Here is a 72,089-nt window from a genome sequence, read left to right as displayed (position 1 = left end):
GTGAGGCTCCATGAGAGCTCACTGTCAAGCTATTGACATTAAAGAAGCGCTTGTTGGGAGGCAACCCAATGTTTATCTAATTCTTATTTTTATTGTTTTTCATGTTTTCTTAGGTTCATGATCATGTGGAGTCACAAAATAAATATAAAAATTGAAAACGGAATCAAAAACAGCAGAAGAAAAATCACACCCTGGAGGAGCATCTGTCTGGCGTTCAAACGCCAGAACAGAGCATAGTTCTGGTGCTGAACGCCCAGAATGGGAGCATCCTGGCGCTGAACGCCCAGAACAAGCATGGTTCTGGCGTTCAACGCCAGAAATGGCAGCAAAGGGGCGTTGAACGCCCAAAATGGGCACCAACCTGGCGCTGAACACCCAGAGTTGTGTGCAAGGGCATTTTACATGCCTAAATTGGTGCAGGGATGTAAATACCTTGACACCTCAGGATCTGTGGACCCCACAGGATCATCTCAGGATCAGTGGACCCCACAGGATCCCCACCTACCTCATCATCTCTCTTTCCATTCATGATCATCCCTTCTTTTTTTCCATTTACCACTCACATCCATACACCCACTACCTTCAAAAATTCAACATCTCTCTCCCACCCAATCCCACCCATATGGCCGAATACACACTCCCATCCATCTCCCCCATATCTTCTTCTTATTCTTCTATTCTTCCTTCTTTTGCTCGAGGGCGAGCAACATTCTAAGTTTGGTGTGGTAAAAGCATAGCTTTTTTGTTTTTTCCATAACCATTGATGGCACCTAAGGCCAGAGAAACCTCTAGAAAGAGGAAAGGGAAGACAAAAGCTTCCATCAAGGGTCTATAGCTCAGTGGTAGAACATTTGACTGCAAATCAAGAGATCCCTGAGATACCTCAAGGGAAACATTTTCTTCCACACAATTATTGGAAGCAACTAAGGGTGGAACATCAAGAGCACTCCATCATCCTTCATGAAATCAGAGAAGATCTAAAAGCACTGAAGGAGGAGCAACAAAGGCAAGGAAGAGACATAGAAGAGCTCAAGGACATCATTGATTCCTCAAGAAGGAAATGCCACCATCACTAAGGTGGATTCATTCCTTGTTCTTAATTCTTCTGCTTTTCGTTTTCCATGATATGTGCTTATCTATGTTTGTGTCTTCATTACATGATCATTAGTAGTTAGTAACTCTGTCTTAAAGTTATAAATGTCCTATGAATCCATCACCTCTCTTAAATAAAAAAAATGTTTTAATTCAAAAGAACAAGAAGTACATGAGTTTTGAATTTATCCTTGAACTTAGTTTAATTATATTGATGTGGTGATAATGCTTCTTGTTTTCTGAATGTATGCTTGAACAGTGCATATGTCTTTTGAAGTTGTTGTTTAAGAATGTTAAATATGTTGGCTCTTGAAAGAATGATGACTAGGAGACATGTTATTTGATAATCTGAAAAATCATAAAAATGATTCTTGAAGCAAGAAAAAGCAGCAAAGAGCAAAGCTTGCAGAAAAAAAAATATGGGTGAAAAAAAAAATAGAAAGAAAAAGCAAGCAGAAAAAGCCAAAAGCTCTTAAAACCAAGAGGCAAGAGCAAAAAGCCAATAACCCTTAAAACCAAAAGGCAAGGGCAAATAAAAAGGATCCCAAGGCTTTGAGCATCAGTGGATAGGAGGGCCTAAAGGAATAAAATCCTGGTCTAAGCGGCTAAACCAAGCTGTCCCTAACCATGTGCTTGTGGCGTGTAGGTGTCAAGTGAAAACTTGAGACTGAGCGGTTAAGGTCAAGGTCCAAAGCAAAAAAAAAAAAAAAGAGTGTGCTTAAGAACCCTGGACACCTCTAATTGGGGACTTTAGCAAAGCTGAGTCACAATCTGAAAAGGTTCACCCAATTATGTGTATGTGGCATTTATGTATCCGGTGGTAATACTGGAAAACAAAATGCTTAGGGCCACGGCCAAGACTCATAAAGAAGCTGTGTTCAAGAATCATCATGCTGAACTAAGAGAGTCAATAACACTATTCGAAATCTGAAGTTCCTATAGATGCCAATCATTCTGAACCTCAATGGATAAAGTGAGATGTCAAAACTATTCAAGAGGCAAAAAGCTATAAGTCCCGCTCATACGATTGAAGCTCTGTTTCATTGATAGTTTGGAATTTATAGTATATTCTATTCTTTTTATCCTATTTTGATTTTCAGTTGCTTGGGGACAAGCAACAATTTAAGTTTGGTGTTGTGATGAGCGGATAATTTATACGCTTTTTGACATTGTTTTTAGTATGTTTTTAGTAGGATCTAGTTACTTTTAGGGATGTTTTTAATAGATTTTGTGTTAAATTCACATTTCTGGACTTTACTATGAGTTTGTGTGTTTTTCTGTGATTTCAGGTATTTTCTGGCTGAAATTGAGGGACTTGAGCAGAAATCAGATTCAGAGGTTGAAAAAGGACTGCTGATGCTGTTGGATTCTGACCTCCCTGCACTCAAAGTGGATTTTCTGGAGCTACAAAACTCGAAATGGCGCGCTTCCAATTGCGTTGGAAAGTAGACATCCAGGGCTTTCCAGAAATATATAATAGTCCATACTTTGGCCAAGAATTGACGACGTAAACTGGCGTTCAACGCCAGCTTTCTACCCAAATCTGGCGTCCAGCGCCAGAAAAGGATCCAAAACCAGAGTTGAACGCCCAAACTGGCACAAAAACTGGCGTTCAACTCCACAAATGGCCTCTGCACGTGCTACACTTAAGCTCAGCCCAAACACACACCAAGTGGGCCCTGGAAGTGGATTTATGCATCAATTACTTACTCATGTAAACCCTAGTAGCTAGTTTATTATAAATAGGACCTATTACTATTGTATTAGGCATCTTTGGATTACCTTATGATCCTCTGATCACGTTTTAGGGGGCTAGCCATCTCGGCCATGCCTGGACCTTCACTTATGTATTTTTAACGGTAGAGTTTCTACACTCCATAGATTAAGGAGTGGAGCTCTGCTGTTCCTCAAAGATTAATGCAAAGTACTACTGTTTTCTATTCAATTCTTCTTATTTCGCTTCTAAGATATCCATTCGCACCCAAGAACGTGATGAAGGTGATGATTATGTGTGACGCTCATCATCCTTCCCCCTTATGAACGCGTGCCTGACAAACACTTCTGTTCTACATGAAATAAGCTAGAATGAGTATCTCTTAGATCTCCTAACCAGAATCTTCGTGGCGTAAGCTAGAATGATGGCGGCATTCAAGAGAATCCGGAAGGTCTAAACCTTGTCTGTGGTATTCTGAGTAGGATTCAATGATTGAATGACTGTGACGAGCTTCAAACTCGCGATTGTTGGGCGTTAGTGACAGACGCAAAAGGAGGGTGAATCCTATTCCAGCATGATCGAGAACCGACAGATGAATAGCCGTGCCGTGACAGGGTGCGTGAGCATATTATTCACTGAGAGGAGGGGATGTAGCCACTGACAACGGTGATGCCCTTGCATAAAGCCAGCCATGGAAAGGAGTAAGACTGATTGGATGAAGATAGCAGGAAAGCAGAGGTTCAGAGGAACGAAAGCATCTCCATTCGCTTATCTGAAATTCCTATCAATAAATTACATAAGTGTCTCTATCCCTATTTTATTATTTATAATTCGAAAACCACATAATTATTTTATATCCGCCTGACTGAGATTTACAAGGTGACCATAGCTTGCTTCATACCAACAATCTCCGTGGGATTCGACCCTTACTCACGTAAGGTATTACTTGGACGACCCAGTGCACTTGCTGGTTAGTTGTATCGAAGTTGTGACAGACTGTAAAACTAGATCAGAATATCTGGCCTAAGAAGCCATTACCAGAGATCACAATTTCGTGCACCAGTGGACGACGCGCACGCGTGGCACGAAAAACGCTGAGTGACGCAAACGCGTGGACGACGCGGTCGCGTGACGTGCGCGATCTGCAGAATTTACAGCAAATGCTGGCATGGATTCTGGGCTGCGTTTTAACCCAACTTTCGGCCAGAAACGCAGATTAGAGCCAGGGAACATGCATTGACAACAACAACTCTCATTCCACATAATTTTTAGTTTTTAGATTTGACTTTACTTCTCCTCTAGGTTTTCTCTCTACACATTCATAGTTCTTAGGATTTTGTTTTTATTGCTTTTTGGATTGGGATATTGAGAAGAGTTATTACCTCCACCTTGACTTCATCATTCTAGTTTGTTTTTCTTACTTGTCACTTACTCTTTCATATCCTTGATTTGTTCAGAATTACTATTGGGTTATTTTTAGAATTTATTAATACAAGAACTATTTTTATTTTTAATTGGTCTTTTTGATTATTATTTATCATGTCTTCCTTTACTTCCCTTTCTTATTTTGTGAAGTTTACATTCATAATGAGCGAGTAGTTCTCTAACTTGATTGGGAGTTGATTGAGAGGAGAACCTTGAGTTGGAATGCTCAAGAGTAAAATTGTAATTATGTTTATTGTTGGATGGCTCTTTAGTCACTGACACTAATCCTTCCCAAGGGAGAGGATTAGAACTTGTGAATAAAAGTAGACTTCCAACTTGCTTGACTTTCCTCTACCTAGTATAGGATAACTAAGCAGAACAACCTTCAATTATCAATTAATCCTGGGAGAACTCCACCAAGGATAGAACTTCTGATTAATCTAGTCCCGGTCAAGGTTTTTATTTAAATTACATAAATTCTCTGATTTAATTTCCTGTTTATCAAACTTAAAACCATTTTGGAAAACATCTGATTAATAAAATAGCATATCTTTCTGAAACTCGTTGGGAGACGACCTGGGATTCATACTCCCAGTATTTTAATTCTAATTTTGTGACAACCCTTCTAAATTGATAAGCGGATTTTTGTTGGTTAAGAACTGTACTTGCAACATATCTCTTACATCAATTTCTTAATCTGCCAATTTTTGCCACGTCAATTTTTGGCGCCGTTGCCGGGGAGTTGCAATAGAGTGCTAAGTTATTGATTGGAATTTATTTATTTGCATTTTATTTTATTTTGCTACTATGAGCTGCATGTTTCTTTCATTAAATGACGCGTTCACTTCCTGATCCAAGCTTGCCAGTATTTGATCCTGAGATTGAAAGAACTATTTCACGTATAAGGCAAGCTCGGCGTCGGTTAGTCCTTTCTGAGGGCGAACCTGAAACGTCACTTAAGAAAGAAACAAGCTCCCTTTCTACTGATTTGGTTGATTTACGTGCAGGTGACATGGCAACACCTAGGAGAGTTACTATCCAGGAAGCTGGAGCCCCTGATTTTACACTGCAATCGTATCAAGCGCATCACCCAGCGGTGGCTGTAGATTTTGAACTAAAGACTGCACTACTCAACTTGATGCCTAAGTTTCATGGCTTACCTGCTCAAGAGCCTATCAAGCACCTTAGGGATTTCCAGGCAGCTTGTTCTATTGTTAGGCGTGATGGTGCAGATGAAATTTCTATTTTGTTAAAAGCCTTCCCATTCTCTCTTGAGGAAAAGGAGAGAGAGTGGTACTACACTCAACCCGGAGCAACTGTTTCTAACTGGGATACGCTCAGAAGAGAATTTTTGAAAAAATTCTTTCCAGCTGAAGTTACTGATAAACTGAGGAAAGACATTTCCATGATTGTTCAGGACAAATCCGAGACTCTCTACGAATACTGGGAGCGCTTCAACAATCTTCTGGAAGCATGCCCCCATCATATGATTTACAAGATAGTGTTGCTCGGCTACGTCACACAGGGCATGAGGCCTCAAGATAAGACCACATTGGAAAGTGCTAGCAATGGGTCTATGAAAAAGTACAAGACCACTGATGAGGCATGGCAATTGATCAGCGACTTACCTGAATCTACTCGGAATCACAGGCAGAAAAAAGCCAGTCAAAAGCTGTTGTAGAGGTATCTTCTAGCAAAGAGACTACTGCTCTGACTCAAAGTATATGTGAAATGACCAACTTACTGAGGCAGATACAGTTGAGTCAACAACAAGCTCAGCAAGCTCAACCTTCTCCACCACAGCAAAGCCAACAGTTGGTTCCACAAAGAGTATGCGGGATCTGTGCTGATTATAGTCATTATACTGATGAATGTCCGCAGCTCCAGCAGGAAGACAACACTGTGGCAGCCACTCATAACTTCTATGACTGCCCCAATCAAGGATACAATCAAGGTGGCAGCTACAACCATGGATGGCAGGACAATTCCAACCAAGGTTGGAGAGATAATTCTAACCAGGGCTGGAGGGACAACAATAATAGAGGAGGCAGAGACAATCAAGGAAATCAGAGGTGGAATAATAACAACAACAGGCAGCAGAACCAGAACCAGCCTTACAGAGCACCTCACCTGAGGCAATCCCAAGGACCACAGCAAAACCAACAACAAGTTCCTCAGATCACTTATTCTAACTCCTCTCCGAATGACGAGATGGTTCAATCCCTTGCGCAAGGACAAAAGAACATGGAAAGTTCACTTAACGGTCTAACATCCGCTATACAAGCTCTCATCTCTCAGATGGGATCATCCAATACTTCAAACACTCAACATACAAGCTCCAGTGGAATTCCTTCTCAACCCTTACCCAATCCAAAGGGTGGCATCAATGCCATCACCCTAAGGTCCGGAACCACACTACAAGAGAGAAATCAGGAGGAGCCAAGTCCACCAGAACACGCCCTAGCTGAAGAGGTGGGGAGGTAGAAGATGCTGAAGAGGAAGAGGACGTACAAGACATGGTTGAAGAAGAAGAAGCTCAACCACAGAAAGAAGCACCAATGGTTGCAGACGCTGTAGAAAACTCCCTCCCTATCCCATTTCCACAAATTGCAAGGAAGCCCAGAAGGCAGATGGAACTTGATCCCAAAATGGTAGAAATATTCAAAAAGGTTGAGGTAACTGTTTCCCTTTTTGATATTATTCAGCAAGTACCTAAATACGCAAAGTTTTTAAAAGATTTATGTATACATAAAGACAAAATTAATGAATTAGAAACTATTCCTTTAGGTAGTTCTATATCTGCTTTAATGGGAGGTATACCTGAAAAGTGTAGTGATCCAGGTCCATGTATGGTTAACTGTACTATTGGAGGTGTGATATTTTCTGACTGCATGTGTGATTTAGGAGCATGTGTTAGTATATTGCCTTTGTCTATATATAATGCTTTAAGGCTCCCTCCCTTAAAAAGGTCAGCAACTCATTTTGTGTTAGCAGATAAAAGCATTATTACAGTAGTTGGAATTGCTGAAGATGTATTAGTGAGCATTAAGGGGCTCACATTTCCCATTGACTTCTATATCTTGGAAATGCCCCCTAATGACTCAGGAAGGCCATCATCAATCCTACTTGGAAGACCATTCCTGAAGACTTCAAAGTTCAAGCTGGACACATTTTCAGGAACTTATTCTTTTGAAATAGATGGCAGAATAGTGAAATTCAGTTTAAATGAAGCTATGAAGCACCCTCCGAAAGATCATTCTATCTTCCAGTGTAACATCATAGATGAAACCGTGGCTGAAGTTCACCAAGAGGAATTAGAAGAGAAGTACATAGGCCAAGGTCCAAGTGTGGGGACACTTTCTGAAGACAATGAGAGCACTTTGCCATTATCACCAGCCCCGGATGATCCAGAGCCTGGCCATGAGCAGAAATTAGAATTAAAATCCCTCCCTCCACACCTCAAGTATGCTTACCTTGAGGACAAGCAGAAGTTTCCAGTTATCATTGCAAGGGAGCTCACTTTCCAACAAGAAGAACAACTACTCGGTGTACTGAGAAAACACAAGAAAGCAATTGGATGGAGCCTAGCGGATATAGTAGGCATCAACCCTCAAGTTTGTGAGTACAGAATATTCCTAGAAGAGGGAGCAAAGCCTGTCCGTCAATCTCAGAGAAGATTGAATCCCACCATCTTAGAAGTTGTCAAGAAAGAAGTGACCAGGTTACTTGAGGTAGATATCATTTATCCCATCTTAGATAGCGAATGGGTCAGTCCAGTACAAGTGGTGCCCAAGAAGTCTGGAATCACAACAGTAAGAAATGAGCATGGAGAGCTTCTGACAACTAGAGTGCAGAATTCATGGAGAGTTTGCATTGACTATAGGCGTCTCAACCAAGCCACTCGCAAGGATCATTACCCCTTGCCATTCATTGATCAGATGCTTGATCGCCTGTCAGGTAAATCCCATTATTACTTTTTAGATGGTTATACAGGCTATTTTCAAATCCATATAGCTCCTGAAGATTAGGAAAAGACTACTTTTACATGTCCTTTTGGAACTTATGCTTATAAGAGAATGCCCTTTGGCTTATGCAATGCACCAGCTACTTTCTAAATGTGCATGATGAGTCTTTTCTTTGACCTTATTGAGAACTGTATGGAGGTTTTTATGGATGATTTTAGCGTTTATGGTGATTCATTTGGCCTTTGCTTAGATAGTTTATCTAGAGTATTAGATAGATGTATTAGTACGAACCTTGTATTGAATTTTGAAAAATGTCACTTTATGGTAAAACAAGGGATTGTACTAGGACATGTTGTGTCTAATACTGGCATTTCTGTAGATCCAGCAAAGGTGGATGTTATTTCTAGTTTACCTTACCCCTCCTATGTGAGGGAAGTCCGTTCGTTCCTTGGCCATGCAGGTTTTTACCGGAGATTCATTAAGGACTTCAGTAAGGTAGCACTACCCTTATCCAGACTACTGCAGAAAGATATTGAGTTCGAGTTCAGTGAGGGTTGCAAACAAGCATTTGATAAGCTGAAGACCGCCCTGACTCAAGCTCCAATTGTGAGAGGACCAGACTAGAGCCAGCCATTTGAAATCATGTGCGATGCTTCCAATCATGCAGTAGGAGCAGCGCTGGCTCAGCGCGAAGGTAAGGACCCTTTTGTCATTGCTTCTGCGTCTAAAACTTTAGACGCTGCACAATCTAATTACACTACTACTGAAAAAGAGCTCTTAGCTATTGTGTTCGCTCTGGATAAATTCCAAGCCTATTTACTTGGTGCTAAAGTAGTAGTGTACTCAGACCACGCAGCTCTAAAGTATTTATTAGCTAGAAAGGAATCTAAACCAAGGCTTATACGTTGGATACTGCTACTACAAGAATTTAATTTAGAAATTAAGGATAGGAGTGGTAACCAGAATCTAGTGGCAGACCACTTGAGTTGCCTTGAGCACATTAAAGATACCTCCACTCCTATAAATGATAATTTCCCATTCGACAACTTACAAGCAGTATCTGAAGTAGTTCCTTGGTATGCGCCTGTAGCTAATTATCTAGTCAGCCGCACTTTTCCTCCAAACTTTACTAAGCATCAAAGAGACGAGCTGAAAAGCGAGTCCAAATATTATATATGGGATGATCCATATTTATGGAGATGTGGCGCTGACCAGGTAATTAGACGGTGTGTGTCTCAATCAGAATTCTAGTCCATTTTAGAGGCCTGCCACTCATCTGAGAGTGGAGGACATTTTGGCCCTCAAAGAATAGCTAGAAAAATTTTAGACTGTGAATTCTGGTGGCCTACTCTTTTTAAAGATGCTGCTGAATTTTGTAAATCTTGTTTCCCATGCCAAAGGTTTGGTAATATATCCAAGAAGGATGAGATGCCTCAACAGATTATGCTTTTCTGTGAAATTTGTTATGTTTGGGGCATTGACTTCATAGGTCCATTTCTAAATTCTAATGGTTATTTTTATATATTGTTAGCTGTAGATTACGTTTCTAAATGGGTGGAAGCAATTCCTACCCGCACTGATGATGCAAACACTGTTATTTCCTTTGTTAGAAACCATATCATCTGTCGCTTTGGATCACCACGAGCAATCGTGAGCGATCAAGGCACCCATTTTTGTAACAGGAGACTAACAGGATTATTGAAGAAGCATGGGATAATTCATAAAGTGGAAATAGCCTACCATCCCCAGACTAATGGGCAAGCCGAGGTGTCTAATAGAGAAATAAAGCATATATTGCAGAAGATAGTCAAACCTCATAGAAGAGACTGGAGCACCAGGCTACAAGATGCACTCTGGGCATACAGAACAGCATACAAGACACCCATTGGGATGAGTCCCTTCTGCTTAGTTTATGAAAAAGCCTGTTACCTCCCAGTTGAGGTAGAGCACAAAGCCTTCTGGGCCGTGAAAGAATGCAACATGGGATTTGAGAAAGCTGGAGCTGAAAGGAAGTTGCAACTGCAAGAATTAGAAAGCCTTCACCTAGAAGCTTATGAGAACTCAAGGCTGTACAAGGAAAAGATGAAGGCCGTGCATGATAAGCACATCAAGAGGAGAGAGTTCCAACCTGGGGACTTAGTCCTCCTTTACAATTCTAGACTGAGGCTCATGCCAGACAAGTTGAGATCAAGATGGGAAGGTCCATATAGAGTAGAGAAGGCTGAGCCATACGGAGTTTTTCACCTAAGTCATCCTTCAAGCTCTGAATTCATCAAAGTTAATGGACATCGCTTAAAGCTATATCATGGTGAGAAGGTGACGAAAAATAAGGAGCTAGAGATCTTCCTCTTGGAGGATCCACCAACAGCAGAAGACTAAGCTAGTGGAGCGTCCAACTTAAGGACGTTAAAGCAAAGTGCTGGGTGGGAGACAACCCACCATGGTATGATTGTTCCTTTCTTTTTTCTTAGTTTTCTTTTTCAATACCTCTTCTCGTTATTAGCACATATAGTTTGCATCTTCATTCGCATAATTGCATAAAAAAAACCATGCGACGCGATAGCATCACCGATGCGCCCGTGTCACAGGTGCGTATGGAAGAGACAGAAGTCGAACAGAGAGTCACGCGAAAGCGTGGCTGGAGGCGTGCCTTTGGCACAAATTGACCCACACAACCGCGTTGCTAACGCGTCCGCGTCATGTGGGACAAATGCCTCCCACGCGTCCACGTCAAGCACGCGAACGCGTGCCCTGAAAATCGACGTAAGAAAGGGTGTATTGCAGAATGTTACACTGAACTGGGGCTGGAATGATCCTAGTCGCACAAACTCTACCACGCGAATGCGTGCCCCATGCGTCCGCGTCGTTTTCCTGTCTTGGCCATTCACGCGATCGCGTCCCCACGCGAACGCGTCACCTTGTAATTTGGCAACAATGAGTTTCGAACAGAGAGTTGTGCGGGCACGAGGCTGCCCTCGCGCCAGTGGCACAGAACGAGTCACGCGTCCGCGTCAATTCATATACGCGCTTTTCGTGCGAACGCGTACCCCACGCGTCCGCGTTGCTTGCGCCGCAAAACATATCCACATCTGCCAAAATATCTTATCTTTCTCTTCCCCAAATCCTATTTTTTTCTTTTCCCTTCTTATTTCTTTCTTCCCCTTTCTTCCTTCTTCCTCCTTTCTTACTTTCTTACTTTCTACTTTCTCTCTCTCTCTCTCTCTCTCTCACACCACCATTATCAAGGTTTTTCTTTTCTTCTTCCCTCCTTACTTTTCTATTCTTCTTCTTGTTTTTATGTTTTCTTCTTCTTTTCTTTTCTTCTTTTTATTTTCACTATCCATGTTTTCTTTTTCTTTCTTTCCTTTTAATTGGTGTTGAAAATTTATTTGGGTCATTGTTTCTTATGATATGCTTGTGGATTGTTAATGATTTGTTTGACAATTATGTATTACTTTTATAGGGTTGCTTGCATGTTTAATTTAATACTTTCAATAGCTTATTTACCATGCATGCTATGTGTTTGTGAAAATGCTCGTATGACATTATGCACTATTTTTAGATTTTTTTTAATCTACTACTCTAATTTCTTGTTTTTCACAAAATCTTTTTTATATTTTATTAATTAAATATAATTATTATTACAAACATGTTGTTAGTTTGAAAGACTTGGTAATCTAACTTGGACATTGAATGCTTGATCTATGCTACTCATGCCTTTGCCGGCATGCCAATAAACACCTTGCATTTAACTGTCATCCCATGCACTTGCTATATTTCCATTGATAAAAGTCACATGTAGTCATGACCATGTGTTAATGTCATTCTTCTTTGCTGTGCATTGATTACCACCTTTCCCGTCCTCTTCCTTGCCCTAACCCTTGACATTTTAACATACTTTCTCTTTTCTTTCTTTTAGGATGGCCACCAAGAAAGGCAAGGAGAAAGCTACTCCCAAATCAACAGCAAGGAGAGGAACAAAAAGAGCATTAGTGGAAGAGCCATCTTCAACTGCAGTTAAGCCCTCAACAAAAAGAATTAAGAGGATTATAAAGGTTGATGAAAAAGAGAAAACCTTCCCAGCAAAGGACACTGCGCGATATACCAACCGCTACTGTGAGCAGATGTTCCCCATCCTGGCAGAAAGGAGTTACAACAACGAATACCTTCTTATCCTCCCGACCCGTATTGCTGAATTTGTTGAGCCGCGAATTGAGCGATGACAATGGGGATTCCTACAGAGACAGCCATGGTAGGTTAATCTTTCCTGGGTAGTCGAGTTCTACTCTAATTTCCACCTGCCAACCCTGCAGTCTGTCTATGTCCGTCAGAAGCAAGTCTCCATTACAGAAGAGGCCATTCAACGAGCTCTAGATCTCCCCCCTACTCCAGAAGGACTAGACACATTTTAAGAAGTCGCACTCAAGCGCCAGACATACCAATTTGACTGGGACACTGTTCTCAGAGTTATCGCAGTACCTGGCAGCAGATTAATTTATGGATACCATCGTTCCCGACCTAAGGGAATCTCAGCTTCAGCATTACCCTGGAAGCTCGTGTATGGGCACAGATCATGTCCCATTATGTCTTTTCGAGTACCCACGAGTCCTCCTTCACTGCAAACATGGCTATTTTACTCTGGTGTATCCTTACAGACCAGCACCTAAACTTACCAAGACACATCCGGAATGCAATGGGACACGTACAAATTGCGGGCAACTTACCTTTTCCCGCCTTGGTCTCAGATCTTGTCTCAGCAGCCGGAGTCTCCTACAGAGATGGGGACACCAAAGCCACGCTTCCACGGGATGATCAATACGTCCCTAATGGGAAATATATCAGAACTCCAGCAGCCACTACAAGCCAACCTATTGAACCGGCTGAAGACATTCCTCCTTCAACACCACAAGCACTTACAACAAACCAACTGCTCCATCAGATACTTGAAAGGTTGGATCGGCAGGAACACAAAGCAAAGCTAAGAGAGCGCCGTAACAAGCGTCGATTCACATACCTCAAGGAGCTACTTATGGGAAACTACAAAGACCCAGACACCCCGGACTCCACTTCATTTACCAGCACAGGGAGCCATGATGGTCCCGACTGTGGAGATACTGCTACCAGCCCCCCTCTATTCCTGACAGATGGCACCGAGGATGGTGCAAAGCCTTAAGTGTGGGGAGGTCGGTCAGTACCTGACTTCCGAAGGTAATTTCTCTTCCTTAACACCAATAAAATAGGATATTTAGTTAGTTTTCTTTTGTAGAATAGCATAAATTGCATAGTAATAGGTTAGTTGCATTGCATGCATGTTCTACTTGATTGAAAAGATAATAAGTTTCTTCTAAGACCCTATTTTTTTGAACAAAATTTCACTAATTTTAATAAAAACTTTTATGTTAAATTTGCTTGAAGTTATATTTGGAACATAGTTTAAAAAGCTAAGAACACACAATCTGTAAGATTTGAGCTTAGTTACATGGTTACATTATTTAACCATAAATATTTTATTCTTGTGTGTTTACTTCTCTATGATTGTAATATATATTTTGTTTCATCCTATATGTCCAATGTTTAATATATTTATATGCTTGCATATGATTGAGGCCATTATTTGTTTAGCTTACTTATCCCAATTAAGCCTACCCCTTAAGCTACCTTTGTTAGCCACTTTGAGCCTTTAAATCCCATTTGTTCTGTATTTTACCACATTACTAACCTTAAGCAGAAAAACAATTATATATCCCAATTGAATCTTTGGTTAGCTTGAGATAGAATTGTGTGTTAATTGAGTATGAGAAGATTGTGGGAACAAAAGATAATAAAGGAATGTGTCATGATAATATAATGGGAATTTGGGTACCTACTCATGTGAAACTATAAAAATTAAAAATCCATGTGCATTGATAATATATATATATATATATATATATATATATGTATGTATGTATATATATTAAATAAATAAATAAGGAGACAAAATTACCCCAAAGCTAAGTTAAAATTCAAAGATCAATGCATATATGATAAAATTAAAATAAAGGGTGATACATGAGTATGGAATGTGAAAGGAAAATTTTGGGTAGCTAGGTATGAAATTTAAGTTATATAGAATATATATATGTGTTAGGTGAAAGTTTAGGTTAATTAAAGATTCAATTTATAAGCTTACTTAGCCATATATGTACCCTTACCCTTACCTTGGCCCCATTACAACCTTGAAAAGATCTCATGATGTTTGCATTGGTACGTTAAATGTTGTTGATTGGTTAGGTGTAGAACAAATTTTAGAAAGCATGATTAGAGAGGAATAGAGTGATTACCCTATACACTTGAGAGACTAGAGTGTACATACATCATCAGTGAGGTTCAATGCTTAAATTCTATGTTCCCTGCTTTCATGAGATACCTTCTTGCATTTTTATCTGTTCTTACTGTATAAGAATTGAATTAGTGGAATTTGATTTGTGATTGTCTTGAAGAGCTTATTTACTTTTAACCAAGTGGACAAGAATCATATAGTTGCATTCATATGTATAGGTTGCATTACATTGCATGAGTTTTCCATGTTCCTACTCATTTATTTTATCTCCTTCGACTAAGCATGAGGACATGCTAATGTTTAAGTATGGGGAGGTAGATAAACCATTATTTTATGGTTTATATTGTGTTTAATTGTGTGGTTTTATCAAATCTTTACCCACTTATTCATATGATTAGCATGTATTTACAATTCCTTTCCAAAATTACTCCATGGTTGAAAACTTGCTTCCTAGAGGCTCTTAATTAGGTATTTTAATTCTCCTTTATTCCATTCGATGCCGTGATCCCTGTATTAAGTGTTTCAGGCTTTATAGGGCATGAATGACTTGGAAAATGGAGAGGAGGCTTGCAAAAATGGAAGGAACACAAGAAATTAAGGAGATGACCAGCGAGAAGCGACGCGGACGCATGGCTCACGCGATCGCGCGAAATGGAGAAATCGTAGTGACGCGCTCGCGTGCCTGACGCGAACGCGTGAATTGGAAGCTGCACGAGTGACGCGAATGCGTGGACGACGCACATGCGTGGCACGGAAAACGCTGAGTGACGCGAACGCGTGGACGACACAGTCGCGTGACGTGCGCGATCTGCAGAATTTACAGCAAACGCTGGCATGGATTCTGGGCTGCGTTTTAACCCAACTTTCAGCCAGAAACGCAGATTAGAGCCAGGGAACATGCAGAGACAACAACAACTCTCATTCCACATAATTTTTAGTTTTTAGATCCGACTTTACTTCTCCTCTAGGTTTTCTCTCTACACATTCATAGTTCTTAGGATTTTGTTTTTATTGCTTTTTGGATTGGGATATTGAGACGAGTTATTACCTCCACCAAGACTTCATCATTCTAGTTTGTTTTTTTTCTATTTGTCACTTACTCTGTCATATCCTTGATTTGTTCAGAATTACTATTGGATTATTTTTAGAATTTATTAATACAAGAACTATTTTTATTTTTAATTGGTCTTTTTGATTATTATTTATCATGTCTTCCTTTACTTCCCTTTCTTATTTTGTGAAGTTTACATTCATAATGAGCGAGTAGTTCTCTAACTTGATTGGGAGTTGATTGAGAGGAGAACCTTGAGTTGGAATGCTCAAGAGTAAAATTGTAATTAGGTTTATTGTTGGATGGCTCTCTAGTCACTGGCACTAATCCTTCCCAAGGGAGAGGATTAGAACTTGTGAATATAAGTAGACTTCCAACTTGCTTGACTTTCCTCTACCTAGTAAAGGATAACTAAGCAGCACAACCTTCAATTATCAATTAATCTTGGGAGAAATCCAACAAGGATAGAACTTCCGATTAATCTACTCCCGGTCATAGTTTTTATTTAAATTAAATAAATTCTTTGATTTAATTTCCTGTTTATCAAACTCAAAACCATTTTGGAAAACATTTGATTAATAAAATAGCACATCTTTCTGCAACTCGTTGGGAGACGACCTGGGATTCATACTCCCAGTATTTTAATTCTAATTTTGTAATAACCCTTCTAAATTGATAAGCGGATTTTTGTTGGTTAAGAACTGTACTGGCAACGTATGTCTTACATCAATTTCTTAATCCGCCAATTTCTGCCACGTCAATAAGGTAATACATAGTCTTAGCACTCTCTTATACCTTTTAGAAAAGTAAGAAATCTGGGCATACATATATAAATGTTCAAATACCAGAAAGCCATGAGGTTTAAATATAAGGGTAGGGTATAGTGTAAGGCAGAAGATATAAGAAGGCTCGATGCAAAAGGTTATATGGTTTCAAGACTTTACAAAAATTGAAAAAACACAATAGAGGACAAGTTTTACAAGATAGGTGTTCATAAAGTAAAGAGGTAGTTAAAGTAGCAAAAGGCTACAATGCAGGCTGGTATTAAAACAATAGATATAGCATTCGCTCACAGATATCGTACCCACTTCAGAATTTCAACTTCCCAACTCCATCAGACACTTTACAACCCCATAACCAGTCACAAGCCTAACACCTGCAAAGTCTTTCGCAAGGAACAAAACTCTCACAACTCCTCACAACATTACACACTTACCGATCCACCTTTTCACGTTCCCGAACAGCATTCTAAAGAGACTAACGTTTCGTTTGCTATGCCTAAAGGTCACACGTGACTCTAAAGCAATTTTCGAGTTTATTCAGAAGGATACAAGCCTAAAGAAAAGGACAAGTGATAGGGAGAACGTCTACAAGAGTCTGAGAGAATTGATAAGATTACAAGCAGATGAGGAGGTAAAAATATTGAAGGGTGCTGGAAAGAAAATCGATTGACAACTTTGATGGTTAAAAAAAACAATACAGCGGTTTAAAACGAATTCAAGCTGAGTCAAAGAGTATGAAGGGTATAGAAAAAGCAAATCCAAGGCCAAAGACAAAACTTGCAAAATCTTAGATTTTCATACCAAACTTTAAACGCGCATAAATTTTTTGTTTTAAATCGCTTTTTATCCGTTCTTTGAACGTCATAAACTTCACGGGACCCAATTTTTATTTAAGAAAAATTTTACAAAATTTGGAGGCCCGAAAGTCAAGCTATGGCTTATTAAATTTGGTTAAAAATTGAGTTTTCATTAAAATTCGCAAACCCTCTATCTTTCAAAACTCATGATGCCAAAGGTAATTTATCGAAATCCATATTGAAACAAAACAGCCAAAAAGTTGCAGCAAAAACAAAACTTTATTTAAAAAGAAAGGTTAAGATAAAATTTTCTTATGGGTCAATAAAGAAAATAAGTGATGTGTGACAAATAGACAAGTTTTTAGTTGAATATAGTTCTCAAGGTTTCATATAAAGGAGGACATGCTAAATTTTAAAACAACTTTATCAAAGCTTAAAGAATGACTATGAATGCAATCAAATAAGAGAAGAATTGATTTGAAATTTTCTTTAAGAGAGTTCAAAACTTCTTTCAAAAGGTTTGAAGCAAAACTCTTGGTGCATCATAAAAATAGAACCCTCATAAGGACATCCAGAATGTGCTAAAAAGGGAAAAATTAATTTGCCTTCAAGAAAGGAACTCAATTCGAAGGAAAACAAGCAGGATTCACAAGCATGAAATAATGAACAAGTTTTCAACTGATCCGATGAATTGTAAAACTTACAAAGAAGGAACAACTTATTTGATAATGAAATCTTTAAGATTTTCAAGGATCATTTTGATACATCAAACAATTTTCAAAGTTACATCAAAGAGTATAGGAGCCAAGGAGAAAAGTTTAGACAAGTAAAGGGAGATACTCCAAGGAATTGTAAACAGACATATGCAGTTTAGATCAGATGAGAATGCATACAAACGAAAGGACATGATTGAGAGATAATCAAATTACATTCCAAGGAAGAAATCGCAAACAAGAACCTCAAGACACATTAAGAAAGAACAAGTCACATAACATTCACAGAGTTTGAGACACCTAACCGAGTAACCTCGAGAATTAACTCCTAATGTTCCCAAAAACCGAGTAACCTCCATTAGTGCTTCCGTATACATAATTCACTAGTGTTAAGCCGGCCAAACTTAATACCAGGAATTATACAATGCAAGACTAGTGGCATTAATTAATATACCGTCATGTACATAAAGCTCTAATTTTCGTTATCCGAGCAAGGCTGACGAGAGGAAAATGCCGTTTAAGAATTTCTGAAAAGTATTTTCCAAAATGGCGTTGCAAGTATAGCCTTAACCGACGAAATTTCCACTATCAATTTAGAATGTGTCACAATTAATAATAAATAACCGAGAATAGTGATAAAGGAATTTATTGTTGATCTAGAATTTCACAAAAATAGAATCTCGTTGCAAGCATAGTCTAGACCAACAATTAACTCTCAATCAAAGTTTAAATCAAAGAATAAGTCACAATTCAAATCAAATAACCAAGAGTATTTAAACTCTCGGGTCGTTCTCCCTAGGAATTGCAATTAAGTGCTCAATTATTGGCTATGAGAGAATAGGGGTTGAGGTAGCAATTGGTAAGAAATTAAAGTGCAAGAAATTAAACAAGCATGCAAGGAATTAAGTAGGAGGCAATTAAAACAATGAAAATAGAAATTAAATGGCAAAAAGAACTCTTGGCATGGGTTGGGAATTAAGGATTCCTATCATAATCATAGACCACAAATATAATAATTGCTAAGAATTAATCCCAATTAGCCTATCCTAATATCGAGAATAAGTCAAAAGGGCATAATTAATCTCAATCCACAAGTCTTAATCAACTCACTAATTAACTTAGTGAAATACTAGCGTTAGTAGAAACCAAACTAAATAACAATCCTAATCACAATATCGAATGGACATCTATGACTCAAGGTCACCTAATTATCCAATTCTAAGCCAAGAGTATGAAAAACTATACAAAAATTATAAGAGACATTTTATCAAACACTTAGCATGCATAAAAGGGAAAAGCATATTAAATTGCAACAATAATAAAATCTATAACTACCAATTGCAATAAAATCATAATTACAACTCAAATAAGCATTAAAGAAACATAAAACATCAAAATTGCATTAAAAGAAATTGAAAGTGACAAGTGTGTTCAAAGAATTAAAGTGGCATGAAAGCAAAATTAACAAAGGAAATTAAGAGATTAAAGGTAATAAAACATGAAAATGTAAATAAAACTACAATAAAACAAGAATTAAAGAGAGAAATTAAAGAGAGAATAAAGCTAAAAACCCTAATTCTAGAGAGAAGGGGGAGCTTCTCTCTCTAGAAAACTAACTAAAACATGTAAAAACCTAAACCTAATTGCTCCCCCCTTCATCCTTCTTCACTTTGGATTGAAATAGCTTTAGAAATGAGTTGGACTGGATTTTTTCAAATCCTTCATTTCTTGAATTCTCCCATTTTGCATGCTTTCCTTCCACTTCTTCAATCCATACTTGCCTTGTAAGCCTAAAATTACTCAACAAACACATCAAGGCATCAAACAGAATTAAAGTGAATAAAATTTAGCAATTATAAAGCTTAAAAAGCATGTTTTTACTTTCAAGCACAATTTAGGGAGAAATTATGAAACTATGCTATTTCAATGGATAAATGTAAGAAAATTTGATGAAATCCATCCAAATAGAGCAAATAAATACCATAAAATGTGGATTCATCAAGTAGAATCCTGGGTTGTTTCCCTAAGAGTTGACACAAGATGCAAATTATTGGTTAGGATTTTTCTGAATAATTTTTGAAATTGAGAATGGAAAAATAAATAGCTAGGAATTAAAGCAATGAATAACTAACAAGAGGTAATAAGTATTCAAAATAAAAGGCCTTGGTTAGGAGAGAGAATTGGAGTTTCTATGCTTGTTATTTTTCCCAAGTATAATAGTAAGAGTTCATTGCTCCAACTTAGTTTTCCTCTAACAATTGAAGAAAAGTCAAGTGGGCGTCACTAACTCTAGCTCACAAGTCCTAGTCACTTCATGGGGAAGGACTAGAGTTGGTGAGAATTAAGCTAGCCAGCAATTTCCAATTACAAATTAATACTTGAGTATCCCAACTCAAGGGTTTCCAATTACTCAACCCCTAACCAAATTAGGAGCTTTACTCTATTAACATGAATGCCATTTTCATAAACACATAATAGCTATAAATAAAAGACATGATAATTATGAGAAATTAATTAAATCAAAATTGGCATTAACAATAATTAACAAGGATCAAATAAGCAATAAAAATAAACATATAAATAATTCAACGCATTAATAAAATTTAAGAGTGACGAGATCCAAACATGAATTCAATAATCAAATGGAAAAGAGTAAATAAGGGAATTAAAGAAGAAACTAGGAATAAGATGATGAAGGACGAAGGTAGCAACACTCTCTCAAGATCCAATTCAAAAGCAAAACTAAGAATGTCAAAAACCCTAGGAAAAGTAGTAGTTTCTCTCACTAGAATTCAAAACTAATAAAAAACTAAAGTAAAAGTGAAGTGTCCTCAGTCTCAGCTCCATCCCTGCTTCTAGTCTGTGTTTTCGGGCTTGAATCTGGGTCCAAATCAGCCCAGAAATTGCTCCCAGCGAGTTCTGTTAAGTGCAGCACGTGACGCTCTGTCATGCATACGCGTCACTGAAAGACGCTCCTAATCACGCACACGCATCAGCCATGCATGCGCGTCGCGCCTCGCTTCTTAAGTCTTCAATTTCTTGTGTTCCTTCCACTTTAACATGCTTTATCTTCATCCTTTAAGCCATTCATGTCCTGTAAACCTGAAAATACTTAACAAACACATCACGACATCGAATGTTAATAAAGAAGAATTAAAAATTAACAATTTTAAGGCCTAGGAAGCATGTTTTCAACCACAGCACAAAATTAGGAAGGAAACTTAAAAACATGCAATTTACATGAATAAGTGTGAGAATAGTTGACAAAACCCACTCAATGCAGTCCAAAATATATCATAAAATAGTGGTGTATCAAATCTCCCCACAATTAAACATTAGCATGTCCTCATGCTAAGCTCAATGAAAATAAAAGAGTGAAGGAAAAATGGTGAGACTTATGCAATGCAATATATCTATAAAAATACAACTACATGCTGAATGCTTTTACCTATTTGATTAAAAGTAAACAAATTCTCCAAGAACAAATATAAACTGGATTCCACTAATTCAAATCTCAAAATAAAGTATAAGTAGATTTGCAAGAAGAAAGCTCATGAAAGTTAGGAACTAAGAATTGAGCGTCGAACCCTCACTGGAAGTGTATACACTCTAGTCATTCTAGTATTTGAGGGTCGATTCTCTCAGTTCTCTACTAATCTTGCTTTCCAAGGCTTGCTCTTCTTCTACCAATCAACAAAAATTTAATGCATAAATACACATATCAAGAGGTCTTTTCAAGTGTTGTAATGGGGTTAGGGTCAAGGTAGGAATGTATTTGGTTAAGTGGACTAAAATCCGAATCCTTGATTAACCTAAACTTTCCACCTAACTTAAGACATTCCATGTTATCACAATGCAAAGCCTAGCCACCCATTAACTATTTTTCCACAAATCCATGCACCTTGATATCTTTTGAGTACAAATCATATGCATTAGTTCACTTATTAGCCTTGGGGCATTTTTTTTCCCTTTTTATTGCTTTCTCTTTTTCTTTTTTTTTCTTATTATTCATATTTTTTTCCATTTTTTTCTTTTTTTTCCTTTTTTTTAGTGATTTAATGCATGTGATTAATGTGCTGGATGTATGAACAAGTGCCCAATTGTTTTAACATTTTCATATAAGAATATAAAATACCCAATTCCCTAACCAAGTAATTCCCAAACCCAAATTTCTCATACTTAGTTCATATGTATTTTCACTAGTCTAAGCTAACCAAGGATTCAAATTAGGGACATTTATTATTTTTCACTTAGAGTTAATGATGTGCTAAAATAAAGAATAAATGAGGTAAGATAGGCTCAACATTAGGTTGCAAAGGGTAATGAAAGGGTAAGACCATATGGGTACATGAGCTATAGTGAAACAAGGCCTCAATCACGTAAGTGCATGCATACATCAAACAATGGAAATATAGAATCAAGCAAGACAAAGATCACAATTTTAGAGAGAACAACACACACCAAAATAAAACATTGGTTGATAAGATACAACCAATCAAATAGGTTCAAAATCTCACTGGATTTTGTGTTCGAGCTCTACAACCATGTTCCAAATATAAATTCCTTCAAGCAATGTTCAACAAAAAAGTTTTTCAAATTAGTGAAATGCTTTCAAGCAGTGCCTTGAAAAAGAATTTATCACTTCAACCAAGTAGTACCTAAATGCAAGCAACTAACAACTCATGCAAGTTATCCTATGTAACGCAAGAAAATTAAAGTGCTGGTGTTGAGAGAGAGTTGTTACCTTTGGGAGTCAGTTATCGACCTCCCTACACTTAATGCTTGGCACGGTCCTTCGTGCCATCAGTGATCCGCAAGGTGGGTCTGGAATCGCCACTTTCAATGGCTAAATGATGGGGGGACAGGGGCGCCTCCATGTCCATATTTTGATTGCTCGCCTCGCCATCAATGAAAGTAGAGTCCGAGGTGTCGGGTTCCTCCATAGGTGGGTTAGAACCCCCAAAGAGCTCCTTCAAGTAGTCATAGCGGTGCTTGTTGCGTCGCTTCATCTGCTCAATTTTTCGGCCTTGTCGGTCAACCTTCTGGATGAGCTCAAGTAACAACTGGTTGGTGGATAGTGGTGGTGCATGGGGTGGCGATGATGGTGGAGTAGAGGATGAAGGAGCGTCGAAGGACAGGTCTTCATTCCGACTCATAGGTGGCGCTGGAGGCCTGATATATTTCCCACTCGGGATAAATTTGTCATCCATAGGAATCACGGTCTTCACATCCCCATCTCGAGATGAAACTCTCACTGCCGATACCAAGTCCGTAACCAATGCGGGAAAAGGTAGGTTGCCCGCTATCTGCACTCGGCCCACAGCTTGTCGGATCAGTCGTGGCAAGTTGAGAGGTTTCTCTATGAGGATGCACCAGATAAGAATGGCCATGTCGGCAGTAAAAGTGGACTCATGAGTGCTTTGAAATATGTAGTGGAACATGATTTGTGCCCACACTCGAGCTTCCATAGTAAGGTCCTGGGCGGAGATGCTCTTGGGTCTAGTCCGGTATTGCCCATAGTTCTACTCGCTTCCGGGTTGGGTGATGACTCTATGCATGAGGTTCCAGTCAAACTGGAATGTCTGGCGCTCAAGCTGTGCCTCTTGATAGGCATCTATCCCATCCGGACTAGGTAAAAGATCAAGTACTCTCTGAATGGCACCTTCTGAGATAGGGACTTGCTTTTGGTGCACAAAGACTGACTGAAGGGTAGGCGAGTGATAGATGGCGTAGAATTCAACTAGCTTCTCGCGGCTGCCTCTTTAAGAATCCCCACTGTCTGCTTTCAATGCGGGACACCACAAATTTAATGAAGTGCTCTGGAAGAATGAGGATGTGCTCATTATGGTAGTTACTCTCTACTAAGATGTAGAATATTCGCTCACAATAGTGGTTCGTGAATCTTTTGAAGTCCCGTGCAGAAAATTCCTTCTCCACTTCATCAACTTGGATGGTCCTCTAAACCCGCTTAGTAGGTGGCTTGACCCTTGAGGATTGTTGCGCCTTAGCTGGTGCTCTTTTAGTTCCCTTCTATGTCGGTGTCTTGTTAGAAGCCTTCTCTTTTCCTCTCCTGATGGCCATCCTAAAAAAGGAAGAAAAAGAAGGAATATTAAACTTAGAAAAATAAACACCAGAAGTAAGAAAGTGCAAGTGATAATGAATGCCAGAAAGAAAGAAAGTGTCTTAAATACATGGTAGCTACAACATGCAAGTAAGACATCAATTGAAATCATGAAGGCATATCACTAACACTAGATGCAAGAGGGATAAAAGCATGCAAGTAACAAGCATGAGAAGAATAGCTCAAGCATCAATATTAAAAACAAGAAGTAAGGTAGTCAATCCAAGTGTATAGTAGACCCAAAATAGAATGTCAATTATCAAAGCACACCTCAGAACACGAACAAGCTAAGAAATATCAAAACAATCTACCAAATAAAATTCCAACACCAAAATAAAAATGCAAGAAGAGAAAAGAATTAAAAAGAAATTACAACTAACAAAATTAAGATGCAATTAAAAATAATTAAAATATTTGAATGTAAGAAACAAAAGAAAAATTAAAGAGCAGAAGAAAGTGAGAAAAGAAACCTTAAAAAGAAGATAAAAAGAAGGAGATAAATGGGAGAAAGAATGAGATAAGAGGGGTAGGAGGAGAAAAATAAAAGGAAAGGAAATTGTGGCTGCCAGAGGTGGTGGTCCGACGGTGGTAGGTGGAGGGGGGAAAGAAAGAAGGAAGAAGTAAAAAGAAAGAAAGAAGAGGATTGAAGACGAATTAGGATATGAAGGAGAGAAGAATTTGAAGTGCAGCTGGGCAGCGCGTTGAATTAAGTGATTCAGCGCTTGCGATGCATACGCGTGGGTAAGCAGAAAACTCAGTGATGCGTAAGCGTCGGTCACGCGTACGCATGACTACTCGTCGTGCCAAACGTACGATTCCAGCACAATACCGGCACAACTCTCAGGTTTTTGTACCAGAGTATGCCGAAATGACATACGGCGCGTGCGCGTCGCTCACGTACACGCGTGAGATGACGAATTTGCTGGTGACGCGTACGCGTGGGTCATTGATGGTGCTAAGAATGTACACCGGTTCGGAATTTCACAAAATATTTCCGTTGCTAGTATAGTCGAAACCGATAGTCAACTCTCAGATCAAATTTTAAGGAATCGGTTGTCACAAGTTCAATCCCAATAAAAGTAACCGAAGTATTTAAACCTCGGGTCGTCTCACAAGGAATGGGCAAACATGTGCTTCAACATTGGTTAGAATTTCGGGGTTTCAAGTCATGAGCAAAGATTTAAACTAAAGGACTCAAGCAAACAAGAAATCTTAAGATGCAAGAAACTAAGTCAAGTAGCTAAAGCAAGGTCTGAGCAATTCCAAACTAATAAGAGAACGAATGATATAATTCTACTCTAAAACTAACAAGTAACTATAACTAGAATTAAGCAATTGAAATTTTGGGTTTTCAAATATGAATAATAAAAGAAACTCTTGGCTAGGCATAGGAAATTGAGATCTCCATCCTTGTCTACATACCAAATATTGATAATTATGAGGTACCAACCCATTAAATCTACTTCCTAAAAGCCTTAAGTACGTAGTGTCTACTCCTAAGCTTGAAGTATGTCAAATAGGTTTGATCACATCAACCCATAAGTCCCAACCTATCTACTAATTAGATTAGTAGTGGGTTAGTGTTAATGGGTTATCAAGTTGATCACCAAGGGTTCTTAAATCACTAATTCAATGAGACCCAATGACTCAAGGTCACTCAATTCCCTTAGCCTAGGCCAAGAGTAAAGAAAACTACTCCATAATCAAAGGAAATATTTCATCAAACACATGGTAAGCATCACTAAAAGACATATTCAAAATGCAATTAAATTGAAATTAATAAGTACCCACTAACAATTATCAATGTAAAATCACTCAAGCAACATAATTAATCATGGAAATCATCAATGTAACATTAACAATTCAAGATCCATAAGATTCACAAAATGAGTAGAAAATGACAATTGACAAAAAAACATAAATCTAACACAAGATCTAAACAAAATTATACTAAGAAATTCAAATTAAGTAATCAAAACTAGAAATCAACAAGATCCAATTCAGAATTCAACAAGAGAAGATCAAATCAAACTAGATCTAGAGAGAAACAAGGGTTTTTCTCTCTAGAAGAACAAAAACAAAAAACTAGCTAAAATTGTGTCTAAGTATGAATGAATGGTCCCCCCTTTTTCCCCTAGCGTCCTTGGGTCTTTTCCATGCAGAACCAGCTTGAATTTGGGCCTCTTCAGCCTCAGAAATTGCCAAGCACGATTTTCTTTAATGAGATCACGTGCAGCTTGTCGCGTGTACGCGCCATGCACGCGTGCGCGCCAATTGATTTTTACGATCCACGCGTGCGCGCCATGTACGTGTCGCGTCGATGGGGGTTTTGCTAATCCACGCGGATGCGCCGATCTTCGCGCGCCATTTCCAGCTGTCCGCACCCACGCGTGCGCACGAGGTGCGCGTGCGCGCCCATGCTAAAATTGCCAAAATCCAAATCTTCATGTTCCTTCCACTTGTGCATGCTTTCTTTCTCTCTTCTAGGCCATTCTTGCCCTATAAATTCTGAAATCACTCAACAAACACGTCATGAAATCGAATGGTAATAAAAGAGGATCAAAATATGGCAATTCTAAGGCAAAAGAAGCATGTTTTCCATCATGAAGTAATATTAGGAGGAGAACACAAAACCATGCAATTCTTGTGAATAAGTGTGAAAAATATTGACAAAACCCCTCAAATTCTACACAATATAAACCACAAAATTGGGGTTCATCAAATGTCCCCACACTTAAACCAAGCATGTCCTCATGCTAAAAATAAAAAGACCAAAGACCATGGCAAGAAAGGGTTCATGAAGTGCAAATTACCTAAATGAATGCATGCAACTAATGTAAAAGCATCTACCTACTTGGTCAAAGGTAAATCTATCCTCCAAGAACACATATGAGCAAATGGGGTGAAAATAAAATGTATTTCATAAATCCTACCAATTTGAACATCAATATGAAGTGCATATAACTTGCTAGATGACTGCTTGTGAAAGCCGGGAACAAGGATTTGAGCATCGAACCCTCACCGGAAGTGTATCCGCTCTATTCGCTCAAGTGTATAAGGTTCGTCACTCAATCCTCTCCTAATCATGCTTTCCAAGATTTGTCTTTCATCTAACAATCAACAATTACTTAATGCATGTATACAAGTATCATGAGGTCTTATTCATGGGTTGTAATGGGGCTAGCGTAAAGGTAAGGATGTATATGGTCAAGTGAGCTTAAAACTTGAATCCTTGATTAACCTAAGTTCTCACTAAACACATAGAACAACCTATACAACTCTAATACAATACCTAGCTACCCATGGGTTTCACTTTTTCACATACTCATGCATTCTTTTTAATTCACATCTCATATGCATTGTTATTATTACTTTGTCTTGGGGCATTTTTGTCCCCTTTTATTGATTTCTCTTTTTCTATATTTTTGTTTCTTCTATTTTTCTATTTCTTTTTCCTACATTCTTTTTCTTTCATTCTCATATATACACATATAATTTTTTTTTCTTTGTTGGTCCCCTTTTTCTTGGGGTTTCAAGTACAAAAGTTTCAATACATATGGTTCAATCATTCAATACATGAGTATGTTCCCGATTCCCAGAATTTTCAATTACAACTACAAATTTGAATGATACACACCCTCACTTACCTAAGCTAATCAAGGATCCAAATCTAGGGACATTCATTGTTTTTCACTTAGGGTTGTTGATGTGCGCTATTTAAGAACAAAAAGGGTTTATCATGGGCTCAAAATTAGTTAGCAATGATAGATAAAAGGGTTAAGACTGTTTGGAAAAAGTGACTATTGAAATGATGGTCTCAATCATGTAAATGCATTCATACACAAAGTAATGGATATATAGAATCAGACAAAGCAAGGATTACAATCATAGAGAGAGAATAATGCACACAAGAATGGAAAATAGTGGTTAGAAGATATAACCACACAACAAAGCTCAAAACTTACATGCTTGTGTTCTTAGCTCAATCACTACGTTCCAGAATACATTCTTTAAGCAAGTTTATCGGAAATTTTTTTTTTCAAAATTGGTAGGGTACCCCGAAAATACGATTTCTTGGAAAAGAAGTTATTATTTTGACCAAGTAACTCTGCAGGAGCTAACTATCATGCAATATATTAACTACTAAACAAAAGATAAATCCATGGGTTTTGAAAGGAAGAGATTGTTACCCATGGAGATCGGTCGAACGACCTCCCCACACTTAGAATTTAGCACGGTCCTCCGTACTACTAACAATGCGCAAAGGAGGGTCGGGACCAGAACCATCACTATCTCCTTCATCAGAGCTCCCGTCACTTGGGTTCGAGGTGGACGTGAATATTTCGGGTTCCTCCATTCTAGGGGTAACACAACGCAAAAGCTTCTTGATGTAAGTGTACCGGCGTTGGTTGCAGCGCTCATATCTATCAATCTTCTGGTGTAGATCTTCAATCCGTTGATGGGTGGATCTTTGTGGTGGTGGTGATGAGGTGGAAGGAATAGTAGGCTGAGGGGCTATGTCAAGGCTTGTGGTGTTCATAGGAAGCTGTAAGTATTTTCCGCTTGGGACAACATCGCCCTTAGCCGGAATCATAGCCTTCGTGTCTATGGTTTCCCAAGGAATACTGATGAGCGGATAATTTATACGCTTTTTGGCATTGTTTTTAGTATGTTTTTAGAAGGATCTAGTTACTTTTAGGGATATTTTTATTAGTTTTTATGTTAAATTCACATTTCTAGACTTTACTATGAGTTTGTGTGTTTTTCTATGATTTCAGGTATTTTCTGGCTGAAATTGAGGGACTTGAGCAAAAATCAGATTCAGAGGTAGAAGAAGGACTGCTGATGATGCTGATGCAAAAATTGCGTTGGAAAGTAGACATCCAGGGCTTTCCATCAATATATAATAGTCCATACTTTGGCCGAGTTTAGACGACGCAAAAGGGCGTTGAACGCCAGTTCTATGTTGTAGTCTAGAGTTAAACGCCAGAAACACGTCACGAACCAGAGTTGAACGCCAAAAACACGTTACAACTTGGCGTTCAACTCCAGAAGAAGCCTCTGCACGTGCAACATTCAAGCTCAGCCCAAGCACACACCAAGTGGGCCCCGGAAGTGGATTTATGCATCAATTACTTACTTCTGTAAACCCTAGTAACTAGTTTAGTATAAATAGTACTTTTTACTATTGTATTTGACATCTTCAGATCATCTTAGGATCTTGGGACGTCTGGTTCTTAGATCATGGGGGCTGGCCATTCGGCCATGCCTGAACCTTTCACTTATGTATTTTTAACGGTAGAGTTTCTACACTCCATAGATTAAGGTGTGGAGCTCTGCTGTTCCTCATGAATTAATGCAAAGTACTACTATTTTTCTATTCAATTCAACTTATTCCGCTTCTAAGATATTCATTCGCACTTCAACATGAATGTGATGAACGTGACAATCATCATCATTCCCCCACGAATGCGTTCCTGACAACCACTTCCGTTCCACCTTAGATTGGATGATTATCTCTTGGATCTCTTAATCAGAATCTTCGTGGTATAAGCTAGATTGATGGCGGCATTCATGAGAATCCGAAAAGTCTAAACCTTGTCTGTGGTATTCCGAGTAGGATTCTAGGATTGAATGACTGTGACGAACTTCAAACTCGCGAGTGCTGGGCGTAGTGACAGACGCAAAAGGAGGGTGAATCCTATTCCAGTATGATCGAGAACCTCAGATGATTAGCCGTGCCGTGACAGAGCATTTGGACCATTTTCACAAGAGGATGGGATGCAGCCATTGACCACGGTGATGCCTCCAGATGATTAGCCATGCATTGACAGTGCATCGGACCATTTTCACAGAGAGAATGAAAAGTAGCCATTGACAATGGTGATGTCCTTACATAAAGCCAGCCATGGAAAGGAGTAAGATTGATTGGATGAAGACAGCAGGAAAGCAGAAGTTCAGAGGAATGAATGCATCTCCATACACTTATCTGAAATTCTCACCAATGATATACATAAGTATTTCTATCTTTATTTTCTGTCTATTTATTATTTATTTTCGAAAACTCCATAATCAATTATTATCCGCCTGACTGAGATTTACAAGATGACCATAGCTTGCTTCAAACCAACAATCTCCGTAGGATCGACCCTTACTCATGTAAGGTTTTATTACTTGGACGACCCAGTGCACTTGCTGGTTAGTTGTATCGAAGTTGTGAATGAAAAACGATTTATTAAGACGTGCGTACAGAGTTTTTGGCGCTGTTGCCTGAGATCATAATTTCGTGCACCAAGTTTTTGGCGCCGTTGCCGGGGATTGTTTGAGTTTGGACAACTGACGGTTCATCGTGTTGCTCAGATTGGGTAATTTTCTTCTTATTTTATTTTTAAAAAGTTTTCAAAAATTTTTCAAAAAAAAAATCTTTCAAAAATTTCTCATCTATTTTCGAAAATTATTTCAGAATTTTTAAGAATGAATTCTAGAGTTTCATGAAAAATGTTGGAGCCTGGCTGGCCGTAAAGCCATGTCTAACTCTTTTGGATAGGGGCTTCCAACCATCAGCATAGAGGTAAGTTAATTTGAATATCAGCTGTTGCATGCCTGATTTATATCCTAAAGCTGGCTGGCTATTAAGCCATGTCTTACCCTCAGATTGGAGCTTTAGACTAAGAGCACAAGATTCCTGGAATTCATATTAAAAACTTTGAAATATTTTTTTTTCCTAGATGTTTTTCGAAAAAAAAAATTTACAAAAATCCAAAGAAAAAAAAATCATAAAATCATAAAAATCAAAATTATTTTGTGTTTCTTGTTTGAGTCTTGAGTCAATTTTTAAGTTTGGTGTCAATTGCATACTCATCTTGCATTTTTCGAAAATTGCATTCATGCATTGCATTCATCATGATCTTCAAGTTGTTCTTGGTAAACCTTCTTGATTGATCTTCATATTATATTATTTTGTGTTGTATGGTATTTTTCATATGCATTCTTGAATTCTTAGTGCCTAAGCATTAAAGATTTCTAAGTTTGGTGTCTTGCATGTTTTCTTTGCATCAAAAATTTTTCAAAAATAAGTTCTTGGTGTTCATCTTGACATTCAAAGTGATCTTGGTGTTCATCTTGACATTCATAGCATTCTTGCATGTATTCATTATTTTGATCCAAAAATTTTCATGCATTGAGTATTTTTGTTGTTTTTCTCTCTCATCATAAAAATTCAAAAATAAAAAAAATATCTTTCCCTCTTTTCTCTCATAAATTCGAAAATTTGAGTTGACTCTTTCAAAATTTTTAAAATCTAGTTGTTTCTTATGAGTCAAATCAAATTTTCAATTTAAAAATTTTATCTTTTTCAAAATCTTTTTCAAAAATCATATCTTTTTCATTTTTCTTATTTATTTTCGAAAATTTTAAAAATATTTTTCAAAAATCTTTTTCTTAATTTTATCTCATAATTTTCGAAAATATCATCAACAATTAATGTTTTGATTCAAAAATTTCAAGTTTGTTACTTGCTTGTTAAGAAAGATTCAAACTTTAAGTTCTAGAATCATATCTTGTGATTTCTTATGAATCAAGTCATTAATTGTGATTTTAAAACTCAAATCTTTTTCAAAACTAATTTCAATTATATCTTTTCAAAAATATCTTTTTATCTTATCTTTTTCAAAAATTTGATTTTAAAAATATCTTTTCTAACTTCTTATCTTTACAAAATTGATTTTCAAAATTTGTTTCAACTAACTAACTAACTTTTTGTTTGTTTCTTATCTTTTTAAAAACTACCTAACTAACTCCCCCTCTCTAATTTTCGAAAATCTCTTCCCTCTTTTTCAAAAATTCTTTTTATTTAATTAATTGTTTAATTTTTAATTTTAATTTTATTTCATTCCTAATTTTCGAAAATCATTAACTCTTTTTCAAAAATTATTTTCGAAAACTTCCCCCTCTCATCTTCTTCTATTTATTTATTTATTTACTAACATCTCTTCCTCATTCACCAAAAATCCGAACCCCCTCTCTATCTCTGAGTTCAGATTTTCTCTTCTTCTTTTCTTCTACTCTTCTTTTCTTCCACTCACCTAAGGGAACCTCTATACCTGGGCAAAAAGGATCCCTATTATTATTTTTCTGTTCCCTCCTTTTTCATATGAGCAGGAGCAAGGACAAGAACATTCTTGTTAAAGTAGATCCAGCTGAAAGGACTCTGAAGAGAAAACTAAGAGAAGCTAAATTACAACAATCCAGAGATAACCTTACAGAAATTTTCGAACAGGAAGAGGAGATGGCAGCCGAAAATAATAATAATGCAAGGAGGATGCTTGGTGACTTTACTGCACCTAACTCCAATTTACATGGAAGAAGCATCTCCATCCCTACCATTGGAGCAAACAATTTTGAGCTTAAGCCTCAACTAGTTTCTCTGATGCAACAAAACTGCAAGTTTCATGGACTTCCATCTGAAGATCCTTTTCAGTTCTTAACTGAATTCTTGCAGATATGTGATACTGTTAAGACTAATGGAGTAGATCCTGAAGTCTACAGGCTCATGCTTTTCCCATTTGCTGTAAGAGACAGAGCTAGAATCTGGTTGGACTCTCAACCTAAGGATAGCCTGAACTCTTGGGATAAGCTGGTCACGGCTTTCTTAGTCAAGTTCTTTCCTCCTCAAAAGCTTAGTAAGCTTAGAGTGGATGTTCAAACCTTCAAACAGAAAGAAGGTGAATCCCTCTATGAAGCTTGGGAGAGATACAAAGAACTGACCAAAAAGTGTCCTTCTGACATGCTTTCAGAATGGACTATCCTGGACATATTCTATGATGGTCTGTCTGAATTAGCTAAGATGTCATTGGATACCTCTGCAGGTGGATCCATTCACCTAAAGAAAATGCATGCAGAAGCTCAAGAACTCATTGACATGGTTGCTAACAACCAGTTCATGTACACTTCTGAGAGGAATCCTGTGAATAATGGGACGCCTCAGAAGAAGGGAGTTCTTCAAATTGATACTCTGAATGCCATATTGGCTTAGAACAAAATATTGACTCACCAAGTCAATATGATTTCTCAGAGTCTGAATGGAATGCAAGCTGCATCCAACAGTACTCAAGAGGCATCTTCTGAAGAAGAAGCTTATGATCCTGAGAACCCTGCAATAGCAGAGGTAAATTATATGGGTGAACCTTATGGGAACACCTATAACCCCTCATGGAGAAATCACCCAAATTTCTCATGGAAGGATCAACAAAAACCTCAACAAGGCTTTAATAATGGTGGAAGAAACAGGTTTAACAGTAGTAAACCTTTTCCATCATCTTCTCAGCAACAGACAGAGAACTCTGAACAAAATACCTCTAATTTAGCAAAATTAGTCTCTGATCTGTCCAAGGCCACTGTGAGTTTCATGAATGAAACAAGGTCCTCCATTAGAAATTTGGAAGCACAAGTGGGCCAGCTGAGTAAAAGAATCACTGAAACCCCTCCTAGTACTCTCCCAAGCAATACAGAAGAGAATCCAAAAGGAGAATGCAAGGCCATTGAATTGATTACCATGGCCGAACCTGGGAGGAATGGGAGGACGTGAATCCCAAGGAGGAAGACCTCCTGGGACGTCCAGTGATCAATAAAGAGTTTCCCTCTGAGGAACCAAAGGACTGTGAGGCTCATCTAGAGACCATAGAGATTTTATTAAACCTCCTTACACCCTTCATGAGGTCTGATGAGTATTCTTCTTCTGAAAAGAATGAGGATGTTACTGAAGAGCAAGTTGCCAAGTTCCTTGGTGCAATCATGAAGCTGAATGCCAATTTATTTGGTAGTGAGACTTGGGGAGATGAACCTCCCCTGTTCACCAATGAACTAAATGCATTGGATCAACTGAGACTGTCTCAGAAGAAACAGGATCCTGGAAAGTTCCTAATACCTTGTACCATAGGCACCATGACCTTTGAGAAGGCTCTATGTGACCTTGGGTCAGGGATAAACCTCATGCCCCTCTCTGTAATAGAAAAACTGGGAATCTTTGAGGTGCAAGCTGCTAAAACCTCATTAGAGATGGCAGACAACCCCAGAAAACAGGCTTATGGACAAGTAGAGGACATGCTAGTAAAGGTTGAAGGCCTTTACATCCCTGCTGATTTCATAATCTTAGACACTGGAAAGGATGAGGATGAATCCATCATCCTTGGAAGACCCTTCCTAGCCACAGCAAGAGCTGTGATTGATGTTAACAGAGGTGAACTAGTCCTTCAATTAAATGAGGACTCCCTTGAGTTTAAAACTCAAGGACATCCTTCTGTAAACATGGAAAAGAGGCACAGTAAGCTTCTCTCAAAACAGAGTCAACCAGAGCCCCCACAGTCAAACTCTAAGTTTGGTGTTGGGAGGCCACAACCAAATTCTAAGTTTGGCGTTGAACTCCCATATCCAAACTCTAAGTTTGGTGTTGGGGAGTCTCAACAATGCTCTGAACATCTATGAGACTCCATGAGAGCCCACTGTCAAGCTATTGACATTAAAAAAGCACTTGTTGGGAGGCAACCTAATTTTTATTTATCTAATTATATTTTTATTAGTTATATGTCTTCATAGGTTCATAATCATGTGGAGTCACAAAAACAACTGAAAAAATTGAAGAAAAATCAAAAACAGCATAAAAAACAGCACACCCTGGAGGAGGAGTTCACTGGCGTTCAAACGCCAGTAAGAAGCATCTGGCTGGCGTTCAACGCCAGAACAGAGCATGGAGCTGGCGCTGAACGCCAAAAACAAGCATGAAGCTGGCGTTCAACACCAGAAATATGCTGCATCTGGGCGTTGAACGCCCAGAACAAGCATCAGTTCGGTGTTTAAACGCCAGAATTGCATGCAAAGGCATTTTACATGCCTAATTGGTGCAGGGATGTAAATCCTTGACACATAAAGATCTGTGAACCTCACAGGATCATCTCAGGATCTGTGGATCCCACAGAATCCCCACCTTCCCTCCTCATAATCCTAGTTTCTTCCACATCTTCTTCTTCATCTATTCTTTCTTCTCCTGCTCGAGGGCGAGCAACATTCTAAGTTTGGTGTGGTAAAAGCATTGCTTATTTTGCTTTTTCATAACCATTGATGGCACCTAAGACCAGAGAAACCTCAAAAAAAAAGAGAGAAGAGAAAAGGGAAGACAAAAGCTTCCACCTCCAAGTCATGGGAGATGGAGAGATTCATCTAAAGGATCTATAGCTCAGTGGTAGAACATTTGACTGCAAATCAAGAGATCCCTGAGATACCTCAGGGGATACATTTCCCCCCACACAATTATTGGGAGCAACTAAGGATAGGAGCACCAAAATTACTAGGGATCAAGCAACAGAGACAAGGAAGAGACATAGAAGAGCTCAAAGACATCATTGGTCCCTCAAGAAGAAAACGCCACCATCACTAAGGTGGACTCATTCCTTGTTCTTAAATTCTCTGTTTTTCATTTTCTTTATGTTAAGTGCTTATCCATGTTTGTGTCTTATTACATGATCATTAGTATTTAGTAACTTTGTCTTAAAGTTATGAATGTCCTATGAATCCATCACCTCTCTTAAATGAAAAATGTTTTTAATTCAAAAGAACAAGAAGTACATGAGTTTCGAATTTATCCTTGAACTTAGTTTAATTATATTGATGTGGTGACAATACTTTTTGTTTTCTGAATGAATGCTTGAACAATGCATATGTCTTTTGAAGTTGGTGTTTTAGAATGTTAAATATGCTGGATCTTGAAAGAATGATGACAAGGAGACATGTTATTTGATAATCTGAAAAATCATAAAAATAATTCTTGAAGCAAGAAAAAGCAGTAAAAAAACAAAGCTTGCAGAAAAAAAATGGCGAAAAAAATAGAAAAAAAAAAGAGAAAAAGCAAGCAGAAAAAGCCAAAAGCTCTTAAAACCAAGAGGCAAGAGCAAAAAGCCAGTAACCTTTAAAACCAAAAGGCAAGGGTAATAAAAAGGATCCCAAGGCTTTGAGCATCAGTGGATAGGAGGGCCTAAAGGAATAAAATCCTGGCCTAAGCGGCTAAACCAAGTTGTCCCTAACCATGTGCTTGTGGCGTGAAGGTGTCAAGTGAAAACTTGAGACTGAGCGGTTAAAGTCAAGGTCCAAAGCAAAAGAAGAGTGTGCTTAAGAACCCTGGACACCTCTAATTGGAGATTTTAGCAAAGCTGAGTCACAATCTGAAAAGGTTCACCCAATTATGTGTCTGTGGCATTTATGTATCCGGTGGTAATACCGGAAAACAAAGTGCTTAGGGCCACGGCCAAGACTCATAAAGTAGCTGTGTTCAAGAATCAACATACTGAACTAGGAGAATCAATAACACTATCTGAACTCTGAGTTCCTATAGATGCTAATCATTCTGAACCTCAATGGATAAAGTGAGATGCCAAAACTATTCAAGAGGCAAAAAGCTACAAGTCCCGCTCATCTGATTGGAGCTATGTTTCATTGATAGTTTGGAATTTATAGTATATTCTCTTCTTTTTATCCTATTTGATTTTCAGTTACTTGGGGACAAGCAACAATTTAAGTTTGGTGTTGTGATGAGCGGATAATTTATACGCTTTTTGGCATTATTTTTAGTATGTTTTTAGTAGGATCTAGTTACTTTTAGGGATGTTTTTATTAGTTTTTATGTTAAATTCACATTTCTGGACTTTACTATGAGTTTGTGTGTTTTTCTGTGATTTCAGGTATTTTCTGGTTGAAATTGAGGGACTTGAGCAAAAATCAGATTTAGAGGTAGAAGAAGGACTGCTGATGCTGTTGGATTCTGACCTTCCTACACTCAAAATGGATTTTCTGGAGCTACAGAACTCAAAATGGCGCGCTTCCAATTGCGTTGGAAAGTAGACATCCAGGGATTTCCAGCAATATATAATAGTCTATACTTTGGCCGAGTTTAGACGACGCAAAAGGGCGTTGAACGCCAATTCTACGCTGCAGTCTGGAGTTAAACGCCAGAAACACGTCACGAACCAGAGTTGAGTGCCAAAAACATGTTACAACTTGGCATTCAACTCTAGAAGAAGCCTCTGCACGTGCAACATTCAAGCTCAGTCCAAGCACACACCAAGTGGGCCCCGGAAGTGGATTTATGCATCAATTACTTACTTCTGTAAACCCTAGTAACTAGTTTAGTATAAATAGGACTTTTTACTATTGTATTTGACATCTTCGGATCATCTTAGGATCTTGGGACGTCTGGTTCTTAGATCATGGGGGCTGGCCATTCGGTCATGCCTGAACCTTTCACTTATGTATTTTTAACGGTAGAGTTTCTACACTCCATAGATTAAGGTGTGGAGCTCTGCTGTTCCTCATGAATTAATGCAAAGTACTACTGTTTTTCTATTCAATTCAACTTATTCTGCTTCTAAGATATTCATTCGCACTTTAACATGAATGTGATGAACGTGACAATCATCATCATTCCCCCACGAACGCGTGCCTGACAACCACTTCCGTTCCACCTTAGATTGGATGATTATCTCTTGGATCTCTTAATCAGAATCTTCGTGGTATAAGCTAGATTGATGGCGGCATTCATGAGAATCCGAAAAGTCTAAACCTTGTCTGTGGTATTCCGAGTAGGATTCTGGGATTGAATGACTGTGACGAACTTCAAACTCGCGAGTGCTGGGCGTAGTGACAGACGCAAAAGGAGGGTGAATCCTATTCCAGTATGATCGAGAACCTCAGATGATTAGCCGTGCCGTGACAGAGCATTTGGACCATTTTCACCTGAGGATGGGATGCAGCCATTGACCACGGTGATGCCTCCAGATGATTAGCCATGCATTGACAGTGCATCGGACCATTTTCACAGAGAGGATGAAAAGTAGCCATTGACAATGGTGATGTCCTTACATAAAGCCAGCCATGGAAAGGAGTAAGATTGATTGGATGAAGACAGCAGGAAAGCAGAAGTTCAGAGGAATGAACGCATCTCCATACTCTTATCTGAAATTCTCACCAATGATATACATAAGTATTTCTATCTTTATTTTCTGTCTATTTATTATTTATTTTCGAAAACTCCATAATCAATTATTATCCGCCTGACTGAGATTTACAAGATGACCATAGCTTGCTTCATACCAACAATCTCCGTGGGATCGACCCTTACTCATGTAAGGTTTTATTACTTGGACGACCCAGTGCACTTGCTGGTTAGTTGTATCGAAATTGTGAATGAAAAACGATTTATTAAGACGTGCGTACAGAGTTTTTGGCGCTGTTGTCTGAGATCACAATTTCGTGCACCAAATACCCACAGTAGCGACTAAATCAGACACCAATGCTGGAAGTGGCAAATTACCCTGGGCGTGGACTTGACCCATCGCTTGCTTGATAAGAAGTGGAATGTTCACCGGTCTCTCCGTGAGAACACACCAGACAAGCAAGGCGAGATCCTCCGTGAAGGATGACTTGTGGGTGCTAGGTAGCACATAGTGGGATAGGATTTGGGCCCAAGCTCTAGCTTCCACAGTGAGGGAACGTGCGTCAATGCACTTGGGTCGCATCCGGAGTCGACCTTGGGTCCAAAATGACTCTGGTTCAGCAATTACTCGAAGAATCGAGTCCCAATCAAACCTAAACTCATTCCACTGACGTAAGACCTTTTGGTAGTCATCTATTTCTCTTGGTACCGGTAGGACATTAAGCACTTGCTGAATAGCCTCTTTTGAAACTGGGACTTGCTTCTGGCGCACGTATACTGATTGAAGAGAGGGGAGATGGTAGTTAGTGTAGAACTGTACCACCCACGAGAGGTTGACCTCTTGTGGTTTTCTCAGAAGAAACTCCCATCCTCGCCACTCAATGCGGAGCAAGATACAATGAGCAACCTTGTCTGGCGGGGCGAGTAGATGCTCGGCATGATAGTTCCTTTCAACCATGGCGGGGAACACAAGTTCACAGAAGCTGTTGGGGAACCTTGAAGAATCCTTTGCCGGTTTGCTCTTCTCTTTTTCATTAATAGGAGCGGATGCCTTCGCCTTCTTAGATAGGGGGTTGGCTCCTAGTGTAGGGTGCGCCTTGGAGGTTGACTTTTGGGGTGCCCTCTTTGTTGCCGGTTTTCTTGGGGCTTTCTCCTTGCCTTTCTTGGTGGCCATCCTGAAAAGGAAGGGAAAAGGGGAAACATGAAACCCAAAGAATCATTTCAAAGAAAACAACATGCAAGTGAGAAGTAGTACCCAAAAGAAATTGTGCAACAGAATAATTACGGAGGCGTGGGTCACAACACTTAGCATGTGATGCAAGAGTGAGTAAAGCATGCAATGTGGCATGAGAAGAGTAATCTCAAGCATCCATAACAAAGAATAAGTCATGTTTAATGAGTATCTCATTGGCAAGCATAAAGCAAAGTGAACTCAATGCACTTAGAATAGAGCAAGTGAATGAGGAGGAAGCACCAAATTGAATGTGTATAACCAAAATAACCCAAAATGGTATTCGTGCATTTCCTCGAACACTTGGCGTGCAGTTATCAAACAATGAGCGAATATGAGATATTCAATCAATTAGAGCCCCAAAATAAAATATCAATCATCATCACAACATCACCTACTTACAACGATAATGAAAGATAACAAGAAGATCTATCAAAGCAAATTAAAAACTCAAGTCCAACATCCATGAAAAAGCAAGAAAAAGAAAAAGATAAACAAGCAAAAAGCAAGTAGTATAATTATGCATCTAAAAGAGAAAATAAGAGAATCAACAAAAAGAAACATGTAACTAAAAGAAGAGATTATGAAAAGAGAGCAAGAGGTGAGATGTAGAAGAAGTAGAACCTTGAGAGGTGTAAAAGAACAAGGTGGAGTTTTCTTTTGTGAAAAAATGAGAAAGAGAGAGCAGAGGTGTAGTGCCACCGGGGGTGGTGGTGATCGCCGGTGAGTGGAGTATGGAAGAAGAAGAAGAGAGAAGAGGTGATGGAAGAAAGAAGAAAGAGAAGTAGAAAAGAGGTGAGAAAAAGGAACGAAGGAGGGCGCACCAGTTTTAAAACTGGGTCGCGCAATCGACGCGCGTGCGCACGGTGCGCTTGCACATCGATGAGAGTTAGGTGAGGGACGCGTACGCGTGAAGGGCAGCGGTGCTTCTGGCACAGAGTTGGCACGAAGTAGGCCCAACTCTCTGGTTTTTGTACCAGAGTTGGCATGCAGCACAGGCGACGCGGACGGGCACAATGCGTGGACGCGTGCCTGATGAAGTTGGCAACCGGTGGGGATGCGTCAAGTACGCTTGCGCGCCAGGTCGCAGGCACAGAATAGGCACAAGTTTGGCACAACTCTCTGGTTTTTGTACCAGAGAGTTCAGAATACACAACCGACGCGCGTGCGCAAGTGCGCTTGCGCGTCGATGGCGAATTTGCAAAGGGCGCGCAGGCGTCACGCACGCTTGCACATGGATGCCTGGCACGAAGTGGGCACAACTCTCACATTTTTGTACCAGGAGTGTGAGATGCACCACCGGCGCGCGCGCACAGCACGCTTGCGTGCGGATGCCTCCTTCCCCCCCCCTCCCTTTTTTTTTAAACAACATAGAAAGGGCTATTCTAACACATTCTTGGCAGGTGTTTAAGCTAGATAGTCAAGAAACATCACAAATTCATGCACCATTCAAAGCAAAGCATTTTCTTAAACTTCAACAATTCATTCATGCCAAGAGTAATGAAATCTATATGAACATCCTAGTAATTCAACAAGATCAACAAAACTAAGATTCCTAAGCAATCAACAACATCAAGAAATCTCAAAATTCACAAGAATCTAAAGCTAGAAGCAAGAAGGTATACACAAGGAAGATCTTACCACGGTGGGGTGCCTCCAACCAAGCACTTTTCTTTAACGTCCTTAAGTTGGACGGTCATTCACTTAAGCTTCCTCTCCTTTTGGTGCATCCTCAAGTAGGAGCACTTCCACTTCTCTTGGTGACTTGTAGCCATGATACTTCTTCACTCTATGTCCATTCACTTTGAAAGTTGTGTCGCTTTGAGGGAAAACAATTCCACCACTCCATAGTGCTTTATCTCTTTCACCTTGAATGGTCCTTCCCATCTAGAACGGAGCTTGCCAGGCATGAATCGAAGCCTGAGTTGTAGAGGAGAACCTCATCACCTTCTTGAAAATCCTTCCTTCAGATATGGTGATCATGAAAGGCTTTAGTCTTTTCCTTGTAGATCCAGGCATTCTCATATGCCTCCATCCTCAGACATTCAAGCTCCTCTAGTTGCAATTTTCTAGCCACACCCGCCTTGGTGAAATCCATGTTACACTGCTTCACCACCCAATAAGCTTTATGCTCAATCTCCACCGGAAGGTGGCATGCCTTACCATAGATGATCCGGAAGGGACTCATCCCCAACGAGTCTTGTAGGCCGTCCTATACGCCCATAGTGCATCTTCCAACCAGAAGCTCCAATCCTTTCTCTGTGGATTCACCACTTTCTCTAAAATTCTCTTAATCTCTCGGTTGGACACTTTCGCTTGTTCGTTGGTTTGTGGGTGATAAGCAGTGGCAACCTTATACAATACCCATAGCGCTTGAGCAGTGTCTCTACTTTTCTGTTACAAAAGTGGGGTCCTTGGTCGCTCACGATTGCTCGTGACGACCCATAACAGCATACAATGTTATTTCTAATAAAAGAAATGGCGGTATTGGCGTCATCTAGGCGGGTAGGTATTGCTTCTCCTCACTTTGACACGTAGTCAACCGCTAACAGAATATATAGATATCCACTTGAGCTGGGAAACGGTCCCATAAAGTCAATGCCCCATACATCAAATATCTCACAGAATAACATAGGCTGCTGAGGCATCTCATCCCTTTGGGACGTATTTCCCGACTTCTGGCATTGGTGGCACGACACACAGAACCGGTTAGCATCCTTGAATAAGGTTGGCCACTAGAATCCACAATCCAACACCTTTTTAGCTATTCGTTGTGGGCCAAAGTGGCCGCCACATTCGGACGAATGGCAAGCTTCAATAATGTGTTGGATTTCAGATTCCGGGACACATCTTCGAATTATTTGATTCACTCCCCTCTTCCACAAGTGGGGGTCATCCCAAATGTAGTATTTGGAATCACTCCTCAACTTGTCCCTTTGGTTTTTAGAAAAGTTAGGAGGGAAGATTTTTGCAACCAAGTAGTTCTCCATTGGTGCAAACCAAGGAAAGCTATCTGACACAGCATGCAAACTATCCAATGGGAATGAATCATTGATCGAAAATGGGTCAAATTTTAAATTTTCAAGGCGGCTTAAATGATTCGCAACCAGATTTTGAGACCCACTCCAATCCCTAATCTCAATGTCGAATTCTTGCAAAAGCAATATCCAACGTATGAGTCTAGGTTTCGACTCATTCTTTGTCAATAAGTACCTTAAAGCTGCATGATCCGTGTATACCACTATCTTGGACCCTAGCAAATAAGATCTGAATTTATCTAAAGCATGAACAATAGCGAGGAGTTCCTTTTCTGTAGTGGTATAGTTGGATTGTGCTGCATCCAATGTTTTAGAAGAGTAAGCAATGACATAAGGGAGTTTACCATCGCGCTGTGCGAGCGCGGCGCCTACAGCATGGTTTGACGCATCACACATTATCTCGAATGGCTGCGTCTAGTTGGGGCCTCGCACAATCGGTGCTGTGGTAAGAACTCTCCTTAGCTCTTCAAATGCACTCACACATGCACTGTCAAACTCAAAGTCCACATCTTTTTGGAGTAGGCACGACAATGGCAAAGCAATCTTGCTAAAATCCTCAATAAAGCACCTGTAAAATCCTGCATGTCCCAAAAACGAGCGGACCTCCCTCACAGATGAGGGGTGAGGTAAAGTGGTGATAACATCGATCTTGGCCGGATCTACATAAATGCCTTCATTAGATACTACATGCCCTAACACTATACCTTATCGTACCATGAAGTGACATTTTTCAAAATTCAAGACAAGGTTAGTGTCAACACATCTAGCTAAGACCTTGGCCAAGTTCTCTAAGCAACAATCAAATGAAGTTCCATAAACACTGAAGTCATCCATAAAGACTTCCAGATAACTCTCCATCAGATCAGAAAAGACACTTGTCATATGATGAGCGGATAATTTATACGCTTTTTGGCATTGTTTTTAGTATGTTTTTAGTAGGATCTAGTTACTTTTAGGGATGTTTTCATTAGTTTTTATGTTAAATTCACATTTCTGGACTTTACTATGAGTTTGTGTGTTTTTTTGTGATTTCAGGTATTTTCTGGCTGAAATTGAGGGACTTGAGCAAAAATCAGATTCAGAGGTTGAAGAAGGACTGCTGATGCTGTTGGATTCTGACCTCCCTGCACTCAAAGTGGATTTTCTATAGCTACAGAACTTGAAATGGCGTGCTTCCAATTGCTTTGGAAAGTAGACATCTAGGGATTTCTAGCAATATATAATAGTCTATACTTTGGCCAAGAATAGACAACGTAAACTGGCGTTCAACGCCAGCTCTCTGCCCTAATCTGGCGTCCAGCGTCAGAAAAGGATCCAAAACCAGAGTTGAACGCCAGAAATGGATCAAAACCTGGCGTTCAACTCCACAAATGGCCTCTGCACGTGGAACACTTAAGCTCAGCCCAAACACACACCAAGTGGGCCCCAGAAGTGGATTTATGCATCAATTACTTACTCATGTAAACCCTAGTAGCTAGTTTATTATAAATAGGACCTTTTACTATTGTATTAGGCATCTTTGGATTACCTTATGATCCTTTGATCACGTTTTAGGGGGTTGGCCATGCCTGGACCTTTCACTTATGTATTTTCACGGTAGAGTTTCTACACTCCATAGATTAAGGTGTGGAGCTCTGCTGTTCCTCAAAGATTAATGCAAAGTACTACTGTTTTCTATTCAATTCTTCTTATTTCTCTTCTAAGATATCCATTCGCACCCAAGAACGTGATGAAGGTGATGATTATGTGTGACGCTCATCATCCTTCTCCCTTATGAACGCGTGCCTGACAAACACTTCTGTTCTACATGAATTAAGCTAGAATGAATATCTCTTAGATCTCCTAACCAGAATCTTCGTGGCGTAAGCTAGAATGATGGCGGCATTCAAGAGAATCCGGAAGGTCTAAACCTTGTCTGTGGTATTCCGAGTAGGATTCAATGATTGAATGACTGTGACGAGCTCCGAACTCGCGATTGCAGGGCGTTAGTGACAGACGCAAAAGGATAGTAAATCCTATTCCAGCATGATCGAGAACCGACAGATGAATAGCCGTGCCGTGACAGGGTGCGTGAGCATATTATTCACTGAGAGGATAAGATGAAGCCATTGGCAAGGGTGATGCCTCCAGACGATTAGCCGTGCCGTGACAGGGCATTGGATCATTTTCCCGAGAGATGACCGAAAGTAGCCATTGACAGTGGTGATGTATCACATAAAGCCAGCCATGGAAAGGAGTAAGACTGATTGGATGAAGATAGCAGGAAAGCAGAGGTTCAGAGGAACGAAAAGCATCTCTATTCGCTTATCTGAAATTCCTACCAATGATTTACATAAGTATCTCTATCCCTATTCTATTTATTATATTAAATTCGAAAACTCCATAATTATTTTATATCCGCCTGACTGAGATTTACAAGGTGACCATAGCTTGCTTCATACCAACAATCTCCGTGGGATTCGACCCTTACTCACGTAAGGTATTACTTGGACGACCCAGTGCACTTGCTGGTTAGTTGTATCGAAGTTGTGACAATTATGTATTGAGATCAGAGCACCAAGTTGCTCACGTTGCCAGGGATTGTTTGAGCCTGGACATCACAATTTCGTGCACCATCATACACCGCTGAAAAGTAGCAGGTGCATTGCATAGTCCAAATGGCATCCTTTTGTAAGCAAAGGTGCCAAAAGGGCAAGTGAATGTGGTCTTTTCCTGATCTTCATGAGCAATGTGAATCTGGAAGTAACCAGTGAATTCATCAAGAAAGCAATAATGGGATTTACCCGCCAACCGGTCCAACATCTAATCGATAAAGAGCAAAGGGTAGTGGTCCTTCCTTGTAACGGCATTCAACCTTCGATAATCGATACACACTTGCCAAGCATTTTGTACTCTCTTGGTGACCACTTTACCATCATCCTTTCTTACCGCAATGATGCCCGATTTTTTGGGAACAACCTAGACCGGGCTCACCCACTCACTATCAGAAATTGGGTATATGATACCTGCGTCAAGTAGCCTAGTGACCTCCTTCTTTACCATATCAATGATGGTTGGGTTGAGCCTTCTTTGTGGTTGCCTAACCGGCCGAGCTCCCTCTTGGAGAAAGATACGATGCATGCACTTGTGGGGGTCAATCCCCACAATATCAGCTAAGCTCCAACCAATTTCCTTGTACTTTCTTAGAACATCTAGGAGCTTTCCTTCTTCTTCACTAGAAAGCTCACTAGCAATAATGACCGAAAACCTTTGGTTGTCCTCTAAGAAAGCATATTTCAAATGAGATGGAAGAGGCTTCAGTTCACTCTTTGCCTCAAGATGAGGTTCCTTTTCATCAAGCTCACGGAGTTCATTCTCAACAACTTCCTCTTGTTCACCTTCTTGGTAATCCGTCTCTTCAACAATAAGGTAGCACAACTTGTTGTGGTCTTCTTTTCTCACTTCCGATACCACTTCATCGATTACATCACACCGGAGAATGGAATGCTCTTCGGGAGGGTGCTTCATGGCTTCTTCCAAATTAAACTTGATAGTCTTGTCTCCGACCTCAAAGAAATATGTACCGGTGAAGGCATCTAGCTTGAATTTAGAGGTCTTAAGGAAGGGTCTACCAAGTAGAACGGAGGAGGAGCTTCTATTCTCTATTGGAGGCATTTCAAGGATGTAAAAGTCAATTGAAAATACCAAGTCCTTGATCGCCACAAGTACATCCTCTGCTATTCCCACAACGGTAATTACGCTCTTGTTGGCTAAGGCAAATTTTGCCGTCGACCTCTTTAATGGAGCCAAATTTAACCGCACAAAGATAGATAAGGGCATGATGCTTACGCAAGCCCCTAGATCATCATGAAAAGCAATTCCACCAATACTACAAGACACCAAACAAGGTCCAGGATCGCTATACTTCTCAGGATTAGGCTTCATTAAGGAAGAAATAGAATTATCCAAGGATAATGTCTCCAACTCACCTATCCTATCCTTGTGTGTACACAAGTCCTTCAAGAATTTTGCATACTTTGGAATTTGTTGGATGGCGTCAAGAAGTGGGATGGTGACCTCCACCTTCTTGAACACTTGAAGCATATTTAAATCAAACTCTGGAGTCTTCTTTGCCTTCTTCACCATGGAAGGGAATGGGATAGGAATGGACTCATCCACTATAGCTTTCCTCTTAGGTTCCTTAAGGCTTACTCCTTCTTCCTCATGCCTTTTGTCTACCTCCTCTTCTTCATGTGAAGCTTCAACAACCACTTCTTCCTCATGAATGTTTTCCATGACCCTAGGAGGTATCTCCTCCAATGTAGTTCCCGACCGTAGAGTGATGGCGTTGAGACCGCCCTTGGGGTTTGGAAGAGGTTGGGATGGAAGATTAGAAGAGCTTGAGAATTGGTTGGTGTTGTTGTTGGAGGAGGACAAGGACAACTTCGAAATTATGTCAGTGAGATTGGCTAGTTGAGCACTCATGTTACCATATTGTGCACTCAAGGTATTGAATTGAGCCTTATTGTTCTCCTCTTGTTTCTCCATGGTAGCTCTAAGCTCATCAACTTGATTATTGGAAGATGAAGAGGCTTGGTTGGATTGTTGTTTATGATGTGGTGCTTGGTATTTGGTTTAGTTGTTTTGGTTTTGGTTGTGATGATTTTGGTTGGCTTGGTGGTTGTTGTTGTTATGGTGGTATTGGGATGAAGATTGGTTGTTGTTGTAGTGAGAAGAAGAGTTGCTCCATATTTGGTTTTGATTGCTCCCTTGTGCATTATCCCTCCACCTTTGATTTTGATTATTACCATGAGAGTAATTGTTTTGTCCTTGAGAGGGATAGGGTGGACGATTGTTGTAGTTCACATTGACCATGGCAAGGGCATACTCCTCTTGAATTTGATGACATTAATCGGTGTAATGTGTGGTGCTAGAGCACAAACTATAAATTCTAGGAGGGCCTTCAAGTTGAGCAACTTGGGGTGGAGCTTGGATGTCTTGGATGGAGTAGAATGCTTTTTGATCTTTTTGTATCTGTGTAAGGATAGTGGTCATGTCCCCAAGCGCCTTGGTTAAGCTTGTCTTGGAAGGGGATGCTTCCGCTACACCCTTAAGACGATTACTTCTCACCCTTACTATTGTATTAGGCATCTTTGGATTACCTTATGATCCTTTGATCACGTTTTAGGGGGTTGGCCATGCCTGGACCTTTCACTTATGTATTTTCACGGTAGAGTTTCTACACTCCATAGATTAAGGTGTGGAGCTCTGTTGTTCCTCAAAGATTAATGCAAAGTACTACTGTTTTCTATTCAATTCTTCTTATTTCTCTTCTAAGATATCCATTCGCACCCAAGAACGTGATGAAGGTGATGATTATGTGTGACGCTCATCATCCTTCTCCCTTATGAACGCGTGCCTGACAAACACTTCTGTTCTACATGAATTAAGCTAGAATGAATATCTCTTAGATCTCCTAACCAGAATCTTCGTGGCGTAAGCTAGAATGATGGCGGCATTCAAGAGAATCCGGAAGGTCTAAACCTTGTCTGTGGTATTCCGAGTAGGATTCAATGATTGAATGACTGTGACGAGCTCCGAACTCGCGATTGCAGGGCGTTAGTGACAGACGCAAAAGGATAGTAAATCCTATTCCAGCATGATCGAGAACCGACAGATGAATAGCCGTGCCGTGACAGGGTGCGTGAGCATATTATTCACTGAGAGGATAAGATGAAGCCATTGGCAAGGGTGATGCCTCCAGACGATTAGCCGTGCCGTGACAGGGCATTGGATCATTTTCCCGAGTGATGACCGAAAGTAGCCATTGACAGTGGTGATGTATCACATAAAGCCAGCCATGGAAAGGAGTAAGACTGATTGGATGAAGATAGCAGGAAAGCAGAGGTTCAGAGGAACGAAAAGCATCTCCATTCGCTTATCTGAAATTCCTACCAATGATTTACATAAGTATCTCTATCCCTATTCTATTTATTATATTAAATTTGAAAACTCCATAATTATTTTATATCCGCCTGACTGAGATTTACAAGGTGACCATAGCTTGCTTCATACCAACAATCTCCGTGGGATTCGACCCTTACTCACGTAAGGTATTACTTGGACGACCCAGTGCACTTGCTGGTTAGTTGTATCGAAGTTGTGACAATTATGTATTGAGATCAGAGCACCAAGTTGCTCACGTTGCCAGGGATTGTTTGAGCCTGGACATCACAATTTCGTGCACCAAGTTTTTGGCGCCGTTGCCGGGGATTGTTTGAGTTTGGACAACTGACGGCTCATCTTGTTGCTCAGATTAGGTAATTTTCTTTTCGTTTTGTTTTCAAAAAAAAAAAAATCTTTCAAAAATATTTTCAAAGATCTCTCATCTGTTTTCGAAAAAAAAAATTAAAATAAAAATGTTTTCAAAAATTTTATTCAAGATTTTTAAGAATGAATTCTAGTGTTTTATGAAGCATGTGAAGCCTGGCTGGCTGTAAAGCCATGTCTAAATTCTTTTGGACTGAGGCTTCCAAACCATCAGAGGTAAGTTACATACTTGATAAATGATGAGCAGCAATTTGTTATCAAGATCAATATACTCTGATGTTAAAATGCTGAAGCTTGGCTGGCCATTGGCCATGTCTAGTGTTTTGGACTGGAGCTTTCTTTGAAAGCTTGGCTGGCTAGTGAGCCATGTCTAATTCCTGGACTGAAGCTTTAGACTAAGAATGCAAGATTCCTGGAATTCATATTAAAAATTTTGGAATCTTTATTTTTCTTTTTTCAATTAATTTTTCGAAAAAAATCCAAAAAAATTAGAAAATCATAAAAATCAAAAATATTTCATGTTTCTTGTTTGAGTCTTGAGTCATATCATAAGTTTGGTGTCAATTGCATATGCATCTTGCATTTTTCGAAAATATCATGCATTAATAGTGTTCTTCATGATCTTCAAGTTGTTCTTGGTAAGTCTTCTTGTTTGATCTTGATGATTTTTTGTTTTGTGTCTTTTCATGTTTATCATATGCATTCTTGAATTCTTAGTGCGTAAGCATTAAAGAATTCTAAGTTTGGTGTCTTGCATGTTTTCTTTGCATTAAAAATTTTTAAAAAATATGTTCTTGATGTTCATCTTGACATTCAAAGTGTTCTTGGTGTTCATCCTGACACTCATATCATTCATGCATGCATTCATTGTTTGATCTAAAAATTTCATGCATTGCATCATTTTTTCTTGTTTTTCCCTTGCATCATAAAAATTCAAAAATTAAAAAAATATCTTTTCCTTTTTCTCTCATCAAATTCGAAAATTTGAGTTGACTTTTTCAAAAATTTTTAAAATCAAGTTGTTTCTTATGAGTCAAATCAAATTTTCAATTTGAAAATCTTATCTTTTTCAAAATCTTTTTCAAAAATCAAATCTTTTTCAAATTTCTTAGTTATTTTCGAAAATTCTAAAAATATTTTTCAAAAATCTTTTTCTTATTTTTATATCAAATTTTCGAAAATAACATAATCAATTAATGTTTTTATTCAAAAATTTGAAGTTTGTTACTTGCTTGTTAAGAAAGATTCAAACTTTAAGTTCTAGAATCATATCTTGTGATTTCTTATGAATCAAGTCATTAATTGTGATTTTAAAAATCAAATCTTTTTCAAAAACTAATTTCTATCATATCTTTTCAAAAAAATATCTTCTTATCTTATCTTTTTCAAAATTTGATTTCAAAATATCTTCTCTAACTTCCCAACTTCTAATCTTTTCAAATTTGTTTCAACTAACTAACTAACTTTTTGTTTGTTTCTTAACTTTTTCAAAACTACCTAACTAACTCTCTCTCTCTAATTTTCGAAAATATCTTCCCTCTTTTTCAAAAATTTCTTTTTTATTAACTAATTATTTTTATTTTTTATATAAAAAAATTTTGAAAAAAATACTAACCTTTTTCAAAAACTATTTTCAAAAATCACTAACTCTTTTTCAAAAATTGTTTTCGAAAATTCACTTCCCCCTCTCATCTTCTTCTATTTATTTATTCATCTACTAACATCTCTTCCTCACATCATCACCAAATTCGAACCCCCTCCTCTATCTGTGTTCGAATTTCTTCTTCTTTTCTACTAACAATAAGGAACCTCTTTACTGTGACATAGAGGATTCCTCTTCTTTTCTTTTTCTCTCCTCTTTCTTATGAGCAGGGACAGAGAAAAAGGCATTCTTGTTGAAGCTGATCCAGAACCTGAAAGGACTCTGAAGAGAAAATTAAGAGAAGCTAAATTACAACAATCCAGAGACAACTTGATTGAAAATTTCGAACAAGTAAAGGAGATGGCAGCCGAACCCAACAACAATGCAAGGAGAATGCTTGGTGACTTTACTGCACCTAATTCCAATTTGCATGGAAGAAGCATCTCCATTCCTGCCATTGGAGCAAACAACTTTGAGCTGAAACCTCAATTAGTTTCTCTGATGCAGCAGAACTGCAAGTTTCATGGACTTCCATCTGAAGATCCTTTTCAGTTCTTAACTGAATTCTTGCAGATATGTGATACTGTTAAGACTAATGGAGTAGATCCTGAAGTCTACAGGCTCATGCTTTTCCCTTTTGCTATAAGAGACAGAGCTAGATTATGGTTGTATTCTCAACCTAAAGACAGCCTGAACTCTTGGGATAAGCTGGTCACGGCTTTCTTAGCCAAGTACTTTCCTCCTCAAAAGCTGAGCAAGCTTAGAGCTGATGTTCAAACCTTCAGATAGAAAGAAGGTGAATCCCTCTATGAAGCTTGGGAAAGATACAAACAGTTGACCAAAAAGTGTCCTTCTAACATGCTTTCAGAATGGACCATCCTGGATATATTCTATGATGGTTTATCTGAGTTATCAAAGATGTCATTGGATACTTCTGCAGGTGGATCCATTCACCTAAAGAAAACGCCTGCAGAAGCTCAAGAACTCATTGACATGGTTGCTAATAACCAGTTCATGTACACTTCTGAAAGGAATCCTGTGAGTAATGGGACGCCTATGAAGAAGGGAGTTCTTGAAGTTGATACTCTGAATGCCATATTGGCTCAGAATAAAATATTGACTCAGCAAGTCAATATGATTTCTCAGAGTCTGCATGGAATGCAAGCTGCATCCAACAGTACTCAAGAGGCATCTTCTGAAGAAGAAGCCTATGATCCTGAGAACCCTGCAATAGCAGAGGTAAATTACTTAGGTGAACCTTATGGAAACACCTATAACTCAACATGGAGAAATCATCCAAATTTCTCATGGAAGGATCAAAAGCCTCAACAAGGCTTTAATAATGGTGGAAGAAACAGGTTTAGCAATAGCAAGCCTTTTCCAGCATCCACTCAGCAACAGACAAAGAACTCTGAACAAAATGCTTCTAATTTAGCAAATCTAGTCTCTGATCTATCTAAGGCCACTGTAAGTTTCATGAATGAAACAAGGTCTTCCATTAGAAATCTGGAAGCACAAGTGGGCCAGCTGAGTAAAAGGATCACTGAAATCCCTCCTAGTACTCTCCCAAGCAATACAGAAGAGAATTCAAAAGGAGAGTGCAAGGCCATTGACATAAGCGCCATGGCCGAACCTGTGAGGAGAGGAGAGGACGTGAATCCCAAGGAGGAAGACCTCCTGGGACGTCCAGTGATCAATAAGGAGCTTCCCTCTGAGGAACCAAAGGACTCTGAGGCCCATCTAGAGACCATAGAGATTCCATTGAACCTCCTTATACCCTTCATGAGCTCTGATGAGTATTCCTCTTCTGAAGAGAATGAGGATGTTACTGAAGAGCAAACTGCCAAGTTTCTTGGTGCAATCATGAAGCTCAATGCCAAATTATTTGGCATTGATACTTGGGAAGTTGAACCTCCCTTGTTCATCAATGAACTGAGTGATCTAGATCAACTGACATTACCTCAGAAGAGACAAGATCCTGGAAAGTTCATAATACCCTGTACCATAGGCACTATGATCTTTAAAGCTCTGTGTGACCTTGGTTCAGGAATAAACCTCATGCCCCTCTCTGTAATAGAGAAACTGGGAATCTATGGGGTGCAAGCTGCTAAAATCTCACTAGAGATGGCAGACAGCTCAAGAAAACAGGCTTATGGACAAGTAGAAGACGTATTAGTAAAGGTTGAGGGCCTTTACATACCTACTGATTTCATAGTCCTGGATACTGGAAAGGAAGAGGATGAATCCATCATCCTAGGAAGACCTTTCCTGGCCACAACAAGAGCTGTGATAGATGTTGACAGAGGTGAAATAGTCCTTAAATGGAATGAGGACTCCCTTGTGTTTAAAACTCAAGGATCTCCCTCTACAACTATGGAGAGGAAGCAGAAAAAGCTTCTCTCAAAGCAGAGTCAACCAGAGCCCCCACAGTCAAACTCTAAGTTTGGTGTTGGGAGGCCACAACCAAACTCTAAGTTTGGTGTTAAACTCCCATATCCAAACTCTAAGTTTGGTGTTGGAGAGTTTCAACAAAGCTCTGCACATCTGTGAGGCTCCATGAGAGCCCACTGTCAAGCTATTGACATTAAAGAAGCGCTTGTTGGGAGGCAACCCAATGTTTATTTATCTAACTCTATTATTTTTGTTTTTCATATTTTCCTAGGTTAATGATCATGTGGAGTCACAAAATAAATATAAAAATTGAAAACGGAATCAAAAAATAGCAGAAGAAAAATCACACCCTGGAGGAGCATCTGTCTGGCGTTCAGTGCCAGAACAGAGCATGGTTCTGGCGCTGAACGCCCAAAATGGGCAGCTTCTGGGCGCTGAACGCCAGAACAGGCATGGTTCTGGCATTCAACGCCAGAAATAGCACACAAATGGGCGTTGAACGCCCAAAATGGCCACCAACCTGGCGCTGAACGCCCAGAGTTGGGTAAAAGGCATTTTTACATGCCTAATGGGTGCAGGGATGTAATTTCTTGAACACCTCAGGATCTGTGGACCCCACAGGATCCACTTAGGATCTGTGGACCCCACAGGATCCCCACCTACCTCCACTCACTTCTTCTCACCACTCTCTTTCACACAACCCCATAAACACTCTTCCCCAAAAACCCTTCACCAGTCACCTCAAACTCTCTTCCCCATCACCTCTTCACCACTCACATCCATCCACTCTTCCCCATAAACCTACCTCATAAACTCCACCTACCTTCAAAAATTCAAAACCAATTTCCCACCCAAACCCACCCATATGGCCGAACCTTAACCCCCCCTCCCTTCCCTATATAAAGTCCTCTATCCTTCATCAAATTCACACAACACACCCCTCTACACTCTCCTTGGCCGAAACCACATCTCCCTCTCCCTCTCCATATTTCTTTTCTTCTTCTTCTATTCTTTTGTTTATTGCTCGAGGGCGAGCAATATTCTAAGTTTGGTGTGGTAAAAGCATAGGTGTTTTTCCATTACCATTGATGGCACCCAAGACCAGAGAATCCTCTAGAAGAGGGAAAGGGAAGATAAAAGCTTCCACATCCGAGTCATGGGAGATAGAAAGGTTCATCTCCAAAGCCCATCAAGACCACTTCTATGATGTTGTGGCCAAGAAGAAGGTGATCCCTGAGGTCCCTTTTAAACTCAAAAGAAATGAGTATCCGGAGATCCGACATGAAATTCAAAGAAGAGGTTGGGAAGTTCTAACAAATCCCATCCAACAAGTCGGCATCCTAATGGTTCAAGAGTTCTATGCCAATGCATGGATCACCAAGAACCATGATCAAAGTAAGAACCCGGATCCAAAGAACTATGTTACAATGGTTCGGGGGAAATACTTAGATTTTAGTCCGGAAAATGTGAGGTTGGCATTCAACTTGCCATACATGGAAGAGAACGCACGCCCCTACACAAGGAGAGTCAACTTTGATCAAAGGTTGGATCAAGTCCTTATGGACATATGTGTAGAAGGAGCTCAATGGAAGATTGACTCCAAAGGCAAGCCAGTTCAACTAAGAAGATTGGACCTCATGCCTGTAGCTAGAGGATGGTTGGAGTTCATTCAATGCTCAATCAGTCCCACTAGCAACCGGTCTGAAGTTACTATAGACCGGGCCATCATGATCCATAGCATCATGATTGGAGAAGAGGTGGAAGTTCATGAGATTATACCTCAAGAACTCTACAAGGTGGCTGACAAGTCCTCCACTATGGCAAGGTTAGCCTTCCCTCTCCTCATTTGCCATCTATGTTACTCAGCTGGAGCTTTCATAGAAGGAGACATTCCTATTAAGGAAGAGAAGCCCATCACTAAGAAAAAGATGGAGCAAGCAAGAGAGCCCATTCATGGAGCTCAAGAGGCGCAGGAAGCTCACCACCATGAGATCCCGGAGATGCCTCAAATGCACTTTCCTCCACAAAACTATTGGGAGTAAATCAACACCTCCCTAGAAGAATTGAGTTCCAATATGGGACAACTAAGGGTGGAACATCAAGAGCACTCCATCATGCTTCATGAAATAAGAGAAGATCAAAAAGCAATGAGAGAGGAGCAACAAAGACAAGGAAGAGACATAGAAGAGCTCAAGGACATCATTGGTTCCTCAAGAAGGAAACGCCACCATCACTAAGGTGGATTCATTCCTTGTTCTTCTTTCTTCTGTTTTCTGTTTTCTATGTTATGTGCTTATCTATGTTTGTGTCTTCATTACATGATCATTAGTAGTTAGTAACTTTGTCTTAAAGTTATGAATGTCCTATGAATCCATCACCTCTCTTAAATGAAAAATGTTTTAATTCAAAAGAAAAAGAAGTACATGAGTTTCAAATTTATCCTTGAACTTAGCTTAATTATATTGATGTGGTGACAATGCTTCTTGTTTTCTGAATGTATGCTTGAACAGTGCATATGTCTTTTGAAGTTGTTGTTTAAGAATGTTAAATATGTTGGCTCTTGAAAGAATGATGACTAGGAGACATGTTATTTGATAATCTGAAAAATCATAAAAATGATTCTTGAAGCAAGAAAAAGCAGCAAAGAACAAAGCTTGCAGAAAAAAAAATAAAAAAAAATAGAAAGAAAAATGAAAAAGCAAGCAGAAAAAGCCAATAACCCTTAAAACCAAAAGGCAAGGGAAATAAAAAGGATCCCAAGGCTTTGAGCATCAGTGGATAGGAGGGCCTAAAGGAATAAAATCCTGGTCTAAGCGGCTAAACCAAGCTGTCCCTAACCATGTGCTTGTGGCGTGTAGGTGTCAAGTGAAAACTTGAGACTGAGCGGTTAAAGTCAAGGTCCAAAGCAAAAGAAGAGTGTGCTTAAGAACCCTGGACACCTCTAATTGGGGACTTTAGCAAAGCTGAGTCACAATCTGAAAAGGTTCACCCAATTATGTGTCTGTGGCATTTATGTATCCGGTGGTAATACTGGAAAACAAAGTGCTTAGGGCCACGGCCAAGACTCATAAAATAGCTGTGTTCAAGAATCATCATACTGAACTAGGAGAATCAATAACACTATTCGAAATCTGAAGTTCCTATAGATGCCAATCATTCTGAACCTCAATGAATAAAGTGAGATGCCAAAACTATTCAAGAGGCAAAAAGCTATAAGTCCCGCTCATATGATTGGAGCTCTGTTTCATTGATAGTTTGGAATTTATAGTATATTCTCTTCTTTTTATCCTATTTGATTTTCAGTTGCTTGGGGACAAGCAACAGTTTAAGTTTGGTGTTGTGATGAGCGGATAATTTATACGCTTTTTGGCATTGTTTTTAGTATGTTTTTAGTAGGATCTAGTTACTTTTAGGGATGTTTTCATTAGTTTTTATGTTAAATTCACATTTCTGGACTTTACTATGAGTTTGTGTGTTTTTCTGTGATTTCAGGTATTTTCTGGCTGAAATTGAGGGACTTGAGCAAAAATCAGATTCAGAGATTGAAGAAGGACTGCTGATGCTGTTGGATTCTGACCTCCCTGCACTCAAAGTAGATTTTCTGGAGCTACAGAACTCGAAATGGCGTGCTTCCAATTGCGTTGGAAAGTAGACATCCAGGGCTTTCCAGAAATATATAATAGTCCATACTTTGGCCAAAAATAGATAACGTAAACTGGCGTTCAACGCCAGCTCTCTGCCCAAATCTGGCGTCCAGCGCCAGAAAAGGATCCAAAACCAGAGTTGAACGCCAGAAATGGATCAAAACCTGGCGTTCAACTCCACAAATGGCCTTTGCACGTGGAACACTTAAGCTCAGCCCAAACACACACCAAGTGGGCCCCGGAAGTGGATTTATGCATCAATTACTTACTCATGTAAACCCTAGTAGCTAGTTTATTATAAATAGGACCTTTTACTATTGTATTAGGCATCTTTGGATTACCTTATGATCCTTTGATCACGTTTTAGGGGGCTGGCCATCTCGGCCATGCCTGGACCTTTCACTTATGTATTTTCACGGTAGAGTTTCTACACTCCATAGATTAAGGTGTGGAGCTCTGCTGTTCCTCAAAGATTAATGCAAAGTACTACTGTTTTCTATTCAATTCTTCTTATTTCTCTTCTAAGATATCCATTCGCACCCAAGAACGTGATGAAGGTGATGATTATGTGTGACGCTCATCATCCTTCTCCCTTATGAACGCGTACCTGACAAACACTTCTGTTCTACATGAATTAAGCTAGAATGAATATCTCTTAGATCTCCTAACCAGAATCTTCGTGGCGTAAGCTAGAATGATGGCGGCATTCAAGAGAATCCGGAAGGTCTAAACCTTGTCTGTGGTATTCCGAGTAGGATTCAATGATTGAATGACTGTGACGAGCTCCGAACTCGCGATTGCAGGGCGTTAGTGACAGACGCAAAAGGATAGTAAATCCTATTCCAGCATGATCGAGAACCGACAGATGAATAGCCGTGCCGTGACAGGGTGCGTGAGCATATTATTCACTGAGAGGATAAGATGAAGCCATTGGCAAGGGTGATGCCTCCAGACAATTAGCCGTGCCGTGACAGGGCATTGGATCATTTTCCCGAGAGATGACCGAAAGTAGCCATTGACAGTGGTGATGTATCACATAAAGCCAGCCATGGAAAGGAGTAAGACTGATTGGATGAAGATAGCAGGAAAGCAGAGGTTCAGAGGAACGAAAAGCATCTCTATTCGCTTATCTGAAATTCCTACCAATGATTTACATAAGTATCTCTATCCCTATTCTATTTATTATATTAAATTCGAAAACTCCATAATTATTTTATATCCGCCTGACTGAGATTTACAAGGTGACCATAGCTTGCTTCATACCAACAATCTCCGTGGGATTCGACCCTTACTCACGTAAGGTATTACTTGGACGACCCAGTGCACTTGCTGGTTAGTTGTATCGAAGTTGTGACAATTATGTATTGAGATCAGAGCACCAAGTTGCTCACGTTGCCAGGGATTGTTTGAGCCTGGACATCACAATTTCGTGCACCATCATACACCGCTGAAAAGTAGCAGGTGCATTGCATAGTCCAAATGGCATCCTTTTGTAAGCAAAGGTGCCAAAAGGGCAAGTGAATGTGGTCTTTTCCTGATCTTCAGGAGCAATGTGAATCTGGAAGTAACCAGTGAATTCATCAAGAAAGCAATAATGGGATTTACCCGCCAACCGGTCCAACATCTAATCGATAAAGAGCAAAGGGTAGTGGTCCTTCCTTGTAACGGCATTCAACCTTCGATAATCGATGCACACTTGCCAAGCATTTTGTACTCTCTTGGTGACCACTTTACCATCATCCTTTCTTACCGCAATGATGCCCGATTTTTTGGGAACAACCTAGACCGGGCTCACCCACTCACTATCAGAAATTGGGTATATGATACCTGCGTCAAGTAGCCTAGTGACCTCCTTCTTTACCATATCAATGATGGTTGGGTTGAGCCTTCTTTGTGGTTGCCTAACCGGCCGAGCTCCCTCTTGGAGAAAGATACGATGCATGCACTTGTGGGGGTCAATCCCCACAATATCAGCTAAGCTCCAACCAATTTCCTTGTACTTTCTTAGAACATCTAGGAGCTTTCCTTCTTCTTCACTAGAAAGCTCACTAGCAATAATGACCGAAAACCTTTGGTTGTCCTCTAAGAAAGCATATTTCAAATGAGATGGAAGAGGCTTCAGTTCACTCTTTGCCTCAAGATGAGGTTCCTTTTCATCAAGCTCACGGAGTTCATTCTCAACAACTTCCTCTTGTTCACCTTCTTGGTAATCCATCTCTTCAACAATAAGGTAGCACAACTTGTTGTGGTCTTCTTTTCTCACTTCCGATACCACTTCATCGATTACATCACACCGGAGAATGGAATGCTCTTCGGGAGGGTGCTTCATGGCTTCTTCCAAATTAAACTTGATAGTCTTGTCTCCGACCTCAAAGAAATATGTACCGGTGAAGGCATCTAGCTTGAATTTAGAGGTCTTAAGGAAGGGTCTACCAAGTAGAACGGAGGAGGAGCTTCTATTCTCTATTGGAGGCATTTCAAGGATGTAAAAGTCAATTGAAAATACCAAGTCCTTGATCGCCACAAGTACATCCTCTGCTATTCCCACAACGGTAATTACGCTCTTGTTGGCTAAGGCAAATTTTGCCGTCGACCTCTTTAATGGAGCCAAATTTAACCGCACAAAGATAGATAAGGGCATGATGCTTACGCAAGCCCCTAGATCATCATGAAAAGCAATTCCACCAATACTACAAGACACCAAACAAGGTCCAGGATCGCTATACTTCTCAGGATTAGGCTTCATTAAGGAAGAAATAGAATTATCCAAGGATAATGTCTCCAACTCACCTATCCTATCCTTGTGTGTACACAAGTCCTTCAAGAATTTTGCATACTTTGGAATTTGTTGGATGGCGTCAAGAAGTGGGATGGTGACCTCCACCTTCTTGAACACTTGAAGCATATTTAAATCAAACTCTGGAGTCTTCTTTGCCTTCTTCACCATGGAAGGGAATGGGATAGGAATGGACTCATCCACTATAGCTTTCCTCTTAGGTTCCTTAAGGCTTACTCCTTCTTCCTCATGCCTTTTGTCTACCTCCTCTTCTTCATGTGAAGCTTCAACAACCACTTCTTCCTCATGAATGTTTTCCATGACCCTAGGAGGTATCTCCTCCAATGTAGTTCCCGACCGTAGAGTGATGGCGTTGAGACCGCCCTTGGGGTTTGGAAGAGGTTGGGATGGAAGATTAGAAGAGCTTGAGAATTGGTTGGTGTTGTTGTTGGAGGAGGACAAGGACAACTTCGAAATTATGTCAGTGAGATTGGCTAGTTGAGCACTCATGTTACCATATTGTGCACTCAAGGTATTGAATTGAGCCTTATTGTTCTCCTCTTGTTTCTCCATGGTAGCTCTAAGCTCATCAACTTGATTATTGGAAGATGAAGAGGCTTGGTTGGATTGTTGTTTATGATGTGGTGCTTGGTATTTGGTTTAGTTGTTTTGGTTTTGGTTGTGATGATTTTGGTTGGCTTGGTGGTTGTTGTTGTTATGGTGGTATTGGGATGAAGATTGGTTGTTGTTGTAGTGAGAAGAAGAGTTGCTCCATATTTGGTTTTGATTGCTCCCTTGTGCATTATCCCTCCACCTTTGATTTTGATTATTACCATGAGAGTAATTGTTTTGTCCTTGAGAGGGATAGGGTGGACGATTGTTGTAGTTCACATTGACCATGGCAAGGGCATACTCCTCTTGAATTTGATGACATTAATCGGTGTAATGTGTGGTGCTAGAGCACAAACTATAAATTCTAGGAGGGCCTTCAAGTTGAGCAACTTGGGGTGGAGCTTGGATGTCTTGGATGGAGTAGAATGCTTTTTGATCTTTTTGTATCTGTGTAAGGATAATGGTCATGTCCCCAAGCGCCTTGGTTAAGCTTGTCTTGGAAGGGGATGCTTCCGCTACACCCTTAAGACGATTACTTCTCACCCTTACATGTTGTGTAGCCTCGGCAACATCATTTATCAAGCTCCAAACTTCTCCCGCCGTCTTGTTTTTTGAAAGAGAACCACCACGAGAAGCGGTGAGCAATCTTCTATCTTCCGCACAAAGACCTCCAGTGAAATAACTGATGAGCAAGTGAGTATCCAATCCATGGCGTGAATAAGATTCCAATAGCCTCTTGAACCGAGTCCAATACTCATACAAACTCTCTTGGTCCTTTTGCATTATACCCGAAATCTCCTTCCGGATGTAGTCGGTCTTCTCCGGTGGAAAGAATTTGTCTAGAAACTCTCTTCTCAAGAAATCCCAATTTGTCACCATCTCATCCAGTTGTGAGTAAAACCATGTCTTTGCTTGCCCCTCAAGAGAGAAGGGAAAGGCAAAAACCATAATAGCCACCTCATCGGCTCCATGCCTTCGAGTCGTAGAATAAGCAACTTGAAAATCTCTTAGATGTCGGATGGGGTCTTGACCCGGCAACCCATGATACTTAGGAAGTAGATTTATCAAGCTATTCTTCAACTCAAAGTTTGGATCAAGGTTGGGATACCTCGTTTGCAAAGGTTGAAGTATGATATCCGGAGCCCCTTGCTCATGCAAAGTGATCCGGCGTGGCTCCGTCATGTATGGTTCACCTGTGGGATGCAAAGATGTATTAGTAGTGCCAACAGAAGAATAGGAAGTAGCAGACTCCAAGTCAGTCTCGGTATCGTCTAGTGATTCTATGTGTTCCTCAAGAGAGGCCAAAGTACTAGCCGTATAGTCCAACCGTCGTCTAGCTTGCCGAGTGTGTAACAAAGTTCTTTCAATCTAAGGGCCAAACTCGGCTAAGCTAGAATTCGGATGAGACCGAGTCATCAAACTTGGGAGTCATAGCACACATACAAAAGAAATCTAAACTATAACTAAGTATTGAAAGCAAATAAACTATCTATACTATTCACGTATTCACATAACCAATATCAAGGCATATGTTGCAACCATTCCCCAGCAACGGAGCCAAAAATTTGATGGTGCTAAGAATGTACACCGGTTCAGAATTTCACAAAATATTTCCGTTGCTAGTATAGTCCAAACCGATAGTCAACTCTCAGATCAAATTTTAAGAAATTGGTTGTCACAAGTTCAACCCCAATAAAAGTAACCGAAGTATTCAAACCTCAGGTCGTCTTACAAGGAATGGGCAAACATGTGCTTCAACATTGGTTAGAATTTCGGGGTTGCAAGTCATGAGCAAAGATTTAAACAAAAGGACTTAAGCAAACAAGAAATCTTAAGATGCAAGAAACTAAGTCAAGTAGCTAAAGCAAGGTATGAGCAATTCCAAACTAATAAGAGAATGAATGATATAATTCTACTCTAAAACTAACAAGTAACTATAACTAGAATTAAGCAATTGAAATTTTGGGTTTTCAAATATGAATAATAAAAGCAACTCTTGGCTAGGCATGAGAAATTGAGATCTCCATCCTTGTCTACATACTAAATATTGATAATTATGAGGTACCAACCCATTAAGTCTACTTCCTAAAAGCCTTAAGTACGTAGTGTCTACTCCTAAGTTTGAAGTACGTCAAATAGGTTTAATCACATCAACCCATAAGTTCCAACCTATCTACTAATTAGATTAGTAGTGGGTTAGTGTTAATGGGTATCAAGTTGATCACCAAGGGTTCTCAAATCACCAATTCAATGAGACCCAATGACTCAAGGTCACTCAATTCCCTTAGCCTAAGCCAAGAGTAAAGAAAACTACTCCATAATCAAAGGAAATATTTCATCAAACACATGGTAAGCATCACTAAAAGACATATTCAAAATGAAATTAAATTGAAATTAACAAGTACCCACTAACAGTTATCAATGTAAAATCACTCAAGCAACACAATTAATCATGGAAATCATCAATTTAACATTAACAATTCAAGATCCATAAGATTCACAAAATGGGTAGAAAATGACAATTGACAAGAAAACAAAAATCTAACACAAGATCTAAACAAAATTAAACTAAGAAATTCAAATTAAGTAATCAAAACTAGAAATCAACAAGATCCAATTCATAATTTAACAAGAAAAGATCAAATCAAACTAGATCTTGAGAGGAACAAGGGTTTCTTTCTCTAGAAGAACAAAAACCAAAAACTAGCTAAAATTGTGTCTAAGTGTGAATGAATGATCCGCCATTTTCCCCCTAGCATCATTGGGTCTTTTCCATGCAGAACCAGCTTGAATTTGGGCCTCTTCAGCCTCAGAAATCGCCAGGCACGATTTCTTTTAATGAGGTCACGTGCAGCTTGTCGCGCGTACGCGCCATACACGCGTGCGCGCTGATTGATTTTTGCGATCCACGCATGCGCGACATGTACGCGTGCGCGTCAATGGGGGGGTTTTGCTAATCCACGCAGATGCGCCGATCTTCGCGCGCCGTTTCCAGCTGTCCGCACCCACGTGTGTGCGCGAGGTGCCCGTACGCGCCCATGCTGAAATTCCCAAAATCCAAATCTTCATGTTCCTTCCACTTGTGCATGCTTTATTTCTCTCTTCTAGGCCATTCTTGCCCTATAAATTTTTAAATCACTCAACAAACACGTCACAGCATCGAATGGTAATAAAAGAGGATCAAAATATGGCAATTCTAAGGCAAAAGAAGCATGTTTTCCATCATGAAGTAATATTAGGAAGAGAACACAAAACCATGCAATTCTTGTGAATAAGTGTGAAAAATATTGACAAAACCCCTCAAATTCTACACAATATAAACCACAAAATTGGAGTTTATTGGTGCACGAAATCACAATCACACTTTTGCAATTCCGCACAACTAACCAGCAAGTGCACTAGGTCGTCCAAGTAATACCTTACGTGAGTAAAGGTCGATCCCACGGAGATTGTCGGCTTGAAGCAAGCTATGGTTATCTTGTAACTCTTAGTCAGGATATCAATAGTTCTCAGATTTAATTGTAAGAAGTAAAAGAATATGAAATAAATACTTGGTATGCAGTAATGGAGAATAGGTTGAGGTTTTGGAGATGCTCTGTCTTCTGAATCTCTACTTTCCTACTGTCTTCTTCTTCACGCACGCAAGGATCCTTCCATGGCAAGCTGTATGTTGGTGGATCACCATTGTCAATGACTACCATCTGTCCTCTCAGTGAAAATGGTCCAAATACGCTGTCACCGTACGGCTAATCATCTGTCGGTTCTCACTCATGCTGGAATAGGATCCATTGATCCTTTTGCGTCTGTCACTATGCCCAGCACTTGCGAGTTTGAAGCTCGTCACAGTCATCCCTTCCCAGATCCTACTCGGAATACCACAGACAAGGTTTAGACTTTCCGGATCTCAAGAATGGCTGCCAATAATTCTAGCCTATACCACGAAGACTCTGATCTGAATCAGAAGGCTAAGAGATAAGCACTCAGTCTAAGGTAGAACGGAGGTGGTTGTCAGGCACGCATTCATAGGTCGAGAACGGTGATGAGTATCACGGATCATCACATTCATCAAGTTGAAGTACGAGTGAATATCTTAGAATAGAGACAAGCGTGATTGAGTGGAAAACAGTAGTAATTGCATTAATTCATCAAAATACAACAGAGCTCCTCACCCCCAACCATGAGGTTTAGAGACTCATTCCGTAGAAGATACAAAATTCAGATGTAAAATGTTATGAGGTACAAAATGAATCACTAAGAGTAGTTTTTATAATAAACTAGTGACCTAGGGTTACAGAAAATGAGTAAGCTAGAATAGTTAGTGCAGAAATCCATTTCCAGGACCCACTTGGTGTGTGCTTGGGCTGAGCATTAAAGCTTTCACATGTAGAGACTTTTCTTGGAGTTAAACGCCAGCTTTTGTGCCAGTTTGGGCTTTTAACTCCAGCTTTTATGCCAGTTCTGGCGTTTTGACGCCAAAATTTTTATGCTGACTTAGAACGCCGGTTTGGGCCATCAAATCTCGAGCAAAGTATGAACTATTATATATTGCTGGAAAGCCCAGAATGTCTACTTCCCAAAGCAATTGAGAGTGCGCCAATTGGGCTTCTGTAGCTCCTGAAAATCTACTTCGAGTGCATGGAGGTCAGAATCCAACAGCATCTGCAGTCCTTTTTCAGCCTCTGAATCAGATTTTTGCTCAAGTCCCTCAATTTCAGCCAGAAAGTACCTGAAATCACAGAAAAATACACAAACTCATAGTAAAGTCCAGAAAATATGGTTTTTGAATAAAAACTAATAAAAACATAATAAAAACTAACTAAAATATACTAAAAACATACTAAAAACAATGCCAAAAAGCGTATAAATTATCTGCTCATCATTTATCAGTCATGCATATGCGTGAGATGGGTTGTGCGCCAGACACATGATAACGCCTAACTGCACGGGTTTGGATTTTTACACTAAAAGTAAAATATGTCCTTTGTAAGTATAGACCAAACCCAACAATTGAGCATCAATCAAATAATAAAGTCAATACAAAATAACTAAGAGTAATTAAACCTCGGGTCGTCTTTCCTAGGAGTTGCAATGAAATATCATATTATTGGCTATGAGATCAAGGGAGTTTGTGAGAATTGGGAAAGCAAGAGAGCAAGAAATGTAAATAGCAAGGAATTAAATGATCATGCAAGGAATTAAAAGGAAAGCAATCAAAAGCAATGGAAATGGAAATTGAAAGCTAAAAAGGACTCTTGGCAAGAAGTGGATAATTAAGGATTCCTATCCTAGTTATAGACCACAAACATGGCAATTATGTGAGATCAATCCAAATCAATCAATCCTCCTTGAGAATTAGTCAAAAGCATAATTGATCTCAATCCATAAGTTCTAGTCAACTCACTAATTACTTAGTGAAAGACTAGCGTCAATGGAAACCAAACCAATTAATTATTCTCACACAATGCGGAATGGATATCCACAATTCAATTCCACCCAAACACCCAAATTTCTCAACCAAGAGTGTGAAAACTAAACATGCAAGGAATTAAACATTAAAGCAATAAAAGTCAAAAGCAATTAAAGACAAGGAAAGAAAAATTAAAATGCAAGAAAACCTCTTGGCAAGTAACTGAAGGCTAAGGTTACCTATCCTAGCCATTGACCACAAACACATGATGATTATGAAGAGTTAATCCTACTTAGTGAACCTTATATCGAAGATAAGTCAAATAGGCATAGTTAATTTCAATCCCTAAGTCCTATGTCAACACTAAGGGCACATAGAGTCAAGGAAAACCAAATCAACTAACTACTCTAATATATTAAACAAGAATGGACATCAATGACTCAAGGATCACCAAAGTCAAAAATTTCAAGCCAAGAGTGTAGAAAAACTAAGCCAAGCATTTTATCAAACACTTGGTGTGCATGAAAATAAAATAATATTAAAAATGCATTAAAATAAATTCTAAAGCTACCAAAGCAAGAAAATGACAATGACAACTAAAGAAAGCAATAAATGACATAGAAACATAAATTTGCATTAATTGGAATTAAAATAACAAAAGTGTTCATAACATGAAAATTGACATAAAAGAGAAAATAATAAAAGAGATGAAGAAGATAAAGACAAGAAGCATAGAAACATAAATGAAACTACACTAAAGCAAGAATTAAAGTGCTGAAATTAAAAGGAAACTAAGATAAAAACCCTAATTCTAGAGAGAGGGGGAGCTTCTCTCTCTAGAAACTAAGACAAAACATCATAAAAACTAAACCTAATTGCCCCCCTTCATTCAGCTTCACTTTGGCCTCTTATAGCTTCAGAAATGAGTTGGACTGGGTCTTGGAGGCCCAAAAATCGCCCCCAGTGATTTGCAATTAATGAGCTGACGTAATTCGGGTCACGCATACGCGTGGGTCACGTGTACGCGTCACTCACAAATCTTTCTTGTGCGTACACACGCATACTTGTGCGTACGCACGGGTGCTGAAACTTCCAAACTCCATTTCCTCATGGTTTCTTCCCTTTTGCATGCTCTTTTCCTAACTCCTTCAACCCATACTTGCCTTGGAAACCTAAAATTACTTAACAAATACATCAAGGCACCGAATGAGATTAAAGTAAATTAAAATTGACTAAATTAAGTGCAAAAGAGCATGTTTTCACATTTAATCTAAATTTAGGAAGAAATCACAAAAGCATGCTATTTAGATGGAATGTGGGTTTATATGATGAAATCCACTCAAATCAAACCAAAAATATATCGTAAAATATGGACTCATCAATACACCACCCGCACAGTTCCAGCGCAACTCTCGGGAAAATATACCAGAGAGCGCCAGCATCCTTATGACGCTTTACGCATGGGATGCTTTTTTTTTTCTTTTTTTTTTAAATAACGCAGAACAAAAGGGAAACATGCTTATTTGAAAATTAACAAAGACAACTAATGAAATAATTATAAGCAAATAAATAAAATAGAACTATAAAACGGAATATCATACCATGGTGGGTTACCTCCCACCTGGCACTTTTCTTTAACGTCCTTAAGCTGGACGGTCCATAGGCTCAGTTCTCTTCCTTTGTTGGATCCTTCAAGAGGAAGATCTCCAGCTCCTTGTTGTTCTTCACTTTCACACCATGATAAAGCTTTAAACGGTGGCCATTGACTTTGAAGAAGGTAGGGCTTGAGGGGTGACTTAGGTGGACAACTCCATACGGTTCCACCTTCTCCAACATGTAGGGTCCATCCCATCTTGACCTCGGTTTGTCCGGCATTAATCTCAACCTTGAGTTGTAGAGAAGGACTTGATCCCCAACTCTAAACTCTCTTCTCTTGTTGTTCTTGTCATGTACCGCCTTCACCTTTTCTTTGTAGAGCCTTGAGTTTTCATACGCTTCTAGATGAAGGCATTCCAATTCCTCCAGTTGTAATTTTCTCTCAATTTTGGCTCCTCCCAATCCTGAGTTGCATTCCTTCATAGCCCAATAAGCTTTATGTTCTACCTCTACTAGAAAGTGACAAGCCTTTCCGTAGACTAGGCGGAACGGACTCATGTCGATGGGTGTCTTGTAAGCTGTCCGATAAGCCCATAGCGCATCTCCAAGCCTAGAGCTCCAGCCCCTTCTATGAGGTTTAACAATCTTCTCGAGTATGCACTTGATCTCTCTATTAGGCACCTCGGCTTGGCCATTTGTTTGGGGATGGTAAGCCGTCGCCACCTTGTGAATGATGCCATATTTCTTCATCAAACCTGTCATTCTTCTGTTACAAAAATGAGAGCCTCGATCACTCATGATTGCTCGTGGTGATTGATGCACGAAAACTTGTCTCTCAAAAAATTTCCATTCGGCAAGTATATCGAATTGTCGTCAAGTAAAAACTCACAATAGAGTGTGGTCGAATCCCACAGGAATTGATTGGTTGAGCAACTTTAATTAGATGAGTGTTCTAGTTGAACTAAGCATATTTGAATTTGGAGGTGTAGAAAATTAAATGGCGGGAAAAGTAAATAGCAAGGAATGTAAATGACAGAAAGTAAATGGCGGAATGTAAATGGCAGAAAGTAAATTGTAAGAAAATAAATGGGAATGGGGTGATTAAGCATAAAAGTAAACAACAGAAAGTAAAGAGAATGGGAAGATCAGAGATGGGGAGTTTATTGGGATCAGGAGATATTGTATTCTCCAGATCAAGTTCATTCTCATCTCTTCCTCAATCTATGCAACTCATTGATCTCTTGGCAATCTTAGGTGATTGAATCCCAATTCCTTGGCAATCTAATCTCTCTAAGCTTGAACAATTTTCCAATTCCTTGATCTAATTGCTCATGAGAAGAGATGAAGTATGGTCACTAATTATACCACATATATTTCCAAATCAAAGTATTGGTAGGATTATATGTCACTATATCCATCCAACCCCCAATTTGGTCCAACATAAGAAAGCAAGAATATGATTTCCTTATTCCTCTTCCAAGGTTCAAAGAAAATCCAAGTATGAGTAGCTTCTTTTCCAAGACAACTACTAAATTTGATGAAGATCAAAAGCTTTCAAGTAAATCAAAGAGAAAGGAAAGAAGAAGAAGAATGAAAACTATAATTGATCCATTAAATTACAATAGAGCTCCCTAACCCAATGAAGATGGGTTTAGTTGTTCATAGCTCAATTCTAACAGAAAATGGAAACGGAAAGAAAGTACATGAACTAGAAAGAAAAGTACAGAGAAAGTAATTCAGGGTTTCCCCTTTCAATCTTCCTAAAAGTGTAAAATTCAAAAGTTCAAAAAGTAATTCCTAACTAACTTCAATTCTATCTATTTGTACACTTTCTTCATTCAGTCTTGAAGTCTTTAGATGTGGGCTTTGGCCTCTGTTGAAGCTAGTTAGGAGTGGCCTTTAGTAACGTTGATGAGGGCGTTTGCAAATTAACGTTCATACTCTGCATGGGTGCCATTTTGTATTGAAGTTGTAATTGACATTGGAGTTCACATTGGGATTCAACGTTTGAGCAAGAACCTTGGGTCAAACTTTGCAACATAATTCTGGAACGTTTGCGATTAAGTTTGACCCAACATTGGTGCATCAACGTTTTCTTACCCACGCGTGTGCGTCGCCCATACGTACGCATCATTGCACATTTTTCCAACTCCAAAAACTTGAAAATCATCGAGCACATCACCAACTTTCCCTCCAACGTTGCACCATGAGTTTAGTAGTTTGAGGCATAGTTGGAGGCCAACTTTGGCTCCAACTATGTACCTTGAATTGAGTAGTTTGAGGCATAGTTGGAGGCCAACTTTGACTCCAACTATGCACCGTGAAATCCTCATGGCCAACGTTTGAGGTAGCATTTGAGGTCCAACTTTGGCTCAAACATTGACTTCTCTTCCTTGCCTTAGCCACGTTTGAAGCAAAGTTGGAGGCCAACTTTGGCTCCAACTATGGCTTCTTGATTATAGATGTTTGAGGCAAAGTTGGAGGCCAACTTTGGCTCTAAATTTGCACCTCTTGAGCATGGACGTTTAAGATAACGTTGGAGGCCAGCTTTGGCTCCAACTTTGGCCTCTCTTCTTCATCAACGTTTGAGGCAACGTTAGTGAGCCAACTTTGGCCACCAATGTTGCTTCCTTTGCTCCTTTCCATAACCCTTTTGTTGCTTGTTTGTTTGCCCTTTCTTAGCTTATTTTCCACCTATTATCAATCAAACAATTGCATCAAAGTTTGCTATAATCACAAGATGTTTGCATCATTCAATCATCAAGTAAAATTTTCATAAAATCTTATGAAAAGCACATAAATAATCAAGTTTAATTGAATTAAGGGATGTATGAAATTCTCACCCAAATACTTGCTTATAGCTCAAGAAAGTGTATAAAACCTAATGAAAACAAATGAAAAAGGCTTGTGAAACTAGCCTAAAATGCATTGGCATCAGTGATCCAAAGTGACAAATAATATTATTCCTAGCAAAAGAAACAACCATGTTAGCATCATCATTGCGGGTAGGAATTGCTTCCACCCACTTAGAAATATAATCAACAGCTAACAGAATATATAAGAAACTATTCGAGTTTGAAAATGGACCCATGAAGTCAATGCCCCAAACATAAAAAATTTCACAAAACAACATGAGTTGTTGGGGCATCTCATCCCTCTTAGATATGTTTCCAAACCTCTGGCATTGGTGGCAAGAGTCACAGAAAATATTAGCATCCTTAAAAAGTGTGGGCCACCAAAATTTGCAGTCTAAAATCTTTCTTGCATTTCTTTGAGGACCAAAGTGTCCACCATTCTCAGAAGAGTAGTATTCCTCTAAAATAGACTGGATTTCAGATTATGGAACACACCTTCTAACTATTTGGCCAGCACCACATCTCCACAAATATGGGTCATCCCATATGTAATGCTTGGACTTGCTCTTGAGCTTGTCCTTTTGATGTTTAGAAAAATTTGAAGGAAAGGTGCGACTAACCAAATAATTAGCTATGGGGGCATACCAAGGAACCATCTCAGATATTCCTTGCAAGCTATCAAGTGGAAATGCATCATTGATAGTAGTGGAGTCACTTTTAATATGTTCTAGGCGACTCAAGTGGTCCGCCACAAATTTTTGGGAACCACTCCTATCTTTGATCTTTAAATCAAACTCTTGCAATAGCAATATCCAACGGATTAACCTTGGTTTTAACAATTTCTTAGCTAGCAAGTATTTTAAAGCCGCATGGTCTGAATATACTACCACTTTGGTTCCAAGTAAATAAGTCCGGAATTTATCCAAAGTAAAAACAATGGCTAAAAGTTCCTTTTTAGTGGTAGTATAATTAGACTGGGCACCATCTAAAGTTTTAGAAGCATAAGTGATGAGCGGATAATTTATACGCTTTTTGACATTGTTTTTAGTATGTTTTTAGTAGGATCTAGTTACTTTTAGGGATGTTTTTAATAGATTTTGTGTTAAATTTACATTTCTGGACTTTACTATGAGTTTGTGTGTTTTTCTGTAATTTCAGGTAATTTCTGGCTGAAATTGAGGGACTTGAGCAAAAATCAGATTCAGAGGTTGAAAAAGGACTGCTGATGCTGTTGGATTCTGACCTCCCTGCACTCAAAGTGGATTTTCTGGAGCTACAGAACTCGAAATGGCGCACTTCCAATTGGGTTGGAAAGTAGACATCCAGAGCTTTCCAGCAATGTATAATAGTCCATACTTTGGCCAAGAATTGACGACGTAAACTGGCGTTCAACGCCAGCCTTCTGCCCAAATCTGGCGTCCAGTGCCAGAAAAGGATCCAAAACCAGAGTTGAACGCCCAAACTGGCACAGAAACTGACGTTCAACTCCACAAATGGCCTCTGCACGTGGAACACTTAAGCTCAGCCCAAACACACACCAAGTGGGCCCCGGAAGTGGATTTATACATCAAATACTTACTCATGTAAACCCTAGTAGCTAGTTTATTATAAATAGGACCTCTTACTATTGTATTAATCATCTTTGGATTACCTTATGATCCTCTGATCACGTTTTAGGGGGCTGGCCATCTCGGCCATGCCTGGACCTTCACTTATGTATTTTCAACGGTAGAGTTTCTACACTCCATAGATTAAGGTGTGGAGCTCTGCTGTTCCTCAAAGATTAATGCAAAGTACTACTGTTTTCTATTCAATTCTTCTTATTTCTCTTCTAAGATATCCATTCACACCCAAGAACGTGATGAAGGTGATGATTATGTGTGACGCTCATCATCCTTCCCCCTTATGAATGCGTGCCTGACAAACACTTCTGTTCTACATGAATTAAGCTAGAATGAGTATCTCTTAGATCTCCTAACCAGAATCTTCGTGGCGTAAGCTAGAATGATGGCGGCATTCAAGAGAATCCGGAAGGTCTAAACCTTGTCTGTGGTATTCTGAGTAGGATTCAATGATTGAATGACTGTGACGAGCTTCAAACTCGCGAGTGCTGGGCGTTAGTGACAGACGCAAAAGGAGGGTGAATCCTATTCCAGCACGATCGAGAACCGACAGATGAATAGCCGTGCCGTGACAGGGTGCGTGAGCATAAGATTCACTGAGAGGAGGGGATGTAGCCACTGACAACGGTGATGCCCTTGCATACAGCCAGCCATGGAAAGGAGTAAGACTGATTGGATGAAGATAGCAGGAAAGCAGAGGTTCAGAGGAACGAAAAGCATCTCCATTCGCTTATCTGAAATCCCTGCCAATGAATCTACATAAGTATCTCTATCCCTTTTATTGTTTATTTTAATCTAATAAAATATCATGTTTAAATCCGCCTGACTGAGATTTGCAAGGTGACCATAGCTTGCTTCAAGCCAACAATCTCTGTGGGATCGACCCTTACTCACGTAAGGTTTATTACTTGGACGACCCAGTACACTTGCTGGTTAGTTGAACGGAGTTGTGTCCACACATAGTAAAGAGCCATAATAATGATTCCATACAATAACAAAGAGTACT

The 72,089-nt window shown here is 39.5% G+C and overlaps 1 protein-coding gene and 2 non-coding genes across 3 annotated transcripts; all 3 read right to left on the bottom strand.

The window, feature by feature from the left end:
* Nucleotides 1–23,383: 23,383 nt before the first annotated feature.
* Nucleotides 23,384–67,368, bottom strand: LOC148574755 (uncharacterized). Its single transcript, XM_088505950.1, has 2 exons — nucleotides 66,827–67,368; nucleotides 23,384–23,621 (listed from the first exon to the last, which is right to left on the bottom strand). Exons 1-2 carry the CDS (start codon nucleotides 67,366–67,368, stop codon nucleotides 23,384–23,386), a joined length of 780 nt encoding a protein of 259 aa, XP_088362076.1.
* LOC148574757 (small nucleolar RNA R71) lies at nucleotides 32,666–32,773 on the bottom strand. The gene has a single exon (XR_015906606.1). It is a non-coding gene; the product is annotated as a small nucleolar RNA R71 (small nucleolar RNA).
* On the bottom strand, nucleotides 50,937–51,044 carry LOC148574756 (small nucleolar RNA R71). Its single transcript, XR_015906105.1, has one exon. It is a non-coding gene; the product is annotated as a small nucleolar RNA R71 (small nucleolar RNA).
* Nucleotides 67,369–72,089: the final 4,721 nt, after the last annotated feature.

This window comes from Arachis ipaensis, chromosome B2, assembly GCF_059453495.1.
Source record: "Arachis ipaensis isolate K30076 ecotype BB chromosome B2, ASM5945349v1, whole genome shotgun sequence".
Taxonomy (NCBI): Eukaryota; Viridiplantae; Streptophyta; class Magnoliopsida; order Fabales; family Fabaceae; genus Arachis; species Arachis ipaensis.
The sequence above is the reverse complement of the archived record's forward strand: the minus strand, read 5'-3'. Positions and strand labels throughout refer to the sequence as shown.

Bases quoted from the DNA above. Each gene is read 5' to 3' on its own strand.
- LOC148574755 (XM_088505950.1), bottom strand. From the start codon at position 67,368: ATGACAGGTTTGATGAAGAAATATGGCATCATTCACAAGGTGGCGACG. The intron at 23,622-66,826 runs GTATGGAGTTGT...GGATTCTTAAAG, and splicing joins ATGTTGGAGAAGGTGGAACC to AGGCAGCCGCGAGAAGCTAG.